The sequence below is a fragment of the Haliotis rubra genome, unplaced genomic scaffold, assembly GCF_003918875.1.
Source record: "Haliotis rubra isolate DU_JTF1 unplaced genomic scaffold, ASM391887v1 Scf96, whole genome shotgun sequence".
Taxonomy (NCBI): Eukaryota; Metazoa; Mollusca; class Gastropoda; order Lepetellida; family Haliotidae; genus Haliotis; species Haliotis rubra.
This window is the reverse complement of record NW_025767701.1, coordinates 1,880,913-1,952,705: the sequence shown is the minus strand read 5'-3', so window position 1 is coordinate 1,952,705 and position 71,793 is coordinate 1,880,913. Positions and strand designations below refer to the sequence as shown.

Here is a 71,793-nt window from a genome sequence, read left to right as displayed (position 1 = left end):
ATGTCCCTGTCCCTGATACAAACCTTCTTCATTAGGGCGGACTTGAAGTCCATAAAACACCTTGACGGATCGCACACAGGCAGATAACATCGGAACTTACATTAAAAAAAACAACACACACGGTACCATGCTTCGTGAACTTTCCATAACAAAAAGGGAGATAACTATGTGAACACACATGAAACCTACTCGGAAATTAGGGCAAGAAAGTTGGGTTTCGAAACCCAACTTGACTAAGACTTTTGCATATAGGAAATTATTATATGTGTCTTACACGATTCAAAGTTAATACCGACTGTAACCTCCATGGGACTGTACGGCAGCCAACAGTCTCCTCCTCATACTCCATTGTCAGCCTCCTGATCCTCCGAAGCGGCAGACTACGCCATTACTTGTGTAAAGCAGCTTCCAATTGGGCCAGGTTCTGTACAGGAAGATCCCTTTCTTGCACCACACACGCACGCACGCACGCACACACACACACACACACATCTATCGCCAGAATCCGATGTACTCGCTCAAAGGCGCTCTGAGTCCACGCTGGAGCTAAAGGTAAGCTTTGGTAAAAAGATGAGTCTTTAACTGGCTTTTGAAAGATGCAAGTTCAGTCAGTTTCCAGAGTTTTGCACCATTGGAAGAGAATGCTCGGTCACCAAAAGACTTTGTTCTTGTACATTTAATTTGCAGAAAAGATTGGTCACTGGAGCGAAGAGATCGGGTTGGCACATAGTGTTTTACAATTTGTGAGAACTTGATGTGATTTCACAGTGCCCAATAGAGAAAGTGGGAAGATCAAGTTTTTCCCGGAGCCGCTGGGGCCTGAAAACGATGAGCTCGGTTTTGTGATCATTTAATTTCAACCAGTGCGTTGACATCCAAATTTTGATACAGTCAGCACATTCATTGACTGCTGTGAATGTGAAAGATGTTGAGGCAGAATCGAGTGGCTTGAAGGACACGTAAACCTGTGTGTCATCCGCATAAAGATGCATACTGAGGTTAAGGGACCTGACGATATCACCAAGAGGGGTTGTGTAGGCAGTAAAAAGCAAAGGGCCCAGAACTGAGCCTTGTGGTACCCCAAACACTAAGTCACTAGGCAGCGACATTTGACCTTGAATAACCTCTGATTGTTTCCTGTCTGAGATGTAGGACTTGAACCACTTTAACACGAAGCCTTTGACATTGAATCTTCCTTCAAGACTGGCTAGAAGAACTCTGTGGTCAATCGTGTCAAAAGCGGCCGAAAGGTTCAACAAGACAAGAATGGAAGCGCCGTCCTTGTCAATACCCATGAGTATGTCGTTCTGGACTTTGACAAGTGCCGTTTCCGTGCTGTGGAAGCAGCGGTAAGCTGATTGATAGACTTCATGCAACCCATTGCTGTCCATATGATCCTTGAGCTGTTTTGCAGCTATGCGTTCAATCAATTTGGAAATTAAAGTCAAATTGGACACGGGTCTGTAGTTTTTCAACAGTTCATGGTCCAGGTTCTTCATTTTAATGAGTGGGGTAACCACTCCAGTCTTTAATTGTTGGGGCATAACGCCCTCCGCAAGCGATTCATTGACCATGTAAGTCAGTATGTGGAGAAGAGAATCAACATTCTCCTTGAGAAGCCAAGTGGGCAAAGAATCAAGCATACACGTTTTGAAGGGCATCTTGAGACAACTTTATGAATTTCAACTTTTGTCACTGATTTGAAGTTTTCAAAAGCTGGGAAACTAATTTCGGAAGGATCATTGCTTGGCTGATCAGCTCGGGAGTCGTCACTATTACGAAGTGAGTGACGAATAGTTCTTATTCTCTCGCTAAACAAGGATGAAAACTGGTTCGCCAGCTCCTCCAGGGATACGTGAGAAGGACGAACAAGAGTTTTCTGTTAGAGAATAGCCGGTTGGCAACTTGAAAAACTTTTTTTCTGACCAGTCGCCTTACTTAAAGCCTCTTTATAAAACTTGCATTTAGCAGCTTCAATAAGGGTATCTGTCTGTGCACCTCAAGCTTGTTATTCCTGTACTGGCTTAGGTTTGCGCCTCTGTCTTTTAGCAGCACGAATGTCCTCGTTGAACCAGGGAGATTCTGGATGAGTTGTCACTGTACAGGACTTGACAGGAGCGTGTTTGTCGGCTAGCTTCGTCAACTCTGAGTTATATAGATCAACACATTCAGATATGGACATGTTTCCAAAGTAAGCACAATATATGGAGATATCACTAGAAAATTCTTGATTATCAACATTCCTCCATTTTTGATAGCAGACAACTTTTCGTGATCATACCATTAGTTTGACAGTGACGGTCGTCAAACTTTCCAAAAGTGTATTAAACTCATCGAAGAATATTTTGCCAGAATTTGGTTGTCTATACAAAACTATGAGATTTAAACATTAATTGTCCGATAAGAACTGAAATGGTAGAACTTCAAAAGAAACAAAATAGTCCCCAAGAGTCAATATCTGCAATTTAAGTTGATCATCATAAACAACCCAACTCCATCCCCTTCTCTAGAAGTTCGTGGCACATGCCTGAATTTGAAGCCCGGGGAAACAAGTCTATGTATTGGTAGATTATCACTGTCATCACCTTTTAACCACGTTTCAGTAACAGCCAGCACATTTAGTTTATTATCCGAACTAAGATCATGAATACTCAGGGCTTTGTCATTTTGTTGTTCCTGTGTAACAACTGATCTGGCGTTCAATAATCCGATCTTGATGTAGTGATCTTTAAAAGTGGGGAGAGATTCAGTTGTAGAAGATTTAAGTTTTTTGTTGCCACGGCAACCACGGCGTGTTCGTTTTATTCGACAGATACCTAAGTTTCTCAGAGTGCTGAGAGTATTGAGAGGAATTTTAGTTTATCTCTGTTCTGAGACAAAAGAAACGATGAACTGTCTGACGACAATGCACAGAATAGAAACAAGAGCACAACTTTGATGATAGACTCCATGTCGAGCTTGTGTCACTCACAGTCAGGGTGAGAGCTGGTGATGATGTAACACTCAGGACAGGGCAGCCAGGAGAGAACAATAGACAGTCACTGTATGAATGCTATCCTGAGACGAATGGCTTGGGTATGAATTCACTCACTTAGCTGGAAAATTTTCAAATTGTCAATAGAAAGTTACATTTTCACAAATATAACCTTTCATAGTCAATATTTCGAAGTTCTGATTCCACAAATCATGGACTGATGGACCTTCATTAGACTTCAGACCAAAAACTGTACTTGCAAGTCATTCCAAAGCACAAGAATTCACCAATTTGTGTGGAGCTCAGTTGAGGTGCAGCCTGCTTGGCGCGACACTCATACACATGGAAGCATACTGGAAAGTTTGACGACCGTCACAGACGTGACAAACCTCCCCATGCGTAAAACACAGACCCAGGAGACGTGACAAACCTTCCCTGTATATACAAAACAAACCCAGTAGGCGTGACAAACCTTCCCCGTGTGTACAACACAGACCAAAGAGGCGTGACAAACCTTCCCCGTGTGTAAAACACACACCCAGGAGACGTGACAAACCTTCCCTGTATATACAAAACAAACCCAGGAGGCGTGACAAACCTTCCCCGTGTGTACAACACAGACCAAAGAGGCGTGACAAACCTCCCCATGCGTAAAACACAGACCCAGGAGACGTGACAAACCTTCCCTGTATATACAACACACACCCAGGAGGCGTGACAACCCTCCCTATGCGTAAAACACAGACCCAAGAGATGTGACAAACCTTCCCCGTGTGTACAACACAGTCTCAGGAGGCGTGACAAACCTCCCCCGTGTTCACGGGTGAGTGAGTGAAAATTTAACGTCAAATAGGCAATATTGCAGCCATATCGTGACGAGGATTTGAATAATGAATAAAGTCGTAATAAACAAAGTCAAATAATAAAACCCTGTAAACGAAGGACAGTAAAATAACTAGAGGATCACATGCGTAAAACACAGACCCTCCCCCTAAAACTATTATGAAAAACTAAAAACTTTTAACAATAGAAGACAATACAATCTAATAACAGGCTATATATTGCCAACACCTGAAGGTAGATCTCCGTACTAGGGACCATGGGGACTAACAGTACATTTGCTTCCTGCATGGGCCCTAGCTGGATTTCCACCATCCCTTTATCCTTTAGCTATTAAGTCAAATCTAGCCATACATTAAAACTGACACATATTCTACGACTAAAAAGGCGATAAGAATAAATCTACCTTGAATGTTTCGGGACTTACGTACCATCTCAGTAGGACAATACTTTTACAGTACTTTAACCCCTCTGAGGATACAGACACTAACAATCTCAGTTGCTAATTTAAACTATACAAATTATAAAATACATCTAACTACAAACCATATCAATCATGATGAATCAATTAAATCATTTCTTATCAAATCATGTTTTCTTGAAAAACCAATTATTAAATGAAAACTAAAATTTGTAAAAAGATCCTTAGTGAAATATTTATCTCTTAGGATGGAAAATTCAACACAGTCAGGCAGGATATTCTTGAACGTGGTTCTCTCATCTCAAGGGATACAAAACGGAGGATCCTCACCTTTCAATAGGTATTCATGTGTGGCCAATATCTCATCGTCTCATGGTGACCTCTTCAAATCTGGACTGACAACCCAAGTAGGTGTAACCAATGTATGGATTTTTTTATGTAATTTATTTATACCAACTTGGGTGTCCCACTGCATCAGATCACTGATGTGGGTTCTAATGGTAGCTTTGTAATCAGAGTATGGGATAAGAAGTGGTGTCACAGATATGTTGAGTGCTGCCTTAGCAGCAGCATCGGCCATTGTGTTACCAGAAATTCCAACATGGCTTGGTAACCAACAGAAGACGATGTCGCGTTGGCTAGTAGCAAGATCATTGTACAAATCTATAATTTCTATTAAATTTGAAGTTTGCAAGGAGGATTTGTAATAGTCCGAAGGCAAGAAAGAGAGTCTAAACGTGTGTACAACATAAACCCAGGAAGCTTGGAATCGAGTCCTATTTCAAAGAATCGTGTACCGGGAAAAAGGAGAGAACTCTAATTTCAAGGGCATGTAATTCTAACCTAGAGCAAAATGGACGACGGGCGTACTAAGTTGAGTGTTTGGGCTCAATTTGAGCTTGATGCAAATGGCACGAGAACCAAATGCCGACTCTGTAGTACCATGTTATTTATTGCAGAAGCAGTACAATTTCAATGCACAAACATCTTGCTCTAAAACACAACGTAAAACATGAAGGTGTTCATTACATTGTGTAACTCTAATACATTCACCATAAAAGAGATTGTAATTAAATGATTGTTTGTGTTCGGGAATTTCAATTAAAACTAATGAATTAACATGATAAAACGAACGTTTATTGAGGAGCACATTCTGATTTGCAAATACAATGTTCGACTGATTATCATGACAATAGGAAGAAAGATGATCAGAAATATATATAGAAGCACAACTAACGCAGAGCACATATAATGCCATTCAGCTACTATACATTTTATAGTTTAACAAATAACAATCAGCATACAGTTATTCCAATGAAGATACGTATTGTTCACTTAGATACAAATTTAGAATATTTAAATAAAAATATTTTTGGTGGCTTTATTATTTAATCGTGAAAATATAGCATTTAGATACATTTCTTTATCCCTACATTCAAACAAAGCTATTTCAATGCGACTTTTAATAATCTTCTGGAAGGATAAAGATTTACTCACTACAAATATTTCATATACGGCAAATGATTTATTCACGGCCCGGTATTTGTCTGTACTCTGTAATGTATAATAGCGAAGCATTTTGCGATGTTGCTGAACTCAGTTGCATTACAGTTTGCCGGTCTGAAAAAGATCTCGTATAGAATTCTGCAGTCAGTTATTACATCAATCAAATTTTATTCTATGTAAGGACATAAAGTCCACATGTAAAACATCATAGGTTCAGTTAGAATATCACATCTGAATGTAGTTGTTTACTAGTTGACAAAATAACGTGTCTTTTTCATTGACGTAACACACGTTTACATCTTTGGTATTGTCCGGTTAATGGAGGTTATTATTAACGACTGTAATTTATCTGCACATGAGCAATGAGTTGAATGTAAGTAATGGTGTTACTCTTTATATTAGTTAAACAGACGTAAATTAAATAGTCTAAGATCAGTTTCAATGTCTTATTGCCATCCTTTCAAGTTTTTTATAATAATCTCTGTCATTCATGATTGAATATTCAGAAAGTTGACAGAAGCACTGTAATTCATACATTTCCGCGTACTCGATTCCGATTCGGGTAAGTACATGTGGGTACACGATTCCATTTTTTCCTACCCGTCCGAGCCACAGGCTGTTTCTATAATGGATTATAACACCACACGAAAGTATATTATTTTTCAAATTCAAAAATGTGTGAAAATAACTATAACCCGAGGCCCATATGACCCACGTTGAAAATATACGTGTGGTTTAAACATATATTCATTCTCAATGAACATGGTTAGGTAAAAAAGGAACCTTTGCTTTTTTTTAATACCTTACCGGTACATACATCATCTAAACACAATACACAAGAACTAAATACACAAAAACGACAAATAAATTTATGTATGTGCATAATGGGTACCTGATAACAGGCTACAGAAATATATATATCCTGGGTACCTGATAACAGGAGCAGGCTACAGAATGATATATACTGGGTACCTGATAAAAGGAGCAGGCTACAGAAAGACATATACTGGGTACCTGATAACAGGAGCAGGCTACAGAAAGATATATACTGGGTACCTGTAGCAGGCTTGGGCTAGATATATCCTTGGTACCTGATAACAGTATCAAGCTAGGGCTAGATATATCATGGGTACCTGATAACAGTAGCAAGCTAGGGTTAGATATATCCTGGGTACCTGATAACAGAAGCAGGCTACAGAAATATATATGTCCTGGGTACCTGTAGCAGGCTAGGGCTAGATATATACTGGGTACCTGATAACAGTATCAAGCTAGGGCTAGATATATCATGGGTACCTGATAACAGTAGCAAGCTAGGGCTAGATATATCCCGGGTACCTGATAACAGAAGCAGGCTATAGAAATATATAGACTGGGTACCTGTAGCAGGCTAGGGCTAGATATATCCTTGGTACCTGATAACAGTAGCAGGCTAGGGCTATATATATGTCCTGGGTACCTGATAACAGAAGCAGGCTACAGAAATATATATAGACTGGGTACCTGTAGCAGGCTAGGGCTAGATATATACTGGGTACCTGATAACAGTAGCAGGCTAGGGCTAGATATATCCTGGGTACCTGATAACAGTAGCAGGCTAGGGCTAGATATATGCTGGGTACCTGATAACAGAAGCAGGCTACAGAAAGATATATCCTGGGTACCTGATAACAGTAGCAGGCTACAGAAAGATATATACGGGTACCTGATAACAGTAGCAGGATATATATATATATATATATGGGTACCTGATAACAGTAGCAAGCTATATATATATATAGGATATATATATATAACTAGCCTATATATATATATATATATATATATATATATATATATATATATATAAAATATACTGGGTACCTGATAACAGTAGCAAGCTAGGGCTAGATATATCCTGGGTACATGATAACAGGAGAGCAGGCAACAGAAAGACACATGCTGGGTACCTGATAACAGGAACAGGCTACAGAAAGATATATTCTTGGTACCTGATAACAGTAGCAGGCTACAGAAATATATATACTGGGTACCTGATAATAGTAGCAGGCTAGGGCTAGATATATGCTGGGTACCTGATAACAGTAGCAGGCTACCGAAAGGTATATGCTGGGTACCTGATAACAGTAGCAGGCTGATAATAGTAGCAGGCTAGGGCTAGATATATGCTGGGTACCTGATAACAGCAGCAGGGCTACAGAAATATATATCATGGGTTCCTGATAACAGGAGCAGGTTACAGAAAGATGTAGACTAGGTACCTGAAAACAGGAGCAGGTTACAGAAAGTTATATCCTGGGTATCTGACAACAGGAGCAGGCTAAAGAACGATATATATTGGATATATAGTTGGTATCGTATTAAATCTTCCAAATTGAACTTTAGCTGAATTCATTCTTCCAAATGTTGGCAGGACTTTGTTGATTTTAACAAAATTTTATGAACCTTGAGCTTGCAGGTACATTTCCTCTCTTTGCAGTTTAGTAGTTTTCGAGTTAGATTGCAATTCATCGGTCCGCTTTTGAGCAAACGGACTATAAAGGTAGATCACCATACGGGACCATGGGGATTTACAGTACCTTTGCTACTTGCTTGGAGCCAAGCTACATCATCCCTTCATCCCTTCACCCGTTGGTGATTGCAGTCAATTTAGCCAAACATTTAAATGACACACATTCTGCAATTAAAATACATAGTATGACAACTACATTGAATAAAACTGGACTTACATACCCTCTTAGGGGGCGATCTTTTTACGCTACTTCGACCCCCTTTAAAGGTATTGCCACTAAAAGTCTAACAAATTAAAATTCATTTACTAATTACAATACAAATACAACATTTATCAATTAAATCAATTGCTTTCAAAAATGCAATAATTATATGAAAACTTACATTATTATAAAAGGTCCTTCATGGGTAAAGCTTTGAAATATTGATACCTTGCGATGAGCAAAATTTAATACCGTCAAACAGTACATGCATGGCCTTGATTCTTTCATCACAAGAGATACTAAACGGAGGATCCTCACCTTTTAATAAATACTCGTGAGTATATCCTGTCTGGCCAATGCGACCTCATCGCATGATGACCTTCAAATCTACTGTCAACCCAAGCAGGTGTAACTGACGGTTGGGTTATTGATACCCACTTGGGTGTCCTACATCGGATGTACGATCGGCATCATTCCTCTAGCCCCTACCCCCCTAGACCCCTGTCGTTACAAGCCACTAATTAGCACCTGTAGCCCCTCGTCTGGCTGTTCTGCTAGCTGTCGTCACTCCCCTGTAACTGGATTAAGTGGTAACTTAGAGAGATAATAGAGAATCATGGATCACTGATCAGGAAGAAATGTTTTGCAATTTAAGCATGGACAGTCTGCTCCCAAACTTACGAAGCAATATGTAGATAGAGGAATACCTGTGTGCCATTGGGCACATGATGGACAATTTGTATGTTGCGTAAAAACAACTGATCTGACTCTGCATTAATAATGATCAATAATGATCACTGAGCCGTGATTCTCTATTACCGATAGTCACCTACTCACAACCAACACCTGACTCAACGAGTTAATTAATAGCAGCAGTTAATCCAGTTACAGGGGAGTGACGACAGCTAGCAGAACAGCCAGACGAGGGGCTAGAGGTACTAAATAGTAGCTTGTGATAACAGGGGGCTAGGGGTACGGGGGCTAGAGGGGCGGAGTCGTACGATCAAATGATAACCTTGTAATGAGAAGTGGCGTCACAGATTTGGCAAGTGCTACCTCGGCCATTGTGTTCCCAGAAATTCAAACATGGCTGGGCAACGATGTCGAATTGGCCAGTAGCAAAATCATTATGTAATTCAAGAATTTCGATTAAAAGTGGATGTTTTTTTGTTATGTTGTTAATAGCCTGAAGGCAAGAGAGAGAATCTGAAAATATTATGTGTTGTTTATATTTAGATTGTTTATTTATGTATTCAAGAGCAGATGGAATGGCGTTTGCCTCGGCTGTAAAGTTTAAGCTGCCGTTTTGCAATCTAGAAGAACTGTCCTGGATCCAATGACAGCGGCACTAGCAACTCTGCCACCATCTGTGGATCAATCTGTGAGGATAGCTATATAAACGTCATAAGTGTTTCTTAATTCATTACATTGTTGTTGGTAGATAAGGTGGTTATTTTTGCACCAACCAATTTTGTAAAGCTTACAAGCAAAATGCGTAGTTCATGGTGACAGGTAAATATTCAACATTCAATTTAAAACGTAGTAAGTGAGGTTGTAAAACTCACTCATTCACTCACTCACTCACCCACTCACCCAAAATCAGTGACTATATGGATTCTTAATATTTCATGACAGATTTTACGCTTGCTTCATAATGACTAATTTTGGCAATGTCTGTTAGGGGTTATCCTACTTTCTGACGATTACCTGCTTTTATTACATCGTTTATACTTATGATTACACACGGTGCCACGTTACATAATTTACGTTCCGATTATACATTATAGGTCAAGTACCTTTTGCGGAGTTGAGAAAATCTAATCCCCAAAATATAGCGTTACAGTGTTTATAGTTATAGTTGGAATGGAATATCAATTCGTCTTTTTGAGATAATGTGAATAAAGTGAATTATCAGTTATCTACCATTGTCGATTTAGCTTACTTGACTGCCACAGTGCCAATCAATACAACATTAATTAACCAAATAGAAAAAGGCTAATACAAACCTCTTATTGTATCAACAAGTTTTCCTAGGAATTAAACGTAAATATGTCGATCATACATGTACATACACCGAGTGATCACAGAATGGAGAGAAAGTGTCAACTGCTGCTGTTAGATATGAAACTCTATCACTTCGATTAACATTTCAAGGCTACCCAGTTAGCTCTACAACTTAGTAAACACTCTAAAGAAATCAGATTCATAAAATTTTCAGATAGTTTTTCCTGCTTGTAGGCAATTAAAAATCGAAAAACGGATAATTTTTAGTTAAAATTTTGAAGCATCATTTACATTTATCTGTAGTTAACATTGGCATTCTGTTTTGTTGGATACCAACTCATGTTGGCATTGGGGGAAATTCTAGGGCTGACTCGATAGCTAAATCTGCTCTGGAAAAGTCGATGTCGAACAATACTGTCCCTTACATTGACCTTAAACCAGCTGTTTGTCATTACGCCAAAAACATGTTGCAGGAAAGATGAAACAGGCAAATATCAAATAAGCTTCATGCTATACACCTCTTGATAAACCATAATGCCTTTTGTTTGGGGCGCTGGGGTAGCCTAGTGGTTAAAGCATTCGCTCGTCACGCCGATGACCCCACATGGGTAGAATGTGTGAAGCCCATTGCTGGAATATCGCCAAAAGTGGCTTAAAACTAAACCCTCTCTCTCACTCTCTCACTCACTCACTCACTTATGACCCTTCTGGTTTAAATCGTCAAGATGAAGTGGTGTTCCGTGGGTGTCACATTGGACGGTCTCATTATACTTTCATGTACTAGTATTCATTTGTATCAAAAGGAGAGGACCCCATCAATGGATTCCAAGTCAAAGTCCTATCGAGCACCTTGTGTTGGAATGTATGGATTTTTCGCTCATTCTCCAACGATTTTATACTTTTTCTGAACTTTTCTGTTACTGTTTCTGATAATTAAAACTATATGATAGGATGTGGATTTGATATTTTTAATGTCAGTTTTACTGTTTACTGTGATGATGGACTGACGTTTTAGTGATCTTCCTCATCACTTTTATTCTTTATTCGTTTATATAGGACAATATATGTGTTTTAGTTGCTAATAGCTGCAAAATGGCTTATGTTGCATAGAAAAACATGTACGCACTCACTACAACACTTAACAGTTAATAGGTGACGACAATGGACAGCTGGGAATATCAATAAAATACAATGGACAAAGGGCAAACGGGAGGCAGCTGGTGATAGATAGATAAAAGCAATATATATATCCTGTATACCTGTTAGTCACCATTCACCTGACTAAGGGGCTAGGAAAAGCCCAGAAACGTTGCGTTTTGAATAAACAAGAAGTTGACATCCATAATATTTTGTCTTATAAAAGTAATAGAGATGGGCAAATGGATACCAGAACAAAGTAATTAGCACAGACACTAATGAAAGCAATAAGTACAGACAATTATCAAAGCAATAGGTCCCCGGCACTGACCAGATAGGTTCCCTGTTCGCGGTTCATGGCTGGCTGGTGTCTCCTTATGGCAATGGCTTCTTGTAGTTTTCTTTGTCGCCAGTTGACCTATGACGCAAACCTGCCCCATCACCCACTAAAACCATCATATCCTACCAGGGACCTGTCACTCATCAGATTTCCCGCCTCCTCAAGAACAAAGCAAACATGGATATCCCCTTGTCTAGCAGCAAGACCAGCAAGAATTATTTACGAGCCAATGGCAGAGACCCCAGCAGCGCTAGCCCCTGCCCCAGAGGATGCATTTACCAGAACTGTGGCCACAATGCACCACACACAAAGAACACCTGTCCTCTGTTAACTAACAAGACTTGAAATCTGCCATTTCTGAACACATCCCCAAGAACCAAGATTATCACATCATGTCCTGTCCACCACCACCAACAACTGGCGACAATGAAACTACGTTGCCTATCCCGGCTCCCAACAGTTCATCACCTATATGGGCGCGGTGGGCGAGCTGGCTAAGGCGCCAGGCTAGTGATCCAGCGAGGTTTAGGTGTCGGGATCGAGCCCACCAGTGACCGGGTGTAAAAACCTTCGAGTCAACTTTGTGTGCAGACTCTTTCAGTGTTGTCACAACCCCTAGTGTACAGTACGCAACCCTGTGCACTTAAAAGAATCCACGAATCCGTTGGTGTATAGCCAGATGGTGACCACATGAATACGTGCAGTCATTGAGTTTAGTTTTACGCCGCTTTTAGCATAATTCCAGCAATTATACGGCGGGGGACACCAGAAATGGGCTTCACAAATAGTAACCATGTGGGGAATCGAACCCGGCTCTTCGGCATGACGAGCGAACGCTTTAACCACGGGACTACCTCACCGCCCCCATGAATACGTGCAAACACGTATTTGCACGTATTTGCGGGTATAGCAACGTGCAGTGAACGTGGACAAAGTATTGTGACTATGTGTCCCAGTCCACCCAGTTGTGATTGGGTACCTCGTTAGGATGAGAAAGCCACAATAACTCGGTGCGCTTAGTGGCTGCAAGAGTTGTATAGTCCCCAGGGAGTTGAGATTGATAATACGATGTGCCATTGAGATTTACACCCAATGATTGAGGGAAAAAAGTACCAGCGCCTTGAGCTTGCACTAGTTGCCTGGATATGTTCGCTATATAAATATCCTATAATAAAATAATAATAAATGCATCAGCGCTAATTAACTGTCAAGTGTTGGCTTCTACTCAGTGCTAAGTAACGGTTAGTGTTGGCTGCCATTTGCCAATCATCCATAAACGCCAGTTAACTGTTGGCCTTCTTTTGTTTAGCTTAGAAATAGCCTCTGTTGGCCTTCTTTTGTTTAGCTTAGAAATAGCCTCTGTTGGCCTTCTTTTGTTTAGCTTAGAAATAGCCTCTGTTGGCCTTCTTTTGTTTAGCTTAGAAATAGCCTCTGTTGGCCTTCTTTTGTTTAGCTTAGAAATAGCCTCCGTCTTTGAAAAAACACACCAAAAAGCAAACAAACCCAAAACTAACCACAACATAATCCGATAATTCACCCACATGCGCTGCACCCAAAACACCAACATCCGGAAGATCTCTGGCTTAAGATTTCCCCTGCACCTCCAACACGGTTACCCCAAGACCAACACGCAAAACAGCCCCAAACAAACAATCTAAACGTTGCCAAAGACAGAATACAAATAAACGGCAAACATCCCCGTAAAGTATCTCACCAATCCGCGAGGGTGACAGACCTCTCCAGAGCCCCTAAGGCAACAACCACCCACCACCACCAAACAAATACAAGAACATGTTGCATCAAACACCACCAAACATGAAACATATCAATATCTTAAAAACCAAAATAAAACTCAGCACGCCAAACACCAAAACTAACAAACACCATAAGCCTAAATAATCTCACTCGTTTCCTTGCATTCATCCACTAGCCAACAGGCACTCCTGAAGAACAACCTCCTCGTGGTGAGTGCTTGGTAATGGTAATAGATCTTCCTACGTGTGGACAGGGGTTATATTGTTTCTCAGCATCCCATTGCTGGTCCTATAAAGCGTCGAAATCGGGCGACCTGTTGGGCACCCTGTGTCGGTGGAGGGCGGGATTCTGATGGTTGAAGGCAGTGGAACCAATTGGTAACTACACAGTTTGTTGTTTCGGCGCACAGGACACTTAATTTATGCAGAGGAACAATTGAGATCGAGGCTGTTGTCTGTCAGACATGACTGAAAAGAGATAGCAACTGAAGTAAAAGATCAGGGTTTCACTGCAGTTAAGTGTTTCACCAGGAAAGAGGATGGGAAAAGTATCAATACCCAAACTTGTAAATTTCTCTCTACCAACCCATCCTACTGCAATAAAGGTTGGTGTTTTTAACATCAAAGTGGAAGTTTATATACCAAACCCACTCTGGTGTTACAAGTGTCAGAAATTCGGTCACGGGGCCAAAACTTGCACGAGCAAAGCAAAATGCTTTTATTGCAGTAGAGTTTAGAGTGTACAAAAGCGATCAAATGTGCCAACTGCAACGGAGAGCACTTGTCACCATCGAAATCTTGTCCGGTTGTTGATCGTGAATCAAAGATACTTAAGATCAAACATATCAATAACATACCATACACTGATGCAAAAAAGGTACTCATTCTACCTGTAACACCTTCTGATAAAACGTATTCGGCTATCGTCTCTTCTCCAGTTACCAAAGAAACTACAGTCGCAACTCAGTGCCAGACGTCATGTCTATCTCTTGGTTACAGGATGTCCAATTTATCGTTCATGACATCATTCAAATCTCCCAAGGCGGCAACCAAACAAACTGACGATATCGACCTATGCTTATCAAACAGACAACATAACTAAACCGTCAACAGATCAAAATCACCATTCAGAAACAGACACTTTAAAGACAACCTAATCGTTATCTAGCAAAGAAAAACAATAATGAGGAAAGCCCAAACACTCCAACATATGGTGTGCCTTGCCCTGTTTCAACCCCTGTGTAGAGGTTCATAACCCATTTAAGCCTATGGATATGGATATCACTCCCACACCGCCAGTCGATGAGAGTCCACAAATCCACGAGAAGTTCAAATACACTTATTCAATGGAATTGCTGAGGACTCCAAAAGAATGATAATGATATCCAGCTACAATTTTGCGAGCCATCAGCATTTTGTCTTCAAGAAACCTACTTGAAGAATAAAGATTCTATCAACATTGTTCCTACATTTCCCATCTAAAACCCTACTGGAAGGAAAATTGCATGTATAATGCCAGGAGACTTTGGTCTGGTAACGGTAAGCTAAGGGAACTTAATTATACAACATATGTTTTATATAAAACCGTTAAAAGCGTTCAAACAGGTGTAAACTGAATTAGCACAGTCTTGTGAACCAGATGTAAATACATTTTATAACACACAAACGTCAAAATATATCTGTGACTAAGTTCTGCTACCGTGATCAAATAGAACCATCTACTTATGGCATATGCAAACCGCAGGGCAACTTCTACGCCAACCTGTCGTAGCTCTATACTCTGACAGTTTTAATGATCATTTCAACAGTCACATAAGCACAATTCTCAAGTCACTCAAAGATAATAATGATATAAAGCTGTACAAAACTATAGATCCTGGAGAAATCTCCTTACAAATACACAATATGTGTAAGAGTACAAGTCCAGGTCTTTATGATGTATGTAATGACCATTTGGTCTTTGCAAGCGTTAGCCTTGTCGAGAAAATTGCCATTCAATTTATCATGAATCTCAAAACAGTATATCTCCCAAAAGACTATAGCAAATTATATCCAAAAAGCGACAGGAGCATTACTTAACCATCATTTATGGGGATACTACTTGAAAAAGTAATATTACACAGAATGGAATAATGGTGCAAACAGAATCACTCATAGATGCGGGCTAAACATAAGAAGAAAAGACAACAACCTAGGTGGTTTGAAAGATCTTGTCAAATCGCAAAACAAAACAAATATAAGGTGCTAAGTACTCTCAAGAAAACAAATAATAGTGATTCTAAAATGCCTAGCGGTTAGAACAATCGAAAAAAACAAACATTATCAGACAATAAAGGTATAGTTTTTTGATGACGTAACAATTGAATGACGTTATCCCGTCACTGCGCCATTCTAGTGTGCCCCCTCGTAATCGAACCATTTTACATTACGTCACAATGTAAGCGACGTCACGATGCATGTCAGTTGTCATCGCCTCGTACGGCCTCCTACAGTAAACTACTCCGTTGCATCCCGTTTCTTGGTTTGCTGTTGTTTCACGCAGCTAACATCACTGGTGGAAACATTACGTTTATGTTTTCCGACGGTTAAAATGTGTCATTTCGACTCACAAGTTTTCAGCGACACGGTAACGTTCGTAATATTTACATTCCCACAATGCAATTGTATATGTCGCTTGACTACTCAACTTCCTCTGGATGTACTGATCTAAACTTACGCTGGTAGTAGAAATGCAACGTTCATATTGCCCCATATGGTTTACGTAAATGACAGATGTAATTAAAATAATTCAGAGAAGATATTTAATCCGAACGTAAACCGTCATCAAACTGTTATCATTTGTTTTTTTCTGGTAACGTTCGTCTTAACGTAGGGGGCAGACACATCAATAGAACAGCGCACCAGTTAGCCCTGTGCGAGGATTCTTAATTTAGGTCACCGACACCGTCGTTTGTTTTCTGCCTTAAATTAATCGTAATTATCTTTAGAAAGTATTAAATTTGGCATCTTAGAAAAGAAATACACTTCGCCCTACCACCATGTATAGTGTAATAAAACACACTTTCGCCCTGAACTATTAGCGTCCTCGTGCTTTAACTATGATAGTTCAGGGCAAAAGTGTGTTTTATTACACTATACATGGTGGTAGAGCGAAGTGTATTTCTTAAACATTATGCAGAATATGTTAATTTGAAAAAAAAAGAGTAATGAAAGAAATCTCCGAAGCTGCGATAAACAGTGACTGCCAACTGTTTTGGAGATTAGTAAAGAAATTCTCTCAAATCCATCATCAATCAACTCAAGATGTGCCACCAGATAAATGGTTCCAATATTTCAAAGATTTACTTAACCCATACGTTGATAATTAATCTATTTGTAATGAATATGTACAAAACTATATTAAGGAACATAATTTTTCAGATTGTGATGAATGTGCACAATGTGACAATTTCATAGGAGGGGAAATCACAGAAGATGACATTGAACAAGCAATTTAGAAATGAAAGAATGGTAAAACACCAGGAATCGATGGCATTCCACCAGAAACATTTAAAGCATCACTAGTTTAACACTATTCTAGAGACTGGATATTTTCAACAAGTATGGAACAATGGTCTGATAACCCCCATCTTCAAGAAAGGAAGCAGATCTGACCCTATAATAAATATAGGTGGATAACATTTTTGGATATTATGTGCAAGGTGTTTACATCCATAATCCATACAAGACTTACATTCTGAATAGAATTGCAGAACTGTATTTCTGAAGTACAATCTTGATTTAGAGGACACTCAACAATTGATAATGCATTTGTTTTACACTCTCTAGCACACTGACGAAGGGAAGGCTCATCCGCTTCTACATAAAGGCTATTAACGGGATGGTGTATTGAATTTAATTTTCCTAAATAACTGGTACATGCCCCACCATATACAATTGAGTCACAGTCTAATTTTGAGCGAATAAGTGTTCTGTGTAAGTGGAGGAGGTTATTTCAATCCCCACCCCATTTTAATTTGACACGACTTTCAACAAGTGTAAATCCTTCAAGCAGTTTGTGTCTCGATTAACACCCAATATTTAATTAGTGCTGATAGGTGACGACAATGAACAGTTGGAAATGTTGATTTAAACTATAGGCAATGTAGTTTTCCAAAATTCACACAAATTCAACAATGCAACTCGAATGCCCTCTTCAGGTTGCCATATCTTTCGATCAAACATTGAATGGCCTGGCGGGCCCATGTAAGACATACGCATCATGTTGGAAAACACACGTTATATGTCGAAATCATCATCATCATTAGCATCAGCAGCAGCAGCAGCAGCATTCATTCATCTGATGATGGAGTAAAGATTTACTCTGAAAGGTCGTGTTCCTCATGAAGCTGACATCCATACTGACTGACTGACTGAGTTTAGTTTTACGCCGCTTTTAGCAATATTCCAGCAATATCACGGCGGGGGACACCAGAAATGGGCTTAACACATTGTGCCCATGTGGGGATTCGAACCCGAGTCTTCGGCGTGACGAGCCAACGCTTTAACCACTAGGCTACCCCACCGCCCCCTGACATCCATAAAACTCTTTTCTTTAAATGAATCATTCTAAAAGTCACTTAAAGACTTAATGTTCAGTTGTTTAGGGGATCCAGGAGTGAGTGAGTTTAGTTTTACGCCGCACTCAGCAATATTCCAGCTATACGGCAGCGGTCTGTAAATAATCGAGATTGGACCAGACAATCCAATGATCAACAGCATGAGCATCGATCTACGCAATTTGGAACCGTTGACATGTGCCAACCAAGCCAGCGAGCCTGACCACCCGGTCCCGTTAGTCGCCTCTTACCACAAGAATGGGTTACTGAAGGCTCATTCTAACCCGGACCTGGGGAATCCAGGAAGCAATAGGCACCACATAAACTGTTCCTGATGGTGTGGTTTAAGCATGTTTTTATTTCCAAAGAAATATGGACCTGTAAAAAAGCCATACTTGCTTATGCAATTACCTCTCCAGGTATTAAGTTGACACATCTGGTAATATGTTTTACAAGATCGTGCTAAACATAATATACAGTTGCACAAACGGAATATATAAAGCCAGTATTTTGGAGTCAGTGGTGTGTGTGGAAATGTACGATAATGAGTTATCCCTTCCATATGAATTTAAAATTGCTCAAAGCTTTGGCTTTTAACGATAAAGTCGTGAACTGGTGAGCGAGCTGGCTAAGGCGCCAGGCTAGTGATCCAGCGAGGTTTTGAGGTGCCGGGATCGAGCCCACCTGTGACCGGGTGTAAAAACCTTGGAGTCAACTTTGTGTGCATACTCTTTCAGTATTGTCACAACCCCTAGTGTACAGTACACAAGCCTGTGCACTTAAAAGATACCACGAATCCGTTGGTATATGACCAGATGAATGAATACGTGCAAACACCTAGTTGCGTGCAGTCATTGAGTTTAGTTTTACGCCGCTTTTAGCATAATTCCAGCAATTATACGGCGGGGGACACCAGAAATGGGCTTCACAAATAGTAACCATGTGGGGAATCGAACCCGGCTCTTCGGCATGACGAGCGAACGCTTTAACCACGGGACTACCTCACCGCCCCCATGAATACGTGCAAACACGTATTTGCACGTATTTGCGGGTACAGCAACGTGCAGTAAACTTGGACAAAGTATTGTGACTATGTGTCCCAGTCCACCCAACTGTGAATGGGTACCTCGTTAGGATGAGAAAGCCACAATAACTCGGTGCGCCTTGTGGCAGCAAGAGTTGTATACTCCCCAGGGAGTTGAGATTGATAATACGATGTTCCATTGAGATTGACATCCAATGATCGAGGGAAACAAATATTAGCGCCTTGAGCAAGCACCAGTTTCGTGGATATGTGCGCTGTATAAATATACTATAATAATAAATAAATAATTGTAGGATTTCCATGTTTGTGGAACTGCTGACTGAACTATGGTCATAATGTATTGGTGTCAAGTTAAATCATACCCATGTATGTAAACGTACACAGTCTTTTTGATATTATCGTATTTGTGGCAAGTAAAGAAAAAGTAAGTTGTATCTTCAAATTGATACCCACATGTGTAGTCTGGGGTTTCTGATACATGGCGCCTACATTTATCAGCGTTTAAGTCGCTGCAGCCCAGTCTGAGGCGACAGGACCCGTGAAGATCCGGGGTAGAGTAGGTCTTCAGCAACCCATGTGCTTGCCATAAAAAGGCGACTATCTTGTCGTAAGAGGCGACTAACGGGATCGGGTGGTCAGTTTCGCTGACTTGGTTGACACATGTCATCGGTTCTCAATTGCGCAGATCGATGCTCATGCTGTTGATCACTGGATTGTCTGGTCCAGACTCGATTATTTACAGACCGCCGCCATATAGCTGGAATATTGCTGAGTGCGGCGTAAAACTAAACTCACTCACTCACTGAGGCGACAGTGGACAATTTGGCAGAATCTAAAACCATAATTCAAGTCCAAGTAATTCGTAATTCTATCAGAACGATTGATTAATCATAAAAATTCTTTAATGAGCGTGTATTAGTTACTTCATCAGGTAGATTATTCCTCAAGTTAATCGTGTCCGGAAGGAATGATCGGGCATAAGACTGGGTTCTTCATTTGATTGTCTGTTAGTTGGATCTATTTCGGTCTTTTAGAGGTTGAGAATTTGTTCGTTATATATTTTGGCATGACTAGTACCACGAAATGCCCAACCAATAGTTCTCAGGGAGTCCAAATGCACATTCTCGAGTAGTAATGATCGTTCGTTTGTACAGTTGTCCCAGACATAACAACAGTGGTCGAAGTTAGGCTGGACACATACATAGTATCAAGCTTTTTCTGGTCAGTCTGTGCTTGAAGCTCCTAAAGCAGTTGATCACTCGACTTACTTTCCTAATAACTTCGTTGATATGTATTTTCCATGAAAATACACACATGGTGGTGTGAGATCTATAACATCGAACAATATAAGAATCCTAACATTTACATATCCAGTCATATTCAGAAATTTGTTATGTAAGGGCAAGCTTGTTCTGTTTATTAAATCAGTTTTCATGCTGGTTCTGATGGGCACATGAGGCATAAGGTTCAGACGTGTATATTAAAGCGATTAGAATTATATATTTATGACATAACTTTGGTTATTTAAAACAGGTTTTGTGTAACCAGTTGAAAGTTATCCACCGAGTGTTGTGTAACCAAACTAGGTTACTCAACGGTAGTGACGTCATAATGCCGAGCTACTCGAGTGCAAGTGACCTTTCTGTTGGCACTTCGATATTTTTTTTAATTAACAATATTACTCCATTCAGGCAGTATTTGATAAAAAATGTCAACCAAACAAAACATAGTTAAAATATAGGATAGTTAAAATTCAATTTCGGTGTCCTCGGGATTAGTATCACTTTTCAATTGAATATATTTATTTTATTTTTACATCTTTAATGTAGTCGTATCTCCCTTTCGTTTTGTTTACATCCGGCATCGTCTGCTTGATGTCCGGTTCTTTGAATACACTATTTTCCCGTCCTTTGATATATACTAGCCACATAAAGAAACTGTGCATTGTCAAAATATTATCCCAGTTGATAAGTACGATAACAATGCCAAAGGTACATATAAACTTTAATGGAGGGATCATAAGACCATAACAAGTCGGGAGAATTTCAATTGAAAAGTCAATCACTATGACGTCACGAGTCCACAAGCGGGACAGGGGTCAAACGACCATGTCACAAGCTCAATAACGGGTATGTCCACCATCGGCATTGAGAACAGCGACGACGCATAGAGCCTATCAAACGTGCAAGGAAGGCTTGTGGGATGTCACGCCAGATTCTCTCAAGTTCTGTTGCAAGGTCAAGGACGTCATCTGGCGAATGAGGAAGACGGCGTAGACGTCGATCCATCTCGTCCCAAACATGCTCTATCGGGGAGAGATCCGGTGAATTTGCAGGCCAAGGCAGTAAGTCAACGTTGTGGTGTTGCAAGAAATCCATAGCAATCCTTGCCACATGAGGGCGGGCATTGTCCTGTTGGAATGTTAACCCAGGGCCATGACGTTGCAGATAAGGATGTGAAGAATCTGTGGCCCACACCAGTTAAGTTGCCCTGAACAATCACCAAAGGGGTTCTTTGGCGTGCTGTTATTTCACCCCAAATCATTACGGAACCACCACCAAAGCGATTCCTCTCCAAGACACAGGCCTGTGCAAAACGTTCTCCCACGCGTCAGTAGGCACGTTGACGTCCATCACTATGGGAAATGTTAAACCTAGACTCATCTGTAAAAAGAACATTTCTCCACCAAAGCAAGGGTCTGCGGACATGATTTCGGCACCACATTCGTCGAGCTTGTCGATGACGTTGTGTCAGGATAGGCCGTATGGCGGGACGTCGTGGTCTGATCCCGTGATGACGTAAACGCGGCTAACTGTGTTGGGGTGGATACGGCGAAGTCCTGGGATTGTTCGGGCAGTCATCACTGCAGTCTGAGTAATGGGTCACCCTTATCCATCTGTCCTGTCTTGGCGTTGTTACACGTGGACGTCCAGAACGTGGCCGATCGATGACGTCATTTGTGTTCTGGTAGCGTCTCAGCAGAGCAGAAATTGTGTTCCGGTGGCAGTGGAAATGTGCAGCCACTTGTCGTTGAGACATTCCCCCACGGACCATCCCAATGGTCTCATGATGTTGTGCAGACGTGAGCCTTGGCATGCTATGCGTTTCAATAGCCGTTTAATTTTTTGAACGATCGCAAGGGCAGGGGTTGAGCTTTCCAAAGTGACAGTATTGTCTGGCATTCATTTGCTCTGTTTCTCTTTCCCGGAATGCACTTGCAATAACGTATTGCACGTCTCAAGGACGAACCCACTGCCGTCACGGAACGTGGCACGTGCATGCATGTTGGATACATGTCAGTAATCTCTGAGTTTAAATCCTTATGTGTCTACACAGGTTTGATAAATTTAGATTTTCAATTTTTGTATGCACAGTTTCTTTATGTGCCTAGTATATAAATCAAAACGTTTAATATATCTCGTTGAAAATGTTCCATATTCAACATCCACTCCTTTTGTAATCTCTTTATACAACCTCACTTACAACGTTGTATATTGGACTGACTGACTGACTGAGTTTTGTTTTACGCCGCTTTTAGCAATATTCCAGCAACATCATGGCTAGGGACACCAGAAATGGGCGTCACACATTGTACCCATGTGGGCATTCGAACCCGGGTCTTCGGCGTGACGAGCCAACGCTTTAACCACTAGGCTTCCCCACCGCCCCTTTTATATTGGATGTTGAATATTTACCTCTCACCATGAATTACGTTTTTTTCCTTGTTAGCATAACAAAATTGACTAATACTCTAAAACACACCATTCGTAGCTATGAAAGTAAGTTCATATGCGATATATTGATATAGTGCTGGCCGTTTAATCAACAGACCTGCGAAAACAACACTACTTCCCCCTATTAAACTTTTACCTCTCTTGGCGGCCATTATGCCAGTCATCTTCCACACGACACCGCGCTCACGTGTAATGGTTTCTACCTGTGGCACGGGCAGTTATTTAAACCCTCTCCCTTATGTGTATCCCCCTAATGACACCGATTCTCATAATTAATCCATGGAGCTGACACAAAGAGACTGAAGCCATCATAAAGTAATAAGATCCAATGAAAGCAATGCAGCGTCGAACCTCGTAAATGTAGTCACTGGAAGTCGTGCCTCAGTTGTTTAATGTGAATTTATAAACAGACTTTTCAATGACAAGAACGCCATCTCAAGACACGAAGGAACCAATGGTCATATATATAAGATGGATGCGATTGATCACATCACTCTTATTTCCCTCAAAATCACATCTAAAAAGACTTCAGAAAGTACGTTTCATAATGTGTTTTAAAAATTCATCAGATAATTTGAAATTGATCTGTCTGTTACGACGTCCAATTTCAGGTTAACATGGCTCCTCCTTCAGCCCAACTTTTGTTCCCTCCGAAATGCCTGTATCAGGGGTACCACGAGAGTGACCCGTGAAGACCGGGTTAGAGTTGATCTTCAGTAACCCATACTTGTTGTAAGAGACTGGGGATCGGGAGGTCAGATTCGCTGACTTGGTTGACACATGTCACCAAATCCCAGTTACGTACATCGATGTCCATGCTGTTGATCACTGGATTGTCTGATCCAGATTCGATTATTTACAGACAGCTGCCATATATCCCGAATATTGCTGAGGGCGGCGTAAAACTAAACTCACTCAGTCTACATGAGTGACCAACGAAAATCACATGGGTTGCGTCACGGGTTTCCTTTAGTCAGTAGTGTGCATCTCATCTACCATGGTACGTCATGGTACGTCAACTTCTTCTAGTGAAGCGTATTGCAAGTTTTTTGACAGGAAACTTAAGACTTATAAATCATCGCTAACAAAAATATACAAGTACAGACTACCGATCGGCTATAAATTGTTATTTAATGGTAACACGCACACATGAAAAAATATTCTTAGATTATACTACTGATAGTGAAATAATAGTCTCATCATACCAGCCCGTGTTCTCAAGTGTAAATAGACAATATTGTGATGTACAAATATATATTTCAAAACTTGCTTTTGAGTGTAACTTTGCGAAACTATGGATTTGTGTATATGTGTAAACCTGTTCTCGTCGCTATATTACTGAAACAATGCCGATGCGACGATAAATTTTACCGAATTTTTTTTACCTGTATTTAGCTTGATGATCAGTCGAGATAAAAGTTCTACGAATGTACTGCGTTCATGTTGACATAATGAACTTCATAGCAACTTGTCCTAATCACAGGGAACAGAGCAGATCTAAACGAACAATGAATGTTTTTGTGGACATAAAACTTTCTGAACCCAATGTCATGGACGTCTTTCAAGATCTTTAAGTTGTTTATGCATTGATGTCTATTACGGCAATCCCCATGGTATTCTATCAGCAGCTGCTTGACGTGCACGAGCTCCCCAGATGAGGTCATTTCCGTCAGTGAAGCCCACTCGGCGTTCTCCACGTCGGCCTTGAGGACATCTATCACCTTCTGGAGAAGAACAAATCATTTGGAGTTTATGAGTGAGTGAGTGAGTTTAGTTTTACGCCGCACTCAGCAATATTCCAGCTATATGGCGGCGGTCTGTAAATAATCGAGTCTGGACCAGACAATCCAGTGATCAACAGCATGAGCATCGATCTGCGCAATTGGGAACAGATGACATGTGTCAACCAAGTCAGCGAAACTGACCACCCGATCCCGTTAGTCGCCTCTTACGACAAGATGGTCGCCTTTTTATGGCAAGCACATGGGTTGCTGAAGACCTATTCTACCCCGGATCTTCACGGGTCTTTGGAGTTTATAAATCTAATGTAGATATAAAACAGTCACATAGAAACATCATACAGATGCACTGGAACAGTCATTTATCCCCAATAATAGGTTTCATTTTCACACCAAGAAAGCACGTGAAATGTAAAACACTCTTGCTATATGTTTTTATCTCTTTAGCATAATAAATGTCACTCTGTGATTGAAGTGAGTGTGTTAAACGAGTGAGTGTCATATAGAGTTCATGTTTGTTGGTCATGTAGTGTTTGTGTTTGTTGGTCGTGTAGTGTTTGTTTTTGTTTGTCATGTAGTGTTTGTGTTTGTTTGTCATGTAGTGTTTGTGTTTGTTGGTCGTGTAGCGTTTGTGTTTGTTTGTCATGTAGTGTTTGTGTTTGTTGGTCATGTAGTGTTTGTGTTTGTTGGTCATGTATTGTTTGTGTTTGTTGGTCATGTAGTGTTTGTGTTTGTTGGTCATGTAGTGTTTGTGTCTGTTTGTCATGTAGTGTTTGTTTTTGTTTGTCATGTAGTGTTTGTGTTTGTTTGTCATTTAGGGTTTGTGTTTGTTGGTCATGTAGTGTTTGTGTTTGTTTGTCATCTAGGGTTGTGTTTGTTGGTCAAGTAGTGTTTGTGTTTGTTTGTCATTTAGGGTTTGTGTTTGTTGGTCATGTAGTGTTTGTGTTTGTTTGTCATCTAGGGTTGTGTTTGTTTGTCAAGTAGTGTTTGTGTTTGTTGGTCATTTAGGGTTTATGTAGGGTTTGTGTTTGTTGGTCATGTAGTGTTTGTGTTTGTTTGTTGGTCGTGTAGTAGTGTTTGTGTGTTTGTTGTTGGTCGTATGTAGTGTTTGTGTTTGTTGGTCATGTAGTTTTGTTTTGTTTGTCATGTAGTGTTTGTGTTTGTTGGTCATGTGTAGTGTTTGTGTTTGTTGTTTGTTGTCATGTAGTGTTTGTGTTTGTTGGTCATGTAGTGTTTGTGTTTGTTGTTGTAGTGTTTGTGTTTGTTTGTCAGTGTTTGTGTTTGTTTTGTTGTCATGTAGTGTTTGTAGTTTGTTTGTCATGTTTGTGTTTGTTTGTCAGTAGTGTTTGTGTTTGTTTGTCATGTAGTGTTTGTGTTTGTTTGTCATGTAGTGTTTGTGTTTGTTTGTTAGTGTTTGTCATGTTGTCAGTAGTGTTTGTGTTTGTTTGTCATGTAGTGTTTGTGTTTGTTTGTCATGTAGTGTTTGTGTTTGTTTGTCATGTAGTGTTTGTGTTTGTTTGTCATGTAGTGTTTGTGTTTGTTGGTCGTGTAGTGTTTGTGTTTGTTTGTCATGTAGTGTTTGTGTTTGTTTGTCATGTAGTGTTTGTGTTTGTTTGTCATGTAGTGTTTGTGTTTGTTTGTCGTAGTGTTTGTGTTTGTTTGGTCATGTAGTGTTTGTGTTTGTTGTTGTTGTCAGTGTTTTTGTGTTTGTTTGTGTGTTTGTTTGTCAGCGTAGTGTTTGTTTGTTTGTCATGTAGTGTTTGTGTTTGTTGGTCATGTAGTGTTTGTGTTTGTTGGTCATGTAGTGTTTGTGTTTGTTGGTCATGTAGTGTTTGTGTTTGTTGGTCGTAGTGTTTGTGTTTGTTGGTCATGTAGTGTTTGTGTTTGTTTGTCATGTAGTGTTTGTGTTTGTTGGTCGTGTAGTGTTTGTTTTGTTGTCGTGTAGTGTTTGTGTTTGTTGGTCGTGTAGTGTTTGTGTTTGTTGGTCATGTAGTGTTTGTGTTTGTTTGTCATGTAGTGTTTGTGTTTGTTTGTCATGTAGTGTTTGTGTTTGTTGGTCATGTAGTGTTTGTGTTTGTTGGTCATGTAGTGTTTATGTTTGTTTGTCATGTAGTGTTTGTGTTTGTTGGTCGTGTAGTGTTTGTGTTTGTTGGTCGTGTTTGTTTGTTTGTCATGTAGTTTGTGTTTGGTCGTAGTGTTTGTGTTTGTTGGTCATGTAGTGTTTGTGTTTGTTGGTCGTGTAGTGTTTGTGTTTGTTGGTCATGTAGTGTTTTGTGTTTGTTTGTCATGTAGTGTTTGTGTTTGTTTGTCATGTAGTGTTTGTGTTTGTTTGTCATGTAGTGTTTGTGTTTGTTTGTCATGTAGTGTTTGTGTTTGTTTTGTGTCATGTAGTGTTTGTGTTTGTTTGTCATGTAGTGTTTGTGTTTGTTTGTCATGTAGTGTTTGTGTTTGTTTGTCATGTAGTGTTTGTGTTTGTTTGTCATGTAGTGTTTGTGTTTGTTGGTCATGTAGTGTTTGTGTTTGTTTGTTTGTCATGTAGTGTTTGTGTTTGTTTGTCATGTAGTGTTTGTGTTTGTTTGTCATGTAGTGTTTGTGTTTGTTTGTCATGTAGTGTTTGTGTTTGTTGGTCTTGTAGTGTTTGTGTTTGTTTGTCATGTAGTGTTTGTGTTTGTTGGTCGTGTTTGTGTTTGTTGTTTTAGTGTTTGTCATTGTTATAGTGTTTGTGTTTGTTGGTCATGTAGTGTTTGTGTTTGTTTGTCATGTAGTGTTTGTGTTTGTTGGTCATGTAGTGTTTGTGTTTGTTGGTCATGTAGTGTTTGTGTTTGTTTGTCATGTAGTGTTTGTGTTTGTTGGTCATGAAGTGTTTGTGTTTGTTGGTCGTGTAGTGTTTGTGTTTGTTTGTCGTGTAGTGTTTGTCATGTAGTGTTTGTGTTTGTTTGTCATGTAGTGTTTGTGTTTGTTTGTCATGTAGTGTTTGTGTTTGTTGGTCATGTAGTGTTTGTGTTTGTTGGTCATGTAGTGTTTGTGTTTGTTGGTCATGTAGTGTTTGTGTTTGTTGGTCGTGTAGTGTTTGTCATGTAGTGTTTGTGTTTGTTTGTCATGTAGTGTTTGTGTTTGTTGGTCGTGTAGTGTTTGTGTTTGTTGGTCGTGTAGTGTTTGTGTTTGTTGGTCATGTAGTGTTTGTGTTTGTTTGTCATGTAGTGTTTGTGTTTGTTTGTCATCTAGGGTTGTGTTTGTTGGTCATGTAGTGTTTGTGTTTGTTGGTCATTTAGGGTTTATGTTTGTTTGTCATGTAGGGTTTGTGTTTGTTGGTCGTGTAGTGTTTTCGTTTGTTGGTCGTGAAGTGTTTGTGTTTGTTGGTCATGTAGTGTTTATGTTTGTTGGTCATGTAGTGTTTGAGTTTGTTTGTCATGTAGTGTTTGTGTTTGTTGGTCATGTAGTGTTTGTGTTTGTTGGTCGTGTAGGGTTTGTGTTTGTTTGTCATGTAGTGTTTGTGTTTGTTGGTCATGTAGTGTTTGTGTTTGTTGGTCGTGTAGTGTTTTTGTTTGTTGGTCATGTAGTGTTTGTGTTTGTTTGTCATGTAGTGTTTGTGTTTGTTTGTCATGTAGTGTTTTTGTTTGTTTGTCATGTAGTGTTTGTGTTTGTTTGTCATGTAGTGTTTGTGTTTGTTGGTCATGTAGTGTTTGTGTTTGTTTGTCATGTAGTGTTTGTGTTTGTTTGTCATGTAGTGTTTGTGTTTGTTTGTCATGTAGTGTTTGTGTTTGTTGGTCATGTAGTGTTTGTGTTTGTTTGTCATGTAGTGTTTGTGTTTGTTTGTCATGTAGTGTTTGTGTTTGTTTGTCATGTAGTGTTTGTGTTTGTTTGTCATGTAGTGTTTGTGTTTGTTTGTCATGTAGTGTTTGTGTTTGTTTGTCATTGGTCGTAGTGTTTGTGTTTGTTGGTCATGTAGTGTTTGTGTTTGTTTGTCAAGTAGTGTTTGTGTTTGTTTGTCATGTAGTGTTTGTGTTTGTTGGTCATGTAGTGTTTGTGTTTGTTTGTCAAGTAGTGTTTGTGTTTGTTTGTCAAGTAGTGTTTGTGTTTGTTGGTCATGTAGTGTTTGTGTTTGTTTGTCATGTAGTGTTTGTGTTTGTTGGTCATTTAGGGTTGTGTTTGTTGGTCGTGTAGTGTTTTTGTTTGTTGGTCATGTAGTGTTTGTGTTTGTTTGTCATGTAGTGTTTGTGTTTGTTTGTCATGTAGTGTTTTTGTTTGTTTGTCATGTAGTGTTTGTGTTTGTTTGTCATGTAATGTTTGCGTTTGTTGGTCATGTAGTGTTTGTGTTTGTTGGTCATGTAGTGTTTGTGTTTGTTTGTCATGTAGTGTTTGTGTTTGTTGGTCGTGTAGGGTTTGTGTTTGTTGGTCATGTAGTGTTTGTGTTTGTTGGTCATGTAGGGTTTGTGTTTGTTTGTCAAGTAGTGTTTGTGTTTGTTGGTCATGTAGGGTTTGTGTTTGTTGGTCATGTAGTGTTTGTGTTTGTTGGTCGTGTAGGGTTTGTGTTTGTTTGTCATGTAGTGTTGTGTTTGTTGGTCGTGTAGGGTTTGTGTTTGTTTGTCAAGTAGTGTTTGTGTTTGTTGGTCGTGTAGGGTTTGTGTTTGTTTGTCATGTAGTGTTTGTGTTTGTTTGTCATGTAGTGTTGTGTTTGTTGGTCGTGTAGGGTTTGTGTTTGTTGGTCGTGTAGGGTTTGTGTTTGTTTGTCAAGTAGTGTTTGTGTTTGTTTGTCAAGTAGTGTTGGTGTTTGTTGGTCGTGTATGGTTTGTGTTTGTTGGTCGTGTAGGGTTTGTGTTTGTTTGTCATGTAGTGTTGTGTTTGTTGGTCGTGTAGGGTTTGTGTTTGTTTGTCATGTAGTGTTTGTGTTTGTTTGTCATGTAGTGTTTGTGTTTGTTGGTCATGTAGTGTTTGTGTTTGTTGGTCGTGTAGGGTTTGTGTTTGTTTGTCATGTAGTGTTGTGTTTGTTGGTCGTGTAGGGTTTGTGTTTGTTTGTCAAGTAGTGTTTGTGTTTGTTGGTCATGTAGTGTTTGTGTTTGTTTGTCATGTAGTGTTTGTGTTTGTTGGTCAAGTAGTGTTTGTGTTTGTTTGTCATGTAGTGTTTGTGTTTGTTGGTCATGTAGTGTTGTGTTTGTTGGTCGTGTAGGGTTTGTGTTTGTTTGTCGTGTAGGGTTTGTGTTTGTTTGTCAAGTAGTGTTTGTTTGTCGTGTAGGGTTTGTGTTTGTTTGTCAAGTAGTGTTTGTGTTTGTTGGTCATGTAGTGTTTGTGTTTGTTTGTCATGTAGTGTTTGTGTTTGTTGGTCGTGTAGTGTTTGTGTTTGTTTGTCAAGTAGTGTTTATGTTTGTTGGTCGTGTAGTGTTTGTTTTTGTTTGTCATGTAGTGTTTGTGTTTGTTGGTCATGTAGTGTTTGTGTTTGTTGGTCATGTAGTGTTTGTGTTTGTTGGTCATTTAGGGTTGTGTTTGTTGGTCGTGTAGTGTTTGTTTTTGTTTGTCATGTAGTGTTTGTGTTTGTTGGTCATGTAGTGTTTGTGTTTGTTTTGTCATGTAGTGTTTGTGTTTGTTTGTCATGTAGTGTTTGTGTTTGTTGGTCATTTAGTGTTTGTGTTTGTTGGTCGTGTAGTGTTTGTTTTTGTTTGTCATGTAGTGTTTGTGTTTGTTTGTCATGTAGTGTTTGTGTTTGTTGGTCATTTAGGGTTGTGTTTGTTGGTCGTGTAGTGTTTGTTTTTGTTTGTCATGTAGTGTTTGTGTTTGTTTGTCATGTAGTGTTTGTGTTTGTTGGTCGTGTAGGGTTTGTTCTTGTTTGTCATGTAGTGTTTGTTTTTGTTTGTCAAGTAGTGTTTGTGTTTGTTTGTCATCTAGGGTTGTGTTTGTTGGTCATGTAGGGTTTGTGTTTGTTTGTCATTTAGGGTTTGTGTTTGTTTGTCATGTAGGGTTTGTGTTGGGTCATGTTTGTGTAAGGTTAGGTTTGCGTGGAGACTTTTGTTATATGTTTCATGAAGATGTTTGTTTCGTTTGGTGGTGATGTTTTGGAGGTTTGTCTGGGAATATGGCGCTTGATGTACGATTGACGACACAGGGACATCGGTATTAATAGCTGCTAACTCGTGAAAAGTATGGGCGGCGGGGTACTCCAGTGGTTAAGGCGTTCGCTCGTCAAGCCTAATAACCAGTTCCATTCCCCACATGGGTACATTGTGTGAAGCCCATTTCTCGTATTCCCTGCCGTGATATTGCTGGAATATTGCTAAAAGCAGTGTAAAATTAAACTTATTCAACTCGAGAAAACGAGCAACTCCAATTTTCACGGTCCAGTTCACGAGGCTACAATCAACAATCCTACGTCAATATATGACATGCATTTTCAATGAAGTTTTATCTGCAACAGATGGACGATATTTAAGCTTGTTCAAGGCTGTCTGTGTCGACATGTATTTGTACAACATCGTTTCTCCAGTTGGCAGTCGATGAAAGAGTTAGGGAACAATAAAAGGCAAATACTAAAAAAGTTATACTTTTAAATGTACTTTAGCGTACATGTTGACATATCTTAATAATTAAGCATTAGCTTTATTGAAAATCATTAAAATTAATTTAATTTCTTTAGGAAAATAATATTAATTCACCTGACTATATAAAATGATTTTCCATCCACTGATTCTGTCGTAAAAACTATTGTAAGTAAACACAAACTCGGTCTACATGATGTCTAACTCAAAGCCAAACTCACATTCACCGAGAAATATGACAACACAGTTAACCCCTGGCCCGGGTTTGCCCTAGCAATGGCTGAAGATCCCTCTCAAAATTATCAAAATCAGCCGAACATTTTTCTAATAGGGTTGGACTATTACTGATTTGGTCCGTCCAAACAAATGTATTTTCAAAATATTTAGAGAATTTGAGATTTCAAAATGTTCAAATTATACAATATCTTAAATTCGGCATCAGAATTTGACTTCAGGCGTTTTTTTAGACTAACATTCACTCAAAATACTCTTACGGTGGCGAAATATTTTTACTGGTGGTTATTTCTTTCACCTTAATTTCGATGTTAAGAAGGGTAAAGCCCCAAATAAAACGTGGACGATCGTTGTGTTTCAAGTACGACACATACGGATGCCGTGTGAGGATTGACGTTACACGCAGCGTCGCGAACCTTTGTAAACTCAGCACAGCCATTTTGTATGTACTCTTTTCACCCAACTGAAAAAAACTAGCATAGATTCTTAAAGGTTCTATCACTTGAAAGAAATACTTAGATCTTCAGTAGTAATTTTCAGCATAAGGAGTCTGCAGTGTTCGATTCCGTCTATACCACAAACGTCTTTTTTGACTTACCTAGAAATACATGGTGATACCAGACTTTCGCGAAAATGTGACTTAGTGAGTGAGTGTGGTTTTATGCCGCTTTTAGCAATATTCCTGCAATATCGCGGCGGGGGTCATCAGAAATTGGCTGTACATATTGTACCCATGTGGGGAATCGAACCCGTGTCTTCGGCGTGACGAGCGTGACCACTTGGCTACTCCACCACCCCTCGTGAAAATGTGAGCGTAGTCTGCCTCCTCAACGGTGATTGTCACAAACACATGTAAAGACGTGTGAGACCAGTGACCTTGAACCTCAGATATCTCGCTGTCATTCAAATTATTCATAATTTAAACTATTTTTGTCATATAATGCTGTCTTTGCGTTTGTCGTTTCCAAAATACCTTTGTGCACGACATTTACCATATGAAGCCCATAAACCAAAGCTGATTTTCATTTATATTTAGTCATACGCATTATTTCGAGTTTACTTACACCTTTCCCGTGAGTGACAAATAACATGCTTTCCAACAGAGACAGTATCACATATGTTTACATTACAAATTGTATTTTAATGGACATAATGTGATACAAACGGTTTTGTCAATGTTAATTTATTGTCTGCCAGTTGATATTTATCCTTGAGATTACATGACACACAAGAAACGTTGTCAGGAAGTTGTTCATGGTCACGGTTGTCATTCATAGAATGTTTGCCTAATTCATTTAATCTTTAATATCAATAAAGTATGTTTAAACATGTTTAGATAATCACAAAAATTCAAATCGCGATTACCTTTGTGCTCAAGAAACTTTGAAGGCAACGACAAATTTCTCATTTTTATAAATGGATATTTTAGCAAAATATGTGCTTATTAGCTTTGTGTCACGCGATCCTGATAGTTGAACGAGTGGTGACATATGACGATAGCAATTTGTTTTTAACCATGTTTTACGGACGTAAAAGATCAAATAGATTAGGCAAACGTTTTCCAGCTTAAAATGCCCTTTCCACAGACAAATAAACAGACAGAGGATATGTGTGTGATTATTGAACCCTGAAATAAATGACATACAGTGCTTCAATTTCATGGAAACAATAATAGTGACCTATTGTTCAGATGAAGTCGCCAGCAATACGCGAGCTCCATAACCTTTTTGTATGAGTACCGTTTCGTACCTTTGATTACGATGCTGCATGTACTTGAGTGAGTAGTATAGGGAATGATGGTACGAGACCGCAAAACAAAATAATGATAAAATAAGAAGGAAAAGTCAAAGGGTGAACCTCCACTCAACATTTGAGTATATAGGGACACTTTTGTTTGCATTGTTTTTCTTCGCGATCCCAGCAGTCCATCCAACCCCAAGACAGGTATACGGAAAGCAAAATGGAGTCCAGCGCAGAAAAACAACAACAGTATGTCGATGGGGTTTGGACCACTCTCGTGTTTGTTTCTCCATCGGCGAAGGTGCCGCTCGAATTATCATAAGAATCTCATTTTCACTAAAGCTACCCATTTTTCAGCAACCACAAACCCCTATATTCGACCCGATATGAAGACACAGCTATGCAAGAAACTGGCACCACACAGTCTGTTTCCATAGCCGACAGCAAATATAATATATTTATATTGATATAAATTAAATTGTTCTCGTCACGATATTAACTCACTCACTCACTTTAGGCTGATCAGACAAATGCCAGATAGGAACATAGATATGCCATTGACAAGCCCAAACGCTGTTACAGTCAAATGTAGGCCTTGTGGTATGGCATAATCATCCTGGAAAAGTATTAAATGGCTGTTGTTGTTGTCGGATATGTGTTAGTATGACGAATTAAGCAAAGTCATCCGGATATCTCCGTAAAAGTAATGCTGCCTTGAGATACAACAGCGGTCAACAGGTCCTCAGTCAGATTCATCCCAGACCGTGGGACCAGCGACTAAAAGAAACAAACTTCTTGGACCCTGACTCAGCACTAGATGTTCAGAGTCGATGTACTGAACACATGCTGCCCACCATAGCTTGGAACAGGCAAAACAGTATTAGTCCCGGTCTCGAGACCTGCCAGCCTGCATTAATCTGGTTTGTCATGTAGTGTTTGTGTTTGTTGGTCATGCGTAGTGTTTGTGTTTGTTTGTCATGTAGTGTTTGTGTTTGTTTGTCAAGTAGTGTTTATGTTTGTTGTCGTGTAGTGTTTGTTTTGTTTGTCATGTAGTGTTTGTGTTTGTTGGTCATGTAGTGTTTGTGTTTGTTGGTCGCGTAGTGTTTGTGTTTGTTGGTCATTTAGGGTTGTGTGTTTGTTGGTCGTGTAGTGTTTGTTTTTGTTTGTCATGTAGTGTTTGTGTTTGTTGGTCATGTAGTGTTTGTGTTTGTTGGTCGTGTAGTGTTTGTTTTTGTTTGTCATGTAGTGTTTGTGTTTGCTTTTGTGGTCATTTAGTGTTTGTGTTTGTTGGTCGTGTAGTGTTTGTTTTGTTTGTCATGTCGAGTGTTTGTGTTGTTGTTTGTCATGTAGTGTTTGTGTTTGTTGGTCATTTAGGGTTGTGTTTGTTGGTCGTGTAGTGTTTGTTTTGTTTTGTCATGTAGTGTTTGTGTTTGTTTGTCATGCGTAGTGTTTGTGTTTGTTGGTCGTGTAGGGTTTTGTTCTTGTTTGTCATGTAGTGTTTGTTTTTGTTTGTCAAGTAGTGTTTGTGTTTGTTTGTCATCTAGGGTTGTGTTTGTTGGTCATGTAGGGTTTGTGTTTGTTTGTCATTTAGGGTTTGTGTTTGTTTGTCATGTAGGGTTTGTGTTGGGTCATGTTTGTGTAAGGTTAGGTTTGCGTGGAGACTTTTGTTATATGTTTCATGAAGATGTTTGTTTCGTTTGGTGGTGATGTTTTGGAGGTTTGTCTGGGAATATGGCTTGATGTACGATTGACGACACAGGGACATCGGTATTAATAGCTGCTGCTAACTCGTGAAAAGTATGGGCGGCGAATTACTCCAGTGGTTAAGGCGTTCGCTCGTCAAAGCCTAATAACCAGTTCCATTCCCCACATGGGTACATTGTGAAGCCCATTTCTCGTATTCCCTGCCGTGATATTGCTGGAATATTGCTAAAAGCAGTGTAAAATTAAACTTATTCAACTCGAGAAAACGAGCAACTCCAATTTTCACGGTCCAGTTCACGAGGCTACAATCAACAATCCTACGTCAATATATGACATGCATTTTCAATGAAGTTTTATCTGCAACAGATGGACGATATTTAAGCTTGTTCAAGGCTGTCTGTGTCGACATGTATTTGTACAACATCGTTTCTCCAGTTGGCAGTCGATGAAAGAGTTAGGGAACAATAAAAGGCAAATACTAAAAAAGTTATACTTTTAAATGTACTTTAGCGTACATGTTGACATATCTTAATAATTAAGCATTAGCTTTATTGAAAATCATTAAAATTAATTTAATTTCTTTAGGAAAATAATATTAATTCACCTGACTATATAAAATGATTTTCCATCCACTGATTCTGTCGTAAAAACTATTGTAAGTAAACACAAACTCGGTCTACATGATGTCTAACTCAAAGCCAAACTCACATTCACCGAGAAATATGACAACACAGTTAACCCTGGCCCGGGTTTGCCTAGTAGCAATGGCTGAAGATCCCTCTCAAAATTATCAAAATCAATACGAACATTTTTCTAATAGGGTTGGACTATTACTGATTTGGTCCGTCCAAACAAATGTATTTTCAAAATATTTAGAGAATTTGAGATTTCAAAATGTTCAAATTATACAATATCTTAAATTCGGCATCAGAATTTGACTTCAGGCGTTTTTTTAGACTAACATTCACTCAAAATACTCTTACGGTGGCGAAATATTTTTACTGGTGGTTATTTCTTTCACGCTTTTAATTTCGATGTTAAGAAGGGTAAAGCCCCAAATAAAACGTGGACGATCGTTGTGTTTCAAGTACGACACATACGGATGCCGTGTGAGGATTGACGTTACACGCAGCGTCGCGAACCTTTGTAAACTCAGCACAGCCATTTTGTATGTACTCTTTTCACCCAACTGAAAAAAGAAACTAGCATAGATTCTTAAAGGTTCTATCACTGAAAGAAATGCTTAGATCTTCAGTAGTAATTTTCAGCATAAGGAGTCTGCAGTGTTCGATTCCGTCTATACCACAAACGTCTTTTTGACTTACCTAGAAATACATGGTGATACCAGACTTTCGCGAAAATGTGACTTAGTGAGTGAGTGTGGTTTTATGCCGCTTTTAGCAATATTCCTGCAATATCGCGGCGGGGTCATCAGAAATTGGCTGTACATATTGTACCCATGTGGGGAATCGAACCCGTGTCTTCGGCGTGACGAGCGTGACCACTTGGCTACTCCACCACCCCTCGTGAAAATGTGAGCGTAGTCTGCCTCCTCAACGGTGATTGTCACAAACACATGTAAAGACGTGTGAGACCAGTGACCTTGAACCTCAGATATCTCGCTGTCATTCAAATTATTCATAATTTAAACTATTTTTGTCATATAATGCTGTCTTTGCGTTTGTCGTTTCCAAAATACCTTTGTGCACGACATTTACCATATGAAGCCCATAAACCAAAGCTGATTTTCATTTATATTTAGTCATACGCATTATTTCGAGTTTACTTACACCTTTCCCGTGAGTGACAAATAACATGCTTTCCAACAGAGACAGTATCACATATGTTTACATTACAAATTGTATTTTAATGGACATAATGTGATACAAACGGTTTTGTCAATGTTAATTTATTGTCTGCCAGTTGATATTTATCCTTGAGATTACATGACACACAAGAAACGTTGTCAGGAAGTTGTTCATGGTCACGGTTGTCATTCATAGAATGTTTGCCTAATTCATTTAATCTTTAATATCAATAAAGTATGTTTAAACATGTTTAGATAATCACAAGAAATTCAAATCGCGATTACCTTTGTGCTCAGAAACTTTGAAGGCAACGACAAATTTCTCATTTTTTATAAATGGATATTTTAGCAAAATATGTGCTTATTAGCTTTGTGTCACGCGATCCTGATAGTTGAACGAGTGAGTGACATATGACGATAGCAATTTGTTTTAACCATGTTTTACGGACGTAAAAGATCAAATAGATTAGGCAAACGTTTTCCAGCTTAAAATGCCCTTTCCACAGACAAATAAACAGACAGAGGATATGTGTGTGATTATTGAACCCTGAAATAAATGACATACAGTGCTTCAATTTCATGGAAACAATAATAGTGACCTGTTCAGATGAAGTCGCCAGCAATACGCGAGCTCCATAACCTTTTTTGTATGAGTACCGTTTCGTACCTTTGATTACGATGCTGCATGTACTTAGTGAGTAGTATAGGGAATGATGGTACGAGACCGCAAAGCAAAAATAATGATAAAATAAGAAGGAAAAGTCCAAAGGGTGAACCTCCACTCAACATTTGAGTATATAGAGACACTTTTTGTTTGCATTGTTTTTTTCTTCGCGATCCCAGCAGTCCATCCAACCCCAAGACAGGTATACGGAAAGCAAAAATGGAGTCCAGCGCAGAAAAACAACAACAGTATGTCGATGGGGTTTGGACCACTCTCGTGTTGTTTCTCCATCGGCGAAGGTGCACTCGAATTATCATAAGAATCTCATTTTCACTAAGGCTACCCATTTTTTCAGCAACCACAAACCCCATATTCGACCCGATATGAAGACAGCTATGCAAGAAACTGGCACCACACAGTCTGTTTCCATAGCCGACAGCAAATATAATATATTTATATTGATATAAATTAAATTGTTCTCGTCACGATATTAACTCACTCACTCACTTTAGGCTGATCAGACAAATGCCAGATAGGAACATAGATATGCCATTGACAAACCCAAACGCTGTTGCAGTCAAATGTAGGCCTTGTGGTATGGCATAATCATCCTGGAAAAGTATTAAATGGCTGTTGTTATTGTCGGATATGTGTTAGTATGACAGGTCGCAAGGCGTCATCCGGATATCTCCGTAAAGTAATGCTGCCTTGAGATACAACAGCTTGGTCAACAGGTCCTCAGTCAGATTCCTCCCCAGACCGTGGGACCAGCGACTAAAAGAAACAAACTTCTTGGACCCCTGACTCAGCACTAGATGTTCAGGTCGATGTCTGAACACATGCTGCCCACCATAAGCTTGGAACAGGCAAAACAGTATTCGTCCCGGTCTCGAACCTGCCAACCTGCATTAATCTGGTTTTATAGCTAAATAGATAGAATTATTATTTAAACGCCCGCATGTTATCAGAAATGAGCGGACCACTGTAACTTGATAATGCCCCCATAATTGCTTGACGACCATTGTTAGGTGACGTCATAAGGAGCTCAGCTCTTGCTGTTCAATCACCTACGGCTCGTTTGAACTTTGTTTCAATACTGACGCTATTTCAGACTCACATTCGTCACATGTACCTGTGCAATTATGCACTTTTTTGCCGGTGCCAACCTTCACAATTGTACCATAAATTACATCTTGCAGCAATTAAAACATCGACTGGAACTCTAACGTTGTTGAGCATTGAAAAACAAATGGCGGCTGGTAGTATGGGCAAAGGTCAAGGTTGAATGTCGTCACGCTTAACAGTGACGTCATCTGTTTTGTTCTATGACGTTTCCATATTTGTAAAACGTGTGCCAGTGACCTCCGGATCCGTGGTTCGTTGTTCAGAGTACATGATTCAAAACCGATACTGTTTTTTTTATTTTATTTTAATAAAAATTCTATCCATTTTAGCTATAATAACGGTAACGCTACCTTTCAGGGCATTATCATGAACGACCTCGGGCTTCTGCTAATGACAATGCCCTGCAAAATAGCGTTACCCTTATTATACATGTAGTACCGGATGCTATTGCTATTTGAGCATGTGTGGCAGCCTGGCAAAAACAACGGCTCTTTGTGGGTTGATGGTAAGCAAGTCATATGCTTTATCAGCAGCTTTTTATACCCATTTTGCTCTTTTATTGCGTTTTACGAAGACAAGCGACGTTTTCGCAAATGCAAGTTTTGTTTTACAGTTTCGCTTTCTGGTACTTCATTTTATCGAATACTTATGTCACATATTTAATCCCAATCTATTTTCTCTGTTTCAATTAATAAAGACAAAAATGATTCTTGCTCTATTTCCTTTGGAAATCTGTTTATGTGGTGATGGTGTTTTGGATTTGTTCGAAACATACATGTCCTTTTCTGCAAGTCTATGGTTCAGAAAATTCATTATGAACGATTTTTGTTCTCTTTATGCATCTGATGCAACTTTATTAAATTTCCAGTATCATCTGAAAGGCTCCGTGTTGTAGTGGCTAAAGCGTCCGCCACTCGGACAGCGAAAAGTCAGCGGTTCCATCCCCGGCCGGGTCATACCAAATGTCTGGGCTAGTACAAACATCCACACATACATGCGCATGCACGTCGTCATGTGAGCGAAATATACGACGTTAAACTCCATTTCAACTCACCTCAGTATCATCTTGTCTAGAAATATATTTGATCAAAAAATGACCTTGTGAAAGAGTTCTTTCAAAGACTTGGACATGTTGCTCAGACATCGTATTTCTGCTTTAAAAGGGCATGTGCACATTGCCAGTGTGTCAAGTGACGCGGCATGGCTAATCTGCACTTACAATGAGTAATTGGATATACATACCCCTGTGTGGTTTAGCATTTTCTTGAAAGTCGTAAGTGTGTGCAGTTCCCATCCTCCTTGTGAGTCAGTCCCACTTATCCCCATCTTTAGAAACTGAACATGGCGGGACCTCTTGTAACTGGCCTGGGTCATGCTGAAATATTTCAACGGGAGGTTTCCACGTATCCAGCTGATTATGAAGGCGTCTGTACCAGACTGTCAAGTGGTTGACATTATGCGCCTCATGTACGTACAGTAGTTGGCCATAATTGAGTCATCATTAGTGAAATTTCAAAAGACTTTCATCTTAATTAAGTGTTGCAAGAATAATTTTCATAAATTGAGTAGAAGACATTTTATTTTGATATTTTGAAAAAATCTTGGAAATCATCCTCAGCTACGTGTACACAATTTTCTTTCATCTTTCCGTTGATTAGTTATCGAATGACACCTGGTTAAGCCCCACATATAAGTACAACTTTAAATCTGTCCAATAGACAGTCATGTTAAACCTGATTGGTATGTCCAATATATGTTGTTTAAATAGTTGCAGTTTTCTTAATTATCATCGGTAAATTGAATGGAAATTACGTGTATGTAGCTGAGATGATTTCCCAGCTGGTAGATAAGTATTGAAAGCATTTCGGCCGAAACTAAATTTATGAAAATTATTCTTGCAAGAGTTAATCAAGATGCAAGTCTATGGGAATTTCACTAATGATGACTCACTTATGACCAACTACTGTAACTGGGACACAATGACATGCTTAGACTAAATCAGCGAGCCTGGCCACCAGATTCCGTTGGTCGTCTCTTACGACAAGAATGGGCTGCTGTACATCTGCTGGAACTCGAATCTTCACGGGAACGTCAGAAAAATAGAATGTTTATGTTTGAACACGTGATAAGTTAATCAGGGTGCATTGGATTGAATAAGTTTTGACTTAGCTGATTGTGTGTCATGGAGTTGGGCTGTCCGTGAGTATATTAACAGCCATGAGGCGTTGTTAATAAACCAGTCTGGAGACACGAATGACAAACACTGTGAAGTCACGTCAACGAGCCAGTTAGTGAGTGAGTGATTTAGTTTTACATCGCACTCAGCAATATTCCAGCTATACGGTGGCGGTCTGTAAATAATAGTGTCTGGATCAGACAATTCAGTGATCAATAGCATGAGCATCGATCTACGTAATTGGGATGTGATGATAGTATTCACATAGTAGTCAATATAAGTCCGTGATGATAGTATTCACATAGCAGTCAAGTCCGTGATGATAGTATTCACATAGCAGTCAAGTCCGTGATGATAGTATTCACATAGCAGTCAAGTCCGTGATGATAGTATTCACATAGCAGTCAAGTCCGTGATGATAGTATTCACATAGCAGTCAAGTCCGTGATGATAGTATTCACATAGCAGTCAAGTCCGTGATGATAGTATTCAGTCAAGTCCGTGATGTAGTATTCACATAGTCAAGTCCGTGATGATAGTATTCATGATAGATAGCAGTCAAGTCCGTGATGATAGTATTCACATAGCAGTCATGAGTCCGTCAAGTCCGTGATAGTATTCACATAGCAGTCAAGTCCGTGATGATAGTATTCACATAGTAGTCAGTCAAGTCCGTGATGAAGTCCGTGATGTATTCACATAGCAGTCAAGTCCGTGATGATAGTATTCACATAGTAGTCAAGTCCGTGATGATAGTATTCACATAGCAGTCAAGTCCGTGATGATAGTATTCACATAGCAGTCAAGTCCGTGATGATAGTATTCACATAGCAGTCAAGTCCGTGATGATAGTATTCACATAGCAGTCAAGTCCGTGATGATAGTATTCATATAGCAGTCAAGTCCGTGATGATAGTATTCATATAGCAGTCAAGTCCGTGATGAAGTCCGTGATGTCCGTGATGTAGTATTCACATAGCAGTCAAGTCCGTGATGATAGTATTCACATAGCAGTCAAGTCCGTGATGATAGTATTCACATAGCAGTCAAGTCCGTGATGATAGTATTCACATAGTAGTCAAGTCCGTGATGATAGTATTCACATAGTAGTCAAGTCCGTGATGATAGTATTCACATAGCAGTCAAGTCCGTGATGATAGTATTCACATATAGCAGTCAAGTCCGTGATGATAGTATTCACATAGCAGTCAAGTCCGTGATGATAGTATTCACATAGTAGTCAAGTCCGTGATGATAGTATTCACATAGCAGTCAAGTCCGTGATGATAGTATTCACATATTAGTCAGTCAAGTCCGTGATGATAGTATTCACATAGCAGTCAAGTCCGTGATGATAGTATTCATAGCATAGCAGTCAAGTCCGTGATGATAGTATTCACATAGCAGTCAAGTCCGTGATGATAGTATTCACATAGTAGCAGTCAAGTCCGTGATGATAGTATATTCACATAGCAGTCAAGTCCGTGATGATAGTATTCACATAGCAGTCAAGTCCGTGATGATAGTATTCACATAGCAGTCAAGTCCGTGATGATAGTATTCATATAGCAGTAGTCATAGTCCGTCAAGTCCGTGATGATAGTATTCACATCCGTGAGATAGTATTCAGTAGTCAAGTCCGTGATGATAGTATTCACATAGCAGTCAAGTCCGTGATGATAGTATTCACATAGTAGTCAAGTCCGTGATGATAGTATTCACATAGTAGTCAAGTCCGTGATGATAGTATTCACATAGTAGTCAGTCAAGTCCGTGATGATAGTATTCACATAGCAGTCAAGTCCGTGATGATAGTATTCACATAGCAGTCAAGTCCGTGATGATAGTATTCACATAGTAGTCAAGTCCGTGATGATAGTATTCACATAGTAGTCAAGTCCGTGATGATAGTATTCACATAGCAGTCAAGTCCGTGATGATAGTATTCACATAGCAGTCAAGTCCGTGATGATAGTATTCATATAGCAGTCAAGTCCGTGATGATAGTATTCACATAGTAGTCAAGTCCGTGATGATAGTATTCACATAGTAGTCAAGTCCGTGATGATAGTATTCATATAGCAGTCAAGTCCGTGATGATAGTATTCAGTCAAGTCCGTGATGATAGTATTCACATAGCAGTCAAGTCCGTGATGATAGTATTCACATAGTAGTCAAGTCCGTGATGATAGTATTCACATAGTAGTCAAGTCCGTGATGATAGTATTCACATAGCAGTCAAGTCCGTGATGATAGTATTCACATAGCAGTCAAGTCCGTGATGATAGTATTCACATAGCAGTCAAGTCCGTGATGATAGTATTCATTCATATAGTAGTCAAGTCCGTGATGATAGTATTCACATAGTAGTCAAGTCCGTGATGATAGTATTCACATAGTAGTCAAGTCCGTGATGATAGTATTCACATAGTAGTCAAGTCCGTGATGATAGTATTCACATAGCAGTCAAGTCCGTGATGATAGTATTCATATAGCAGTCAAGTCCGTGATGATAGTATTCACATAGTAGTCAAGTCCGTGATGATAGTATTCACATAGTTGTCAAGTCCGTGATGATAGTATTCACATAGTAGTCAAGTCCGTGATGATAGTATTCACATAGCAGTCAAGTCCGTGATGATAGTATTCACATAGCAGTCAAGTCCGTGATGATAGTATTCATATAGCAGTCAAGTCCGTGATGATAGTATTCACATAGTAGTCAAGTCCGTGATGATAGTATTCACATAGTAGTCAAGTCCGTGATGATAGTATTCACATAGCAGTCAAGTCCGTGATGATAGTATTCACATAGTAGTCAAGTCCGTGATGATAGTATTCACATAGCAGTCAAGTCCGTGATGATAGTATTCACATAGTAGTCAAGTCCGTGATGATAGTATAGTATCACATAGTAGTCAAGTCCGTGATGATAGTATTCACATAGCAGTCAAGTCCGTGATGATAGTATTCACATAGCAGTCAAGTCCGTGATGATAGTATTCACATAGCAGTCAAGTCCGTGATGATAGTATTCACATAGTAGTCAAGTCCGTGATGATAGTATTCACATAGCAGTCAAGTCCGTGATGATAGTATTCACATAGCAGTCAAGTCCGTGATGATAGTATTCACATAGTAGTCAAGTCCGTGATGATAGTATTCACATAGCAGTCAAGTCCGTGATGATAGTATTCACATAGCAGTCAAGTCCGTGATGATAGTATTCACATAGTAGTCAAGTCCGTGATGATAGTATTCACATAGTAGTCAAGTCCGTGATGATAGTATTCATATAGCAGTCAAGTCCGTGATGATAGTCCGTGATGATAGTATTCAGTCAGTCAGTCCGTGATGATAGTATTCACATAGTAGTCAAGTCCGTGATGATAGTATTCACATAGCAGTCAAGTCCGTGATGATAGTATTCACATAGCAGTCAAGTCCGTGATGATAGTATTCACATAGCAGTCAAGTCCGTGATGATAGTATTCACATAGCAGGAGTCCGTGATGAGTCACATGATGAGTCAAGTCCGTGATGATAGTATTCACATAGTAGTCAAGTCCGTGATGATAGTATTCACATAGCAGTCAAGTCCGTGATGATAGTATTCACATAGCAGTCAAGTCCGTGATGATAGTATTCACATAGCAGTCAAGTCCGTGATGATAGTATTCACATAGCAGTCAAGTCCGTGATGATAGTATTCACATGATAGTATTCAGTCAAGTCCGTGATCCGTGATGATAGTATTCACATAGCAGTCAAGTCCGTGATGATAGTATTCACATAGTAGTCAAGTCCGTGATGATAGTATTCACATTCACATAGAGTATTCAGTCAAGTCCGTGATGATAGTATTCACATAGCAGTCAAGTCCGTGATGATAGTATTCACATAGCAGTCAAGTCCGTGATGATAGTATTCACATAGCAGTCATTTCATAGTAGTCAAGTCCGTGATGATAGTATTCATATAGCAGTCAAGTCCGTGATGATAGTATTCACATAGTAGTCACATAGCAGTCAAGTCCGTGATGATAGTATTCACATAGCAGTCAAGTCCGATGATTCACATAGCAGTCAAGTCCGTGATGATAGTATTCACATAGTAGTCAAGTCCGTGATGATAGTATTCACATAGCAGTCAAGTCCGTGATGATAGTATTCACATAGTAGTCAAGTCAATAGTATTCACATGATAGTAGTCCGTGATGATAGTAGTCACATAGTAGTCAAGTCCGTGATGATAGTATTCACATAGTAGTCAAGTCCGTGATGATAGTATTCATATAGTAGTCAAGTCCGTGATGATAGTATTCACATAGTCAGTCAAGTCCGTGATGATAGTATTCACATAGTCATGATAGTCAAGTCCGTGATGATAGTATTCACATAGCAGTCAAGTCCGTGATGATAGTATTCACATAGCAGTCAAGTCCGTGATGATAGTATTATTCATATAGTATTCACATAGTAGTCAAGTCCGTGATGATAGTATTCACATAGCAGTCAAGTCCGTGATGATAGTATTCACATAGCAGTCAAGTCCGTGATGATAGTATTCACATAGTAGTCAAGTCCGTGATGATAGTATTCACATAGCAGTCAAGTCCGTGATGATAGTATTCACATAGTCAAGTCCGTGATGATAGTATTCCGTGATGATCCGTGATGTATATTCACATAGCAGTCAAGTCCGTGATGATAGTATTCATTCATAGTAGTCAAGTCCGTGATGATAGTATTCATGTAGCAGTCAAGTCCGTGATGATAGTATTCACATAGCAGTCAAGTCCGTGATGATAGTATTCACATAGTAGTCAAGTCCGTGATGATAGTATTCACATAGCAGTCAAGTCCGTGATGATAGTATTCACATAGCAGTCAAGTCCGTGATGATAGTATTCACATAGCAGTCAAGTCCGTGATGATAGTATTCACATAGTAGTCAAGTCCGTGATGATAGTATTCACATAGTAGTCAAGTCCGTGATGATAGTATTCACATAGCAGTCAAGTCCGTGATGATAGTATTCACATAGCAGTCAAGTCCGTGATGATAGTATTCACATAGTAGTCAAGTCCGTGATGATAGTATTCACATAGCAGTCAAGTCCGTGATGATAGTATTCACATAGGAGTCCGTGATGTCACATAGTGATGATAGTATTCACATAGCAGTCAAGTCCGTGATGATAGTATTCACATAGCAGTCAAGTCCGTGATGATAGTATTCACATAGCAGTCAAGTCCGTGATGATAGTATTCACATAGTAGTCAAGTCCGTGATGATAGTATTCACATATAGTATTCAGTCAAGTCCGTGATGATAGTATTCACATAGTAGTCAAGTCCGTGATGATAGTATTCACATAGCAGTCAAGTCCGTGATGATAGTATTCACATAGCAGTCAAGTCCGTGATGATAGTATTCACATAGCAGTCAAGTCCATCTTCAATTCTGGTTAGGTCAGAATTGTTGTCACAGCCCCTGGTAATACTATCAAACAACTGAGCATCGTCAGCATAGAGATGATGATTAGTAGCTTTCTCACCAAGAGAACAATACAGGACCGAGAACCGACCTCACAAAAGAAGCACAGCTTCCTCGGACTGAGCATTATGAACAGCAACAGATTGAGTCCTGGGTCCTGTTGTACAAAACAACCTTAGCTCTAAAAGTTACCTTATCTCCTTAAGTTTTAACCTTAGGCCTTTGCTGAGTTGACGTCCAAGTTGTACGAATCTACCTTACGCTAAGGTAGCCTTAGTTAAGGTGAAAATTTAAGGTTAGTCCGACTCCAACCTTAGTGTGGCTAAGGCTGACATTTCGAGTAAATACAATATGGCTACATTCTTGTTTATGCATGATGAAACTGGAAAAAGTTTGAGAAAAACAGCGTTTTCCGAGACAGAACCATCCAACTAGAAACTCTGACTGACTTAGAACTCCATATCCCGGTATAGGACTCACACGCGAAGCTATTTTCTGCCTTGTGGACAAAGTTCGCCCATGGTCGAAAGACCGACACAGCGTTCCCACGCTATGACAGTCGAATCACAAGTCCTCTTAACTTTGAGATATCTGGGAAAAGGAGGATTTCTTTCTGAAATTGGAGATTTTACATGGTCTGACAAATCCAGTGTTTCGGGGCTTCCATTGCACGGTGAATGCAATATGTACGGTGTTGGACAACATTATTTTTCCCGGAGTCTAGAACAGCAAACTAAAGTTAAACAAGATTTCTACCGAGTCAGTCATTTCCCCAAAGTTCTCCACAGCGCTGTAGACGGAACACTTATTCCAATCAAACGACCTTCACCAAACGAGGAAGCCGCCTCCACGTATGCCGTATAGTGACGCCCATGTGCAATGCGTTTATGCGATAAGTATCTCCCGGTAAGATATAAACTAGACATACATTTTACGTCCAAAGTCATCAGTGATGATTTCAGTAGTATACAATCTCGCTGTTTCTGATATCTACCAATCAATTCATCTCTTAATGCTGAAAGAAAACATTGTGGAACCGGGTTAGTGGTCCGCAAACTACGCATCTGTTTACATTAGCAACGGCCTTGGACCCACAAACGAGCCGAAACTATTTCTTGTCAAACGAAAACGAGTCGTACTTTTCAGTCTTCGTTTTAAATTAGTAATTTCATTTAAAACCCATTTATACGCGTTAAATGCTCTATGGATTATTTTCCTGCCCAAATTCACGAAGGCTTAAGTAAATAAACCTTTTTAAAACAAACATTTTGGTTCCAAATTATTCTGTGCACGGTGTTGGATTCTTTACTGATTTTGATAAAATGCAGCAAGTTTTACGGAAGAAGTTGCAGGAATATCGGCGTGAAAGTAATAAGTTAGAAAAAGAAATACACCGTCATCAGTTTAACGTTCTACATTTCAGCTCTTTAATAAACGCAATTGCCAAGTAGGTCTGGTTCAACTCATGGTACTCTGATATGGAGTAAAGGTCAAGTTGGCATGAAGATGGAAGAAACTGCACCTGAGATGGCCGGCCACTTGATGATTCAGGGTAAAACCATTTAACCATAGTCATCTAACAGCATATATGTTGTGGTAGTTATACGTGTTTGAAGTCTCATTCCTGTGTAGCTTCCTAAGATAATCGCTGCTATACCAATTCAATGATATGATCATACATTTTAAAAATAATTTAATGTTAGTGTACCTTCATACTTCATTGTACAGATATGCATGCAGACCTTGGATGCTGACCCCTTTAGCAGATCCCCTCGGGTGACGCTCAGGTTCATACAAGCAGCAGCCCGTATATTTCCGACAAGGAACACAGTTGAAAGGGCAATTTGGAGTCCAAGATGGTGAGTATTATATTCATGGTTCCATTTGTGAATGAATGGTATTCAAAATATAGCAGTATAGTAGTACTCTTTTGATTCAGAATATTCTAAATAACTTTCATCCTCCGTGATGTTATATATTCCATTATATTAGTGCACCAGGATAGTCCGTGATCTTTGAGTTTTTCTGTAAATATTCATGTAATGCTACATGTGAATATTCAAGTTATATCTCAGTGATGATTTGTAATAATACAAACAGTGTAGCAGTTTCACCTTGATAGTACCATTTATTTGTTTATGGAAAAATTTAGTTGAAATTGAACATAACTAAATTGTACAAAACATAATATTTAAGGTATAACCTTTTAGTTCGTAACTACAGTAATGTTTATCTGACTTTTTCAGCATGTCTCCATAAGTCCGTGATGTTTATGGTTCAGCTTCACATAGTAGATGTGTGTGGCCTGTAATCATGGCTGCTTTCTGCTGCAAGTACAACTTCTGCATAGACAAAAATATTGCACCACCACCAGTGGATACCTCGACACGGAAGTTGATCGGCGTTAATTGGGAAAACTGTCCTTGTCTCTAGCCAGGATGGATGTTCAACAAGGATGAAGCTTGATTGCAGAGAGTGTGTAAGCAAAACAAAAACACAGTAGCCATAGGAAGCCGATTAAATGTAATAATGTTTATTACAGTAAATATATAGGATGAAACATGCATTTGCAGATAACCAAAATAGATAACAAACAAAATTCGTAAGAATATTTTAATTTTAAACACAGGTGAGTATACTTGGGATGTTATCATGGTTAGGAAGAACACATAAATTGATAACTGTGGTAAGAGTATGGGGAGATTTGTTGCCTGGATTCATCAGCATGTTGCTTCTAAGTTGAAACTTTGATTTCTCCAGATCAAGCCCTTTCTCTCGCTCTTAAAGTGAGATGGTCTTCCGATATTTTGTAACCATCTCTCTTTCTGCACCTCAATCGCCTCTTTTGATTGTATCCGCTGGTGCAGTCTCCATTCCATGATGGAGGTACTTACATTCAGGCTGGTGCTTTTGGTTTTCTGCACAAATGTTATAAAATTCAATTTATATTACATTACCAGTGACTTCCATGTTATTTGCTCATTGATCAACATGCTATGATTTCATTCTGATAAAAAAAAAGTATGAAAAAGAAATCAAATTGTAGAGGCCTTGAAAAGTATTTGTAAACACATTGTATTTATTATTTGATATCATTGAAGATTTTATTCCATGATGATATGGATAGCAAAAATAGTTTCCAAAATGGCATGATTAAAATAATATTTCATGCAACATATTTAATCAATTTTCATACCAGATTTCTTCATGCCTGCCCCTGTTCAACTTTTAGGTCCTTTTATCTGTAACATCCCGGAAAATACATCTGTTTTAAAATAAATATTAAAATGCCTAATATAACTATTAAACGAATCTAATGTAACATCATATTAATATCCTACAGAAACAGTAGAATTTAAACAACACTCCAATTGTTTATTTTATCATTTTTTACCATTTGAGGCTGAATTATGACTTGGCTGATCTGCTGTTTCCCGTCAGGTTCAGCCATAGAGGTAGCCTCATCACCACTGGATGGTTCCATACATTGATATAGGACCTGCAAGGAATTAAAGGACTTTAAAGTTCTGGTCAATACACATTGTAAGTACATATATATGACATTGTTAAAGTTGTGACTAACTGACTTGATGAGCAAATTTAACTTTAAACATGCCTTAACTTTTAAAATACATTATTGATTAAGCATACCGTGGTGTTTCGTTGCTTTTCCTCCGTCATCGCTGGTGAAGTCCGAATCAAAGTAGTCTTCTGTGATAGGCCACTATCACTGACTCATGTCAAGTGTGTTGAAAACTGAAAGATTTATGTTTATTTGCCACCTAATCATCTATGTAATGTCAGGACGCTTGCCAATATTCAGTATGACTATCAGTAATAATTATTTGAAAATAAATACACAATGCAACAGAGGGAAATGATTTGAAAATATTCAATCAGCTTAAAGATTGTTTAACGATTTGGAACATATTCTGACATTGATTGAGAAAAAAACACTCACTTTCTTACCATCAACCTCAGACTCCAATCCCTTCAATTGCTGGCACTGTGGAATCAGTGATACAAACCAAAAACATATAAATATTTATATTTCAATATGTGTGTACTAGGAAGAAATAAATCAACAGATGTGAATATAATGTTGTAACCCTGCAGGGAGAGTGGTGGTGATGGTAGTTATGAGAGAACACTTTACCTATAGCCCCTTATATCCTGTATCATCCCTGGAATTAACATTGTCAAAATGAAATTAAAACTTTAATTATTACTTTAAATTCCAGATCAGTCAGAGGTAAATTGAGCTGGACCACCTCCGGTTTTGATGATTCTTTCTTGACATCCATGGCTTTTCTTTCACCTTTGAGATCTGTAAATTAATCATGTGAAAATTAGCGCTATTTCCTGATGATATCCAATTCACATTGTAAATAAAAAAACTTATTTTTATGTTTTCAAATACTAGTAATTGTTTGTCCTTTTGCTTAAATAATGTTGTTATTATACATCAAAACAACAGAACTGAATTTACCACAACCTACAATGGCATGCACATGTAAGCACACACACAATACACACTTCTGATACCACTTATAATCATTCCATTTTTTCTTAGTCGTGCCCCTGTTCTTTCCACTGAAGAGCAAGCACTTATCCTGGAACAGTGACAATAATATGATATATTTCATATACTAGCATCCAATGAACGTCATATTTAATTTGTCTATCACTTTTAATTCTCCAAGTTGGCATGTCTCCAGCAAACCTGCAGTGTAATAAAAATATCAAAATTAAATCTTTTCAGCAGAAATACAAATTAGAATGCCCGTGGGTTGTGGAACTTAGTATCATAACATAAATGATACATAGACAAGCGTGCGTTTACATAAAACATTCAGTGATCCACCGTGATGATAGTATTCACATAGCAACAGTATTCCAGCTTCGAAACGAGGCCTGAACTTGACATTCCAGGTGAAAAACGCAATCTTCAGACAACCGTTTGTCTTGATGTAATGTGGAAAGTGAGAGACACGTCCATTAAGTCTAAATACGTTCTAGAAGGCCCCATAACATGACTGATTTCTCTACAACTCTTCCAAAGCAGGTCAGATTACAATAAATGTTGACACCATCACAGATCTACGATTTTTACGACAGCAATATGACGCGGGATAGCACTCGTCTTCGGCAACCCAAGAGGAGACTAGAGGGATCGGGTTTCAACCGCGATGACCTGTTTGATCCACGTCAACGTATCCCCATTGCCCAGTTCGATTCTCATGACTTCAAGAAGTGGATTTCTGGTCCAGACTCGATTATTTACACATCTCCGTGTTATACCAGGAACAAGACACAAACCACCAGAGATCAGCTCACCCAAAGGAGAACACAATACAATGTTTTACTGGACGGTACTGCTTATCGTCGCCAGAGATCAGCTCACCCAAAGGAGTACACAATACAATGTTTTACTGGACGGTACTGCTTATCGTCTCCAGAGATCAGCTCACCCAAAGGAGAACACAATACAATGTTTTACTGGACGGTACTGCTTATCGTCGAGAGATCAGCTCACCCAAAGGAGTATACTGGACGGTACTGCTTATCGTCGCCAGAGATCAGCTCACCGAAAGGAGTACACAATACAATGTTTTACTGGACGGTACTGCTTATCGTCGCCAGAGATCAGCTCACCCAAAGGAGAACACAATACAATGTTTTACTGGACGGTACTGCTTATCGTCGCCAGAGATCAGCTCACCCAAAGGAGAACACAATACAGTGTTTTACTGGACGGTACATTGCTTATCGTCACCAAGGATCAGCTTTTACAGTTTTACAGAACGGTACTGCTTATCGTCGCCAGAGATAAGCTCACCCAAAGGAGTGCACAATACAATGTTTTACTGGACGGTACTGCTTATCATCGCCAGAGATCAGCTCATCCAAAGGAGACAATACACAACTGCTTATCAAGATCAGCTTTGCACATGCCATGTTTTACTGGACGGTACTGCTTATCGTTGCCAGATATCAGCTCATCCAAAGGAGAACACAATGCAATGTTTTACTGGACGGTACTGCTTATCGTTGCCAGAGATCAGCTCACCCAAAGGAGTACAAAATACAAGGTTCCAGAGATCAGCTTACCCAAATGAGTAAACAATACAAGGTTTTACAGGACGGTACTGCTTATCGTCGCATATCTCCCATCCTCCGTCACCTATCTTTCCCATCCGCAGCTTCCGGTTGCATATCGAGTCGACGTTGTCAAGGTAACTATAGAAAATGAATAAGGCAATAGTTTATATACACTACAGGAATATACATTAACGCATGAGCATTTGAGATATTACTTATTTCGAACATACAGATACTCAGTAGTTATGGCAACAGGGTTAGGGTTATTGCACGTACACACCTATACTTCACGAGTGTATTTCCCATTCTGTTGTGTTCGCCATGTTTAGGTAAAAGTTGTTTGGTTTGGTTTGGTCTTGTTTTACGCCGCACTCAGCAATATTCCAGCTATATGGCGGCGGTCTGTAAATAATCTAGTCAGGACCAGACAATCCAGTGATCAGCTGCATGAGCATCAATCTACACAATGGGGATACGATGACACGCGTCAATCAAGTCAGCGAAAATGACCTGCCGATCCCGTTAGTCGTCTCTTACGACAAGCAGGGGTTACCAAGACAAATTCTTTTCCGGATCTTCACGGGTTTAGGTATAAGTGACTGACTGAGTTTAGTTTTACGCCGCTTTTAGCAATATTCCAGCAATATCACGGCGGGGGACACCAGAAATGGGCTTAACACATTGTGCCCATGTGGGGAATCGAACCCGGGCCTTCGGCGTGGTTTAGGTATAAGTGGTTAAGAGGCAACACATCATAAAATATTAAGAACATGCATCTCACGAACTGTTAAACATACCTGTGATATGTTCGAAAGGCTTCCTCGGTTGACATTCTCTCAATCTCATCCTTAGACGGAAGGACAACCTAAACATGTCCAAAACATGAATGTAATCAAACACGACATGGTTCCTATCTTGTGTCCAAAATCAGCACTAAGTTCTGGAGGGTTTGGTGTTTAGTATGAAAGTTGATTGTGACAAAGAGCTGTGTATGTTGGATCTTGCGGTTAAAATGATAGTGTGTTTTGGGGGTGAATGAGTAAATGTATCTTAAAACCGCATCAGCAATTGTGCATCTATTTATAGCCAGAAAGTCAAATGATTTCCTCTTTAAAAAAATGTGATGACGAAGATCACTAAACATCAGGGGCGGTATACAGAAGGCTACGAATTTTCGTAGGTTTTCACTTAAGTTTCTTTGAGAATTTTTAAGTTTCTTTCTTAACCTACACTAAGAAAAAAATCTTGCGGAAACGTTTCGGAATCCCGAAGTCTAATTTTAGTAACGGAAGCGAACTCTTCAGTCGAAAAGATAGGAAAACATTTAAGGCAGACGACAGCAAAATGGAACCTCCGACGAAAAAATATAAACACAATCGAACTGCACGAAGGAACAGAATTTGCTTCTAACCCGCCTTGTGGCGCAAAACAAGAGCATCTTACTAGGCGAAAGAGAAAAAGGACAGACATATGCTCTCAAATCAGTTCCACCTTCCAAAGTGAGTGACGTTTATTTTATAAAAAAATGTTTCAGTAACCAAATAACTGAATTATAACAGAATGTATTAATGAATTTATTGAAGCAGGTTAGAATGTCGATTATTAATGCATTTCTTTAGCCAAGTACTTTCGAGAATATTTCAGCATTGTGTTTATAAAAATCAAATTTACTGTTGAAAGACATCAGTTTGTCATAAGTTTCAAATGAATTGTCCCCTGTCGTCGACGCTCACACATTCACACTATTGATGTACATTTCCATACACTAATTTCAAATAATTATAAAATGTTCATTTCTTATGTAATTGATTCTTGTTGTATTGATGTTTCTATCTTTTCAATATATTAAAGCATACTTTTTCTGGCCAGTTGTAGTTTCTATCATTGTAATCATTGTGTCTTCATTCGGAAATGTTGAATTATGATGCGTAATTTATCTGCAACAAAGTCCATCGGTTTTCACTCAAAACAGTAGATAGTAATTGTATAGTAAAGTAATTACATTCTTTATTCATGAATTGTTTGTATCCAGGGTTATGACTAAATAATACAATAATTACAACTAAGAGTGTATACAGTGTTGGGGGCGGTGGGGTAGCCTAGTGGTTAAAGCGTTGGCTCGTCACGCCGAAGACCCGGGTTCGAATCCCCACATGGGTACATTGTGTGAGGCCCATTTCTGGTGTCCCCCGCCGTGATGTTGCTGGAATATTGCTAAAAGCGGCGTAAAACCAAACTCAGTCAGTCAGTCAGTCAGTCAGTAAGACAGTGTTGAGTATATTTGTTGTCATAAATACCAGTATATATTCATCATAAGTTTCATGGTTTTCTAGACGTAACAAGATCTGTGGAAGAGGTGGAGAACAAGTGGCACAATATACAATCCAAAGCCAAGTCTGTTCATATCAGCCTATAAAAGGCCAACGATCACGACAGAAAATCATGAAATAACAAAAGTGAAATGTAACACATGGAAGTGGGAAAGGAAAACAGTAAAACATCTATTATTCATACTAAACCACTCAATCACTTAATATATGTTACGTATATTAATGATAGCAGTCTTATGAAACTGTTTGTGGTTGAATGATAATTTCTAAAGCTATTTGAAGAAATATCACATAAAATATTTGTAATGTAATGCTATTTTGGCAAATCAAATATACATTTTAATGAATTTTCTTCTAAAATATATGAGCATATTTTTTTTTCTAAATATTCACTTTATTTGTTTGAAGTTGCTTAAGGGTAGAATTGCAATCTCTACTAGTCGGATGAGATTGGAGCTTCTACTGGTAGAGACTGTGATTGTATATGTTATTTTAGGTAATCAGAGTTTCTACCAGTAGTGACTCCGATTGCAATCTTTACTTGTAGAATCTCCCAGATCGCAATCTCTACCCTGATATAAACATGTCAGATAATAGTTTTGCCATTTACTGATTACATTTATCAATTGAACCTAGCACGTATCCATGAAAACAGCAACAAATCAAATTCTGATAAACTTTAAACTTGCAAGAAGCACATATGTGGGTAATGATTAAGATGTGTGTTCAGTTTGGTGAACCTTGCATGTACACTTCCAGAAATATGCTCCAGACAAAGTTCTGGGACGGAAAGACAAAGGGACCGAAGAACGGAACGACAGCTGAATGAACACTATGTATCCCCGTTACTTCGTAGAGGGGTATAATAATACATGTAGTGATATATTCATAGTACACTTACGTGTCCTTCTTTGCGAATAGTTTTTAGAGGAGAATCGTCATTTTCGTCAACATTGGCAACACTCCTATGACCTTCTGGCAAGGCAGCTTCCAGCGATCCCGTTTTTTGAAGCTGAAATACATATGCAATTTTGTACTATTTCACAATATCTACGTTTTCGGAATGAGATCCACTTGACCAGACACTATACGTTTATGTTCCTCTAGCCCGAATGGGAACATAAAGAAACATCGAGGGTACATCAGCCCATGGGCCCAGTGAGCACCTCAATGGTAATTTTGAACTGTTTAAAGCACGGTTATCGGATAATAGTATGGAGTACCAGACGACAAGACAAGAAAAAATAATTAGAGTGTTACTCGCTTGTAAGTTGGGTACATTGAAAATAATAGAAGAGCGCCCAGCCAATCAGAAAACGACATTAATGTGTGACGCAAGATGATGAAAGACATCCCCGTTTAAAGGATAACTTGGTATAAATGGGACGAAGGGAAAGATTTGGCTTTACATTTTCACACGTAAAGATCCGGGTTAGAAATTGATCTTCAGTAACCCATGCCTGCTGTAAGAGGCGACTAACGCGATCAGGTGGTCAGGCTTGCTGACTGGGTTGACACATGTCATCGTATCCCAGCTGCGAAGGTCGATGTTCATGGTGTTGATCCCTGGATTGTCTGGTTTAAACTCGATTATTGATAGATGGTTGCAGAAGACAACTTCTGAAATAATCATTCTTTCAATTAATTAAACTTTAAAATTAATTAAACTTTTACACGAACACGACTGAACACAAAAGCCACACAACTAATACAGGCACACTGGTGTTATGTTAAAATGACATAATAATAATAACAATGATAATAAATGTACATTTGTAACGCGCCTTCTCCATGTGCAAAGCACATGCTCAAAGCGCTGGCATGTTACAGTAATATACATATGTAAAGGGAGGGAAATATGGTTAGTTGTAATGAGTTGAAAACAGGCGGGTCTTCAGCAAGCGTTTTAATGAGAGAACCTGTCCAGGCTGCACGGCTGGACGCCTTACACCGACAAAATAACATTATGTTCTTATACCATCGATCCTGTCCCAGCTGCACACAACTAATAAAACATAATCCCTCTACGATATGTAATGATACTCTGCGGATATGTTCCTTCGATTTATAATGAACTGGATTAGATTTTTTGAAAAGAAACAAGCACGCCCTGCAATTTGTTTGATATTATTACGTTTGATATTATTTGAAGTGAAAAGACAATTCAGTGTCATACAGGACACATGTGGCACTGATGAAGGGCAACCGCCTCGTGATGAGTGCTTGGAAACGCTAATTGCTCTTCCCCCGTGTGGACCCGTGACAGAATTGGTCCACAGGACCCCATTTTTGGTCGTAAGAGGCGACCGAATAGGGCAACCTGTTTACCGTGGGTTGCGTTCCTTTGCCCAATACACCACTTCGACCCTTACTTCACCTAAAGCACACCAGACAACTAAGATTATGAGATCGACTCCAAGATATGTTATCGTATCTGTATCAGGAAACAGTACAATTTTTAAAACTGCCACACTTTGGGCTTGTCCTCTAAACCTATGATGCAAGTATGCATTAGAAAATCCCATTAACCAAACTATCCCACCCACTCATACCCTAAGCGACACAAACTTGGAATCGTCGTGTTCAGCTGTTGCTTACCTGTATGGCCTTGTTTAAACTGCTTCTGAGAGGAACGCTGCCCTCCTTCTTTATTGTCTTAACCATCTGGTGGACATTGCCATTCACTGAGCGTCTCACCTACAGGTACAAACAACCGGAGTTTTATTAAGAATCGACTTTTGTTTTGCGTATATGGATGTATAAGGTGATGTATGCTGGCTGGTTGTTCAACGCCGCACTCAGCAATATGCCAGCTATAGAATAGAATAGAATAGAATAGAATAGAATAGAATAGAATAGAATAGAATAGAATAGAATAGAATAGAATAGAATAGAATAGAATAATACATCAGAGTTACATCAGCAGAGCCACTGACACATTAGAGAGATACCAAACATATCCACATAAATTCTTTGATTTAGGTATCTTCACATTTGTTTAAGAGAGATATGGTACTTGGAATAAAAGATGTACGGGCTCTCTTTGTTTTCACAATTTGAACTTTGTAGCGGCGGCCTGAAGGGAGGAGGTTGTATTCCGAATTTAAGTAGTGAGTACGGTCAGATATGATTTTGACAGCTTGATTGACGATTTGCCGCTCATATATTGATGATAAACATTCAAATCTGACTCCAGCGATTTTACTTGCAGTGTTAACAATTTTGTCAATTTTAGATTTGAGATGAACTGAGAGAGACCCGTACCAACAATGGAGGAAAAATGTTAAAATACTCAGAATAAATGCTACATAAAAAGATGACATCACAGATGGGTTAACATTAAAAGATATCAGTTTACGCATGAGATGAAGACACTGTTTGTATAGGGCTTCAGTGTTAAAGTTTGTTAGACTAAGTTTAGTTAGTGTCACTGCCTATATGGCAGTAGACTGTAAATAGTCAAGTCTGGGCCAGACAATCCAGTGATCAACAGCATGAGCATCGATCTACGCAATTGGGATACGATGACGTTGTACACCGACACCGTCAAAACATGAAAATCGACGAAAATTTTATTTTATTTTCAAAATGGCGGAAAATCTATCACTTTCGCTATGCGTTGAATCGACGCAGGAGGATGTTGTCTACATCTAGTGAACATTTGATTAATGTAACTCTTACAGTTTGTGAAATATTGAGGTTTAAAGGTTCTGACATTTAGGGTTATCTGCCCTTACCGGAAGCTGGAAGTTGGAATTCGTTTTAACTCAATTTCAGCATACAGACTATAATTTGAAAGTTTCATTAAAATCGACCCAGAACTTAGTTTAGGAGAGCTTCCGCAAAATTTGTGCAAAGAATACAATTAAAAATAATATTCAGATAATAACAATAGGTCTTGCAGACTTTCATCTGAAGACCTCATAATGTAATTTTTCTTAAATTTTCCTGAATTGCTTGATTGACGCTGGAGTGCCTTTCATGTTGGGAACCTGTATACATGGTTAAATCATCGATTTTAATATTCTTATCTCCGCGATCACGTATTTAACTGGACCGCCTCCGTGGTAGTGGTTAGAGCGTCTGCCCGGAGAGCGGGTTCGATCCCCGATCGCGTCATACCAACGTCATACGTCATACGTTAAAATATGGTACTTGCTGTGGTCCCTGCCTGGCGCTCGGCATTAATGGGTACAACAAGGACTGGTCGGCTCGGAGTCAGTATAATGTGTCTGAGTCATGCTTCACTGTGGCATGGTATCTCAGCGGGCAAGCACTATAAGACCAGCTTCAGTCTGGGCTAGTACAAGCAGCCGCACATACACATACACACGCATGCACGTCGTCATGTGAGCGAAATATTCTCAAGCACGAAGTTAAACCCACTTTCACCTCACCTCACGTATTAAACTGAGTGTAAAATTCAAATGATTGTATCGGCAAATATCAAGACGACGACAAATTAAATAACTTTTCTGAAAAATTAAATTCGAAAATGTTCGTCGTAAAGAAATTGTATTTTCGATGTCATCACATCATTTATTCAAATGACACTATTAGGTGTATTCCAACGTGTCATGTCACGAACATTGCAGATAATAATACATATTCACCAGTCCTAATTGTTAAGCCTTATGTTTTTTTCTTCCCGACACTAACCCACATAAAACTGGTGTTGCATCCTGGTACACGTACGAAAAAACAAACATGACACGCTACGTCAAACCCAAAACACTATTTAGTAATATTAATTATAGTTACTTGGAAAGGACATTTTGTTTCTAGCCACATAATTTGGATATCAGAGAACTTGTTTGGCATGGTATGTTCGCGTTACCCGGTAACAGTAGTTGATAAACATTCCACATGCAATTTTCTGAGGATGTTTTATTTGAACTTTTGTTGATATTAGGACCATAACTTGACTCTGCACTGAATATGCAGATAAGAAACACGAAATTGCGAGGCATGTTAATGAGTGGTTCGCGTTAATGGGCGTGACAAAAAATGTGTTTCAAAATAACATTCATGCTGTTCTTATTGTAATGAAATATTAGGAATTGTATGGTGTATATATTATAATATATACTCTAATATAGCATCAATTACAGTTTCCCATGAGATTAGGGATGATTTAATCAACTGTGCTTTCATATTACATTATGTGTCTCACTTTAGAACAGTTTGAATGACATATATTTATGCAACAAATAAAACCTCCTTGCTGAATATTGACGATTTGTCAATGTTTAATGTTTGACAGCTGTTTCCAGTTTTCAACATTTCAGATACTTACATGTGTGACTTGTTATCAATAATATTACTAGTATTTTACTCTCCCAAAATGGTCACGGGTAAAGAATCTATCAATGAATTAGCAAAGTTTAACTAACCAATGTTCAATTACTATCTTTCGTCTGAATATCAGTGGTGTGGAAAAATAACTATACTTAACAGCAAAAGAAACGCAAGTTTCGAAAAAATGAAATCTCATGAAGGTAACCGTTCATGTTTATGGAACGTTCATGGTAAAGTGACGTAATGATCCCAGATTAGATGATGTCATGCAATTTGACGTCCATACGAAACATTCGCACAAACACACCAACAGTGCAGCAAAACCATAAGTTTAGCACGTGCATCGACGGTTATGGATGAAAAGCATCCTTTATAAAGGTTTGTGTCAAACAACAGTTCAGTATTGACGCTAGGAGGTGTACACGCCACACAAACGATTCCTAGACTAACGACTGAGCAGAGGGGAATGGCCATTGGAAAGTTACACGGAGGTAGCACTGCAACCGCTGTAGCTAGACAATTGGGCTGTCATCTTACCACCATTACACGACTTGTTCAATCGTCGCTGCGGGTTGCTGCTGATCGTCCCCGTACCGGACAGCAACGAGTGACAACTCATGCGCAAGATCGGTTCATCGGGGTCACTCATCTAAGGAACCGAACTCAAGCAGCAACAGTAACAGCCTTGTGTCAAGGGGAGCAGTGTCCAGCGATACGATTAGGCGTCGTCTTCGGGCTGCTGGAATCCACTGCCGAAGGCCATATGTGGTGCCAATTTTGGCACGTCAACAACGCCAGCGACGTTTGCAGGCCTCACACAGCAAGGGTGTCGATGGATTATCTAGCTCAGAACAACATTAACGTCTCTTTCCCCGGATATGGCTCCCATTGAACATTCTGGGACGACATTGAACGGAGGATTGCTGCAGGTAGACAGCCACTCACACTTGCACAATTGGAATAGAGATTGGTGTTTGAGCGGAGCCAGTTGCATCAGGCATTCTTTCAGACTCTAGTGAACTCAACGAGGCCACGTTGCACGGCTTGTGTGCACGCTCTAGGTGGCTATACGCGCTACTAAAGAGACTGTCACTTTTCGCGTTCAGGGGTATCTCCATTTGACGGCCTGTGATCAATTTGAACTTATTGCAATTCAATGTCAACAGCAACTTTTAGCTGTTACATTGACAGTGTTTTCTATAGAATAAATCATTAGACATAATTTGGGTTGTCTTCTATTCAAAAACTTGACAAAAAGCCAGACTTGCGTTTCTTTTGCTGTTCAGTATATTTGCCATAATTGTCTCATATACCTATACCAGAAAATATATGGACAGATGTTTTATAATGTTTATGTGTTTTGTTTCCATACAATATCTTTCTCAGATAAACCTCAAATACAGATGTGATGAACTATCAACAGAAGATCTTTGTTTTGTGAATCATTTTTAGTAACAAATATCTAGGGTCAGATATATTGCTAAGGTAGCAACATATTTATCAGAAAATGTTATCATTTGATAAAATTCAACAGGACATATGTGTAGACTATTTTCTGTTAAATTAAATGGAAAGTATCTTACTTAGGTATCTTTTCTGGGTTTCTGAGCAATGATATGATATGTAATTAGTCTGCAGAACTTTCAAGATTGTTGCTGTTTGCTGGTGTATGATAGTAATATGCTCCTATTACCTATAGTATATAAGATTGCCTCTGCCATCATAAAACATGAAATAACAAGAACAGTCTCCTTCGAATTTAGAAATGTCAAACCTTAAACACTCTTTCGTTAAAGGTCTGTAAGTGTTTGTTTACATATACATGGAAACATAAAATCCAAATTGAAATCAGGACAACAAAAAATCAATTATTGCAGGGTTCGATTCAGGGAAACGAAACCTGTTTGGTGATGACCTTGATGCTCCAGACAAAAACCAAACCAGTTCCTCGTGATTCTGTTTCCTCGATGGAGTAGGCCCATGCAGGAAGCAAATGTACTGTAAGTCCCAGTGGGGCCTAGTATGGTGATCTACCTTCAGTTGTTTCGATATATAGCCTGTTTTTATATTGTATTGTCATTTGTAGTTAAAATATGTTAGATTTAATTACTAGTCTTAACTTTATTCCTGTGATAACCTAGCTGTTTTACTGTCCTTTGTAGACAGGTAAGTATATTATATTAGTTTGTTTTTATTCATTTATAACTTTACAACTTTCTTAGTCACGATATGGCTAAAATAATGCCGATGTGACTTGTAATTTTAACTCACTGCCTCACACACTCCTCGATGGAGTCTGTGAACATACACCGTGTACAAGTATGTATAAATATGTGTTTGCACTTTGCAGTTTTAGGTTGCACCAGTGCAATTTCTAAATGCTAAATCGAGCCTTGCATTGGGACACTTGACTAGTAATTGTTTTGAAAATATGGACCCGCCAACAATTTTTAGAAAATGTTGAACTTCAGTGTTTTCTCCTCACCGAAGAACAAAAGTATAGATCATATTGCAAAACAAGATTTCATAGTGAAGAAAATATCTGACTAAGAACCACTAGATGTGAAGTATGGTTTAACTGTTACCAGTACAAACTGACAGGGATACACACTAAGTAGGGTTCGTTTGTTACCGGTACACACTGACAGGAATACACACTAAGTGGGGTTTATCTGTTACCGGTACACACTCACAGGATTACACACTAGGTAGGGTTTATCTGTTACCGGTACACATTCACAGGAATACACACTAAATAGGGTTTAACTGCTACCAGTACAAACTGACAGGAATACACAATAAGGAGGGTTTATCTGTTACCGGTACACACTGACAGGAATACACACTAACTGGGGTTTAACTGTTACCTGTACACACTCACGGGAATACACACTAAGTAGTGTTTAACTGTTACCAGTACACACTGACAGGAATACACACTAAGTAGGTGTTTATACTGTTCCAGGTACACACTGACAGGAATACACACTAAGTAGGTTTTATCTGTTCCAGGTACACACTGACAGGAATACACACTAAGTAGGGTTTATCTGTTCCAGGTACACACTGACAGGAATACACACTAAGTAGGGTTTATCTGTTACCGGTACACACTGACAGGAATACACACTAAGTAGGGTTTATCTGTTACCGGTACACACTGACAGGAACAGTCTCTTAGTAGGGTTTCACCGACACACTGACAAGGAATACACACTAAGTAGGTTTTATCTGTTCCAGGTACACACTGACAGGAATACACACTAAGTAGGGTTTATCTGTTACTGGTACACACTGACAGGAATACACACTAAGTAGGGTTTATCTGTTACCGGTACACACTGACAGGAATACACACTAAGTAGGGTTTATCTGCTACCGGTACACACTGACAGGAACAGTCTCTTAGTAGGGTTTCGCTGTTACCGATACACACTGACAGGAATACACACTAAGTAGGTTTTTAGCTGTTGCCGGTTCACACTGACAGGAATACACACGAAGTAGGGTTTATCTGTTAACGGTACACACTGACAGGAATACACACTAAGTGGGGTTTATCTGTTACCAGTACACACAGGAATACACACTAAGTAGGGTTTAACTGTTACAGGTACATACTGACAGGAATACACACTAGGTAAGATTTTGCTGTTACCGGTATACAGAGGAAAACACACTAAGTAGGGTTTATCTGTTACCGGTACACACAGGAATACACACTAAGCCTGTTACAGGTACACACTGACAGGAATACACACTAGGAAAGATTTTGCTGTTACCGGTACAGGAAAACACACTAAGTAGGATCTGTTACCGGTACACACTAAGCAGGGTTTAACTGTTACAGGTACACACTGACAGGAATACACACTAGGAAAGATTTTGCTGTTACCAGTATACAGAGGAAAACACACTAAGTAGGGTTTATCTGTTACCGGTACACACAGGAATACACACTAAGCAGGGTTTAACTGTTACAGGTACACACTGACAGGAATACACACTAGGAAAGATTTTGCTGTTACCAGTATACAGAGGAAAACACACTAAGTAGGGTTTTATCTGTTACCGGTACATACAGGAATACACACTAAGCAGGGTTTAACTGTTACAGGTACACACTGACAGGAATACACACTAGGAAAGATTTTGCTGTTACCAGTATACAGAGGAAAACACACTAAGTAGGGTTTATCTGTTACCGGTACATACAGGAATACACACTAAGCAGGGTTTAACTGTTACAGGTACACACTGACAGGAATACACACTAGGAAAGATTTTGCTGTTACCAGTATACAGAGGAAAACACACTAAGTAGGGTTTATCTGTTACCGGTACACACAGGAATACACACTAAGCAGGGTTTAACTGTTACAGGTACACACTGACAGGAATACACACTAGGAAAGATTTTGCTGTTACCGGTACACAGAGGAATACACACTAAGTAGGGTTTATCTGTTACCGGTACACACAGGAATACACACTAAGTAGGGTTTACTTTTACTGATATACACAGGAATACACGCTAAGCAGGGTTTCGCTGTTACCAGTACATCCTGCAGAGTGTTCACATTGATCATATCCTAGATGTTCAGTTCCTCACCAGATTCTGGAAAAGCAGGAACCCAGCAAACACAACACCGACCATCAGGATGGTTGTCGCTTTCCGTGGCATTTCAGTATATCTGCAACAAGATAGTTATATAAGATTCAATGTATCAGTCATTTTACCCACTACGTGTATAACTGGAAATTAAGAAAAAAATTCTCAAAGTCAAAAGAGTGTTTTTTGTATAAAGTGTCTCTGGTCCATATACATGAGAGTAAATGATAAAGGAATATAATGAAAGATAATAATAATAACAATAAGTCATCTTCTATAGCGCAGTCACCGGTGTCCTCCCATTTGTGAGAACTCCCAGTTGTGAGACACATTAATTAATGGTTCAGTGCACACAGGTGGTGCTTCCCCATCCCTACGATGAAAGTGGGAACAGCCCTGTTGCTGAAGAGTACCCGCAGGAGGCATAGTTCATTAATGAGTTAATTAACACAGAAGACATTGTTCGTTGAAAAGCATTTATTGTTTTCAATAGACACTGAAATACTGAAAAAAGATTATCGTGAACTGGTGATATATTCTACTTGTTGAAAGCCTGCCATAATGGTGATCGGAAAGAGCAGTCAAAGGTTAATAAAAACATTTGGATTAATTATAGTTATAACAGTTATTGCTAGAAATTTCAAACACGTAAATCTGAGTAGGTAAATCAATTTCTCTTTCAGATTATCTACACAAAATGATTATTTTTTTAAAGCCATTTATCTGAGTAGGTTAATTACTTTATCTTTTAGAGTTTCATTAAGTTACCTCCACAAGATTCAGTTAAATAGCTAATCCATAATTAGCTGGGGTTAATCCATTCTATCAGATTGGGGAGTAAGGTGTGTTTTCTTTGCTAAGTACCTACTCCACTGTCTCACAACTGGGAGTCTCACAACTGGGAGTTCTCACAAATGGGAGTAGACCCAGTCACCAAACACCAAGTGATTGCTCGCGGCGCTTAATCAAAATCTGATTATTATGATCTCGGATAACCCAAGCTGCCTGTTAGGGGCTAGAAGGTTCAATTGTCTGCTGGGTGAACAGTGGCAATTTACCGAAACTCACTTGCCTAAGGTGAGACCACATGCATCGCATGTGTTTCTTTGTGGGGCAGGACTGAAGTCCGACTCTCAGGAGTCAGGCTGCCAAACACGGTCACCCATCCAAGGATTGTCCGAGCTCGACGTTGATTAACTTCAACTGATTCGTGACCTGAGCTCTGTGCACAGGACCACACACCACCAAGATAACAAACCAAAACCATATGTTGTAACTAATGATAAATATTTTTTTCTGGCTGGAGCAACGTTTTAAAGGTTCCATAATATTCATACCATGAGTTGAATCTAAGGTGGATTTTCTATTAAACATACCTATTGATGTAACACGAAATTAATTAATAAACCTGTTCACATCGCCAATTGTCAGACACAACCATATGAAACCAAAGCCGTGAGTAAATAATAAATGTCTGATATCAGTTCTCCTAGTATGTTTTCCCAAATAATCCAGATTTAAAAGCATATTGTAAACTAATTTTGGCAGACATTGTTTATGCATAGTTTGAATCTTAAACCAATATCTAAAACATCATATTTGAGAATTAATAGACAAAGGGAATCGACCACATTAAAAAATCTCCATGTACAATCGAAACGCTCAAAACCCCATATTTCAGATGCAATGGGTTGAATCTGAGTATTAAATATTAAAAAAGACACATTGGGTGACATGGTTCGAACTTTGTATAAAACTGATAAAACTTGTATTAAAGCCTTTTTCACGTAAGGCTAAGTTCTGTGTGCATCTATTAAAATCTGTTTGTACACGTGCATCATGAAATTGTGTATCACCCCGAGTTGAAACTTATGACTGTAGGCTCTAAAAGGCCACGTCATCGCTACTCCACAGGCATTGCTTTGAGCCACTATAAACGACAAAGACTGACAGGGGCTCAACAACACAACGCCATCGCCCGTTTACAAGGAGGGGCATCGCAGCATGAGGTTGCAAGGCACTTCGGCGTGTCCAGGCAGACCATCTCAACCCCATGGACCCGATACAACTATACCAGACCCACGTCAGGTCGACCAAGAGTTACCACCGTCGCCCAGGATCGCTGTATCCAGTTGAGACACCTTCGTTCACGCACCACGACTGCAACATCCACAACAACCAAAATCCCTGGACTGCACCGAATCTCCGACAGTGCGCAATCGGCTACGGGAAGCCGGACTTTTTGCCAGAAGACCAGTTCGAGGTAACGTTTTGACGAAACGTCACCGGGTTGAACGTCTACAATGGTGCAGACAACGAGTAAGATGGCCTGCGGGTAAGATGGAGGACAATTTTGTTCTCAGATGAGTCTCGGTTTCTTCTCAGACTTGCTCATGGGCGTTCACGTGTATACAGACGTCGGAACGAACGTTACGCCGATAACTGTGTACAGCAGGTCGATACATGTTCTCGTGGAAGTGTCATGGTGCGAAAAGGTATCCACCATAATGACCGGACAGCTCTTCTGCACGTGTCTGGTGCATTGAATGGGGTTCGCTATAGTGACGCTAATTCGCAACGTCACGTCGTTCCCTTCAACAACTTCAACGGTGGATCTTTCAAACATCAAAGTGCTCTACCTCACTTCTTGCGTATTTGCCAGGACTTCCTCCAGCGAAAGTACGTTCAGATGTTACCAGGGCCTTCTCGATCACCCGATGTGTCCGCCATTGAACATCTACCTACTCTTAAAGGACGCTAGTGCCAGCGTAATCCACCTCCTCAGACACTACAAGAACTGCCAGGAAGCACTGCAGCAGGAGTATCCAAACATTCCTCAAGACAGCATTCGGTATCTCCTTTATTTTATTGGACGCCGCTGCCAAGCTGATATTGATCACACCAGATACTGACATTTTACTCTAACCAAGTGGCTTTAATAGCCCCTGTGGTTTTACCAAACACTTTCTGGTTCATCATGTTTTGACACTTTTACTGTAATTTGGCAATGATGCCATGTTTGAATCAGTTATGTGCACTCCAAAACAGCATGTCAAGTTTCTTATTTTTGAAGAGTAATAGATAGCATTATGACGAATCTAACCAACTCGGGAATATATGTAATGAAATTTAAACAACACGTCACTGAAAAGGTACTCTTTATGAGGCTATTACATTTTTTACTTTATCCCTGTTAATGTATTCACGTCGGTACTGAGCTGTAGGTACTTCACTGTTGCGAGACAACGGTATCAGAACCTATACCAAAGCGGCGCATCACTATAGAATAAAGAAGTGTTTAAAGCATCGAACCTTTCTTGCTATGATACTGGATCAGTACTACGTGAATTGGTTTTAACATATTTTTGGATTGATGAACAAGCATTACTGCTTATGTTAACACCGCTCCCATGCAACATATAATACAACATGAAATGGAGGATTTGACGTCATCGATATTGACTATTGCATGAATTTAATATTTTTAAAAATATATCAATGTATAGAGATTACATCAAATACAACTATTCTCCAAGTAGTCATAAGTTAGAGAGTTACAGTTGTGTGTGTCTAACGAGCCATTGTAGAAATCAATCATGAGAAAGTTGTTGGGTCAATTTAATTATTTTACTGAGAAAATTTGAAGCGTTGTGTCTTGATGATATAATCGTGGACAAATTCAACTATTTACTGGTTAACACAAGGAGTATAAATTCTTTGTTTCCATTCAAAATAGTATCCAGGTTATAGCCGGTAGTGTAAAAATACATATTAAATCTTATCTGAGTATCGTTACCACAAGTGAGGAAATAGTGTAGGGCGTTTTCACTCTGATATTCACAAGAACATGGGCTTTCTATTAAATGTCTGTTATACTTATCGGCGTTTAGGTCGCTACATCCGAGCCTGAGGCGGCAGTGAACGATTTGGCAAACACAAGTGCCATAATTAAGGTCAAAGTAAATCTTATTTTCGGATTTTGCAATTAAGGTTTTAAATACTGTGAAACTGCATGACGCTTTGGAATTTGTTAGGGCATTCCATAAATTTATTTTGGCAGGTAAAAAGGATTCCTTGTATTTCAGAGTTATTTCTTAAGTTATAGACCGTAGTTTGGGATCAGGTCACAAAGATATTTTGGGAATCGGTTGATGTACATCTTAAAGAAAAAAGTTAACTTCTGGCAGTACCTTCTATCTTGCAAGGACTGAAATTTGGTTTCATTATAAAGTTTGTTATGACTTGTGCCACGAACGACACCGCATATAGTTCTCAGAGCATCAAGATGTAAGTTTTCTAATGTACGCGATTGCTCAGACGTACAGTTATCACAAATATGCGAACAATAGTCAAATATTGGCAAGATACAGGATTTATATATACTACTACTACAGGAATTAAAACATACACAACCAGAACAACAACTGTAACACGTACTCACCCGTAGCAAGGATTGGAATCTGGTGTGAATGTGAAGTTGTCAAATGGTCTGTAACCATAAGGACTTGACTGACTATCGGGCGACTAGTCATCTTCATCACGCGGATCCATACATATTCAGTTGTTTAATCTTTCTTTCACAGCTGTTACATAAGGAATTACAAACAACATGAAAAAGTATTGTCGATATTGAATATGCGATTTCAAAATGTTTCAATACCTTCTGAGTTGGATAAACAGCTGGTGGACTGTAGGAAAAATCAGCTTATTGATCTGTAACCTGGGCCGAGATTTTCGAAGCTCTCTTAGCGTAAACATAGTCGTAAGTCAATGTTAATGTATGGCTCTTACGACTATCTTAGCGCTAAGAGAGTTTCGAAAATCTAGGCCCTGGTGTTTAAATGAAGTCTTCTCTTTACCAATATCCATATATATTTTTTCTCCAAAAGACAACACGTATTAAGATTACAATATTAAAATATAGTTCCAAGCAACGATGAGGTCTCCTTGGCTTTAGTTCTATCTATTGTATCTGAGGGCTAGAAATCATCGTCCAAAACGGAGTCAGAAAACGTTTTTGACTGGCGAGAGGATCTTCAAATACAGGCGGGGTCGCGGGGGGTGATGTACCTTTTAAGAAGTTCCTGAGAAGAAATAGTTCCCTCTTTAAAGGGCTGTATCTCAGTTGTTCTTGGGTCTACGGTAAAAACAATTATAGTGTTCTGAAATCACAAATACTTCATCTGTCATACTGTCATTTTTGTGCAGAATTTGCACATTTGGGGAGCAAACTAATCAGAAAACTGCTGAAAAACATGGCCAAAACTGAAAACAGAAATAACTGCCAAACGGTACATTTTAGCGACTTGACCCGTCAGGCAAAATTGTTGGGAATTCGATTGTCCATCTGTACATGAGATTTGGAAGTGTTGGAACAATTAGTTCTTGAGATATTTGCTGTCAAACTATAAAATTTTGGATTTAATTTTGAATTATCTCCCCTTTGCTATTGGACCTAGGGCCTAGAGATTTTAAGAGGAATATCTACATCACAGTGCGCATCTGTTTGATTTATTGTAAGCGATTGGGAGCATTGGTTTAGGAGTTATGTTTGGTACAAAAATCGGCGGAATAATAAATAATAATAATAATAATCCTGGATTGAGCTGTGCATTAAAAAAAGATTATCAGGGAATCCCATGTCTATAAGGTAAAAGGCAATTTGGAAAAACTTAAAACTACAATACAAGACAACGAAAGAAAAGGTACTTCTCCAAATTGTCAATTCCCTTAAGGCAAAATAAATAATTTGGACAGAAAGAAAGAAAAATAGGAAAAGAAAAATATTTTAATCAAACAAAATAAACTTTTAAGAAATAATGAAAAGCACTTCTACAGGCAACTGAAAACAAACGGTGATGGTGAGGATGATAAACGACCTCCCATGGATGCCAATGAAAGGTTCTGGAAACGGTTGTGGTCTGTACCCGGCGACTGTAACCTGCAGGCACCATGGGTCAGTGTTTGAGACCATGCAATTCATGAGAAAATAACCAGTTCGTTTGTCTGTACATCTCACTAGATTGCCTGAAAAGTGTCATCAAAAAGTCCAAATCTAATACAGCTCCAGGGCCTGATGGCATTCGAAACCTGTATTGGAAACTGTTCCCCTGTGTCCAAAACACCATTACTTCACTGTTTCAATACTATTGAGGACACAGGTGATGTTCCTCCATGGTTCTGCAAAGGTCGCACAATACTCCTTCCCAAGAAAGTAGACTTGACTGATCCCAAAAACTTCCGCCCTATCACATGTTTGAATACTCAGTATAAAATATTCACAGGGTGTTTGACAAACCTTGTGTCATCCTACTGTTCTTCCAATGATTTAATTTACAGAGAACAGAAGGGAGCGAGAAAGGGATGTTGGGAGTGCAAGGATCAACTTCTTGTACAGAAAATGATTTTGGAAGAGGCTAAAATATATCACCGAAACCTCTCCATGTGCTGGATTGATTACAAATAAGGATATGACTCTGCCCCTCACGAATGGATTCTGAAGTCTCTTCATTGTATTGACCTCCCTGGGTGACTACTTGATTTGCTCAAGTCTTTAATGAGTTGCTGGTCGACTCAACTTGAGATGTACTCGCAAGGGCAGGTACAGACTTCGGAATCTATTCCAATCAGAAGGGAAATGTTTCAGGGGGACTCCTTTAGTCCTTTTTTTGTTTATCTCTGAATTCCTGCCAACAAACCTGATCTTGTCCTTTTTGATAAAGCCAATGAATTTATATATATCATTGAATTTTCTGTCCCTTTTGACAGGAATGTGATTGACAAGATCAAGGAAAAGCATGATAAATATGCGGACCTCGCCTTTCAAATGTCTCGCTTGCATCCCAAGTACCCTGTCGTCAGGTTCCCCATTGTTCTCGGTGCCCTTGGTTTGGTACCTCCGGATCTCTTGGCGCAGATCAGGAGAATGCCCGGGTTCTCCACCGGGAACACAGCCCTTCTGACACTCTGGGTAATGCAGAAGGCTGCAGTGTTGGGGAGCCTTCATATTCTCCGGAAAGTTCTGGGTGGGTTCCACTCGGCAGTGTTTCCTGGGAGAAGTCCCATTTGCTGTCTGGGCTGCGTGTATAGGGGGCGAGGGCCCTGAGCTGATGATGAGCCTTACCCGCCTGACTGTGCCAGGATCACCCGAACCCTCTCTGCTGCATATTA

The 71,793-nt window shown here is 39.3% G+C and overlaps 1 protein-coding gene across 1 annotated transcript; it reads right to left on the bottom strand.

Annotated features, from left to right (window-relative positions):
• Positions 1–24,181: 24,181 nt before the first annotated feature.
• On the bottom strand, positions 24,182–69,129 carry LOC124265095. Its single transcript, XM_046699887.1, has 8 exons — positions 69,065–69,129; positions 64,624–64,705; positions 57,312–57,410; positions 55,615–55,725; positions 53,181–53,248; positions 52,393–52,521; positions 39,850–39,982; positions 24,182–24,791 (listed from the first exon to the last, which is right to left on the bottom strand). The coding sequence occupies exons 2-8, from the start codon at positions 64,693–64,695 to the stop codon at positions 24,489–24,491; spliced, it is 915 nt and encodes a 304-aa protein (XP_046555843.1). The 5' UTR covers positions 64,696–64,705; positions 69,065–69,129; the 3' UTR covers positions 24,182–24,488.
• Between the last annotated feature and the right edge of the window lie 2,664 nt (positions 69,130–71,793).

What these genes read in the sequence shown, in the direction of transcription:
- LOC124265095 (XM_046699887.1), bottom strand. Translation starts at nt 64,695, where the DNA reads ATGCCACGGAAAGCGACAACCATCCTGATGGTCGGTGTTGTGTTTGCT. An exon ending in CTATTCGCAAAGAAGGACAC is followed by an intron (nt 53,249 to 55,614) that starts GTAAGTGTACTA and finishes GGACATGTTTAG; the next exon opens with GTTGTCCTTCCGTCTAAGGA. An exon ending in AAATGCTAAACCACACAGGG is followed by an intron (nt 24,792 to 39,849) that starts GTATGTATATCC and finishes GTTCTTCTCCAG; the next exon opens with AAGGTGATAGATGTCCTCAA.